Genomic DNA, 72,089 nt, shown 5'->3' on the forward strand with positions numbered 1-72,089 from the left:
TTCATATGGTATATCATAAGCTATGATAACCAATTGCATCATGGCTCTAGAGGTCTTGGCAGTGTACTACTAGAATGCATTGAGCATTCTGGGGTCATATACAATATGATGTGAAAAAGTATAGTGGGAGTGAGTTATATTACTGTTACCACTCAAATTCTTATTCAGGACATCTTGAAGATTAAAAAAAGTCATGTGGCGTTTTGTTGTGGGGGGGGTGCATGGTAAGCTACCGTTCCTCCCCGACTAAAACATTTGTTGGTGCTCTTAAGTACTTAAAAATCTACTCATTTCAGCTCACTAAGGACTGATATTAATCCTGTCCATTATCAATAAAGACACTGAACATGCTGAAATGTTGTGCCAGCATTGTTTGTGCAAATGTAACATGTGTAGACGGTTGTTGAGCTAGACATGTGCCGACCGATGCCAACTAACTAGACCATAATACACAGTATGAAAGTTGAAGCACACACCAGAGTTTGTAGAGTCTGTGATCAATGATAGCGCAGGGGACAGATTAAGTGGGGAGGCTTGCGATGCATAGGCCTACTTTCAATGGCCGCTGCCATAGCAGAGGCCGTGATGATGACACGCTCACGGGTCGCATCATCACACTATCTTGAGGTTGATGTTGTGACTGAGCGACTCTGAGTGGTTGTGACAATGCATGGCAGGAAATATGGGCAGACGTAGGATAGGGGAAACGGTCAATGGTTAAAAAATATAATAATAAAACACTGTAAGGAAGATTTTCAGAAGAAGCAGTGGTGACAATTTAGTGCAGTTGGTCCTGCCAGTTCACAACAATGATATCACAACAACATTGTTGTAACATCACAGACTCTTACGTAGGAGATTAAGACTTGATTATTGTCATTCTATAGTTTGCATACTATTAGGGATGGGCGATAAGGGAAAAAATAATAACTCGATATTTTTTTTTTAATTTTAACGATAACAATATTTTTGATGATATTTTCCTTGCTTAAAGATTACAATAATTCCAATGACGAAAAATGAATAATTGCAGCGACTCAAGTAGGGCCTATTTGTATACAGTATATAGTTATAGTTACTGTATATACCATATATATATATATATATTAGTGGTGGGCCGTTATCGGCGTTAACGTGCTGCGATAATGTGAGACTCTTGTCGCGTGATAAAGAAAATATCGCACGTTAATCTATTCTCAAAATATAGGTTTGGAGTTTGGGTATGCACGTCACCATAGCATTTAATTGACAGACGCTTTCAGACTGCGCTCCAGCCGTTTCTCCTCTTCACCTGTTGCTTCAGCAGACCTACTATATGAAGTGTTTGCATGCTGAAAACATTAATCCCTCTGTCGTGGTAGGTGTTGTTTGAGTGCTTTTTCATACGTGGTAGACTTAAAAGGCGTTATTGTTTGAGGTGAAGCATAGAGAGACATTATTGTGTGTGAGTAGGCTACCAGCCCAATATAGCCTACATCTCCTCACGCATTGCATGGAACTCATAGCCTAAACAACTTCCAGAAATCTTGCCTGTGCCATAATTGTAAAACATTCCGTGTGATATGCGTTTTGAAGATTGTCAAACTGAAACTGTGAATATCTACTCTCGCTGAATGTTTGTGTTGCAATCGCGCACATTTGCGACTCAGTGAGATAGCCTACTCATGTCAAACGGTAATAATCCTCGCGGTTGTCGCGCTTGATTTTTTTTTTTTTTTAATTGCAAACTGAATTCATTTCGAGTTGTAACTCCTCTGGCATTCTAACTCTGAGAAAAACTGGCAGGTTTAGGCCAAATAGCCGTGTACTAGTGCTGTAGGCTATAGCCAGTAGCCTGGCTCTGCTGAGGGCTGTTGTGCCTACTGCGCGCAGAGCTCCTCCCTCTCTTAAAGGAGCCGCTGCTCTTTTTTACAGTCAGTGGCAGATTCTCTCTCTCTCTCTCTCTCTCTCTCTCTCTCTCTCTCTCTCTCTCTCTCTCTCTCTCTCTGTCTGCCCATTAGAAATGCTAAATTGTTGAGGTGATTTTGTTTAAATAGCCTAAATGTTTAATACATTTATTTGTATTTGCCTATACAATTTATAGCGCTGTTCATTTTGAAATTTCAGTATCTTATAACTGTAAATGCTTCCTAACATTTTGGACACACTTTACACATATTGCAGTGATTGTTTTCATCACCAAGTATCAACATGACCATTTTTTGAAGATGAGATGCATTTTGGAAGAAAAGATGAGCTCTGGTCTAATGCGCCATCTGTCTTAAGAAACCCCAAGGTTTTTTTTCGACATTATTTTATTAGCGTGCCTATTCTGAATGAGCCATTTTGATATAGATTAATCTAGATTAATCTAGATTAATTTCATAATTATAGTGAGATTAATCTAGATTTAAAAAATTAATCTATGCCCACCCCTAATATATATATATATATATATATATATATATATATATATATATATATATATATATATATATATATATATACACACACAGCCACAACAAAAATTGAGAGACCACTTTGAAATGTTCTGTTTTTCTGATTTTGCTATGGATAGGTGTGTGTTTGAGTAAAACAAACATTGTCATTTCATTGTATAAACTACCGACAACATTTCCTCCGAATTTTGAAAGAAAATATTGTAATTTAGATCATTTATAGCAGAAAATGTCAAAATGGTCAAAATAACACATAAGATGCAATGTTTCCAAATCTCAAAAAAGGTAAAGAAAACAAGATGATATTAGCTTAACCAACATAATAGTAATGTACTAACTTAGGAAGAATTCAGAAATCAGTATTTGGTGGAATACGCCTGTTTGTAGTCACAGCTTTCATGCGTTTTGGTATGCATTACATTACTCCTTCGCAATGCATTGTTCTTAGATTACTTTATTCCAGGCCTGGCACAAGAATTCAAGTTGCTGAGCTTGGGTTGATGACTTGTGACCATCCAGCTTCCTCTTGATCACATTCAGAGGTTTTCAAGGGGGCTCGGGCCTGGAGTTTGGGCTGACCATGTCAGGGTATTGATCTGGTGGTCCTCCATCCACACTTTGTTTGGCCAAGATGAGTGACTAGAGCATTGTCCTTCTCTTAAAAACTGTCCTCAGTGTTCGGAAGCGCTGTCAGAACATTAGGAAACAAGTTTTGGCCCAAGGTAACTTTGTATGTGGGTTTAGAGACGCGCCGTTTTCAGCCTTGCTGAAGCTCCCTCAGATAATCTATTCTTGGCCAAATTTCACATCTAATCCAACACCTGATCATCTAATTGTTAGCTAGAGACCTGGAGAGGTCTATGAACCACAGTAACTTGCACCTGCTGTGAAATTTGGCAGGTAATAGGGGCCTCATTTATAACGGGTGCGTACGCACAAAAGACTGCGCACGGCAAGTTCACCGCAAGGTTTGGTATTTATAGAAAAAGAACTTGGCGGTAAACATGCGTAGCTCCACGCAAAGTTTGACCCATGCGTAGGCACTAAACAAAAGACCAAACGTGGAAAGCGCGACCTCGGGAGGTAGCTGGAAGAACGACCCGAAATTGGTTGAAGAAAAAAATCGACGGTCACATGTCACGATAGCCACTTTAACATTAGTTAATCCAGTTCGCAACGAAAACGCGGTTGTTTGTTGTTTGGTAATGGTGGAAAATAATAAGTAGGCCTACCTGGCCTATCCATAGCCAAATGCATGTTTTGTAAGGAATTAATAGACGCTTCAAATTTTACGTTTAGGGAAGGCCTACATTAAATTTGGAAATACCCTACATTTTATTAACAATGACCATGGACCTTTCCAGTATCAGGCTATAATCGTATCGGTAGGCTATAAAGTGTTCCGAGTCTGCAAGGAATTACGTCAACATTTAAGCCAGTTGCAGAATCATCTGCTCGAGTCCCAAGTGCATCTGTAATGGTTGATTTTCTAAGCCATACAGGCAAAATACAGCCAAGTGTCATACTAATGGACAGCTTCGTTTCTCTTGTTGCATGTCATTTCTTTTCCATGCGGTTATTCGTCATCAAAGAAGCAGAGGTGTGCATTTGACAGCTGGCCTTATAGCCTACACTGATAATGCACGTTTATAACACACACATTTAATAAATACAGACTAGAAAATGCCCATATGTCATGCTGTCTGTGGATATGTCGACCGACAGTTGGGGCGTCGCTTTGAACTGAAAGCAGACAGCTGTGCGCGCAGTGACCATTAACAGCAATTGTTGAAAAAAAAATTAAACCCCTATGAGGTGTGATGAGACAGCGAATAGATTTTCTACCGGTGAATTTCACATGGGGACATGCCATGTGAGATGTTTCCTTGACGCAGCTATTTTTCCCCTTGTCCACAACTCAATTAATACTACATGTCCATGACTTGGCAGGTTCATGTCCATGCCATCCTTATTTTATTTATTTTTACTTCTGGAATAGCGTGACTTTTGCGAACATAACCATCCACATGCTGCAATTCGAGGGATTATTTTTGTACGACTTCCCAAACTTAACCGCTCCACTTTGCCCAACGTTCTCTAGGCCTATCTAATAAAACTGTTTGCTCCACATGTGGTTTATAGGCTATCTCGTCTGCTTTCCGCACGCCGTCCACAGATATAAATATTCATTTTGGGCGTTTCACTGAATATTCATAGATAATTATGGGTGTGTCCACAGGTGCGCACATTTGCCGCAACTTCAGAGTCAGTTGAGATTTATAAAGGGAAATCGACGTGGAACGTGCGTGCGCCATGCTTTATAAATCTGAATATTTTCTTGCGCACACACATCCTGAGTTTCGTGCGTGCGCCATCTTTTGGCGCATTTCTTCCGCAAAGTTTTATAAATGAGGCCCCTTGTGATTATCTGAGGGCGCCTCAGCAAGGCTGAAATCGGTCAAATTCATCGTTGCAAATGATGCGTCTCTGCGGAGCCTGGGCACGGGCCCGCTTGATTGACAGCCGTCTGCACCGCTCCTTACTGCGCTGAGTTGCGTGGTGCCATGCTGCTGGTGTAGGTAATTTCTGATTGCCCCTAATTGGCATGGGTCTCAAACAAAAAAACATGGCGTGTTGCTGTTCTCTCACTTCACGAGAGAACAGCAACACGGCCGGTCGGCAAAAGTTTTGATGCCAAAAATTTGCAATACTAACGAAATCCTAACAGCTTGGGGAAAAAAGGACTTCAGAAGGCTACCGGTAAGCCCAGAGACTTTTGATCTAAAAGTGCATGGCTGCGCTCTTAACAGAGCATGGAAATGTTTGTCAGCATCTTGTTTGAATGTTTGAATTAGGCCTACTTCTATCGGCCAGATGGTTATTAATTGCTTTCATCTGTCACGCCCCACTAAAGGGCGATGAGACTCACTACAGAGAAGAAGTAGACCTGCTGGCCAGATGGTGCAAAGACAACAACCTCCTGCTGAATGTCAACAAGACCAAGGAGATTGTTGTCAACTTTCAGAGGGTCCAAAAACAACTGCCCCCACTGACCATCGATGGTGATGCTGTGGAGAGAGTGAGCAGCACCAAGTTCCTTGGAGTGCACATCAGCGACGACCTCTCTTGGACCACCAACACCACATCACTGACAAAGAAGGCTCATCAGCGTCTCTACTTCTTGCGCAAACTAAAGAAGGCAAGTGCTACACCCTCCATCATGACAACATTCTACAGAGGAACCATAGAGAGCGTCGTGTCCAGCTGCATCACAGTGTGGGGAGGAAGCTGCACGGAGAAAAACAGGAAGACACTCCAGCGTGTTGTGAACACAACAAAGAAGATCATTGGAGTACCACTCCCCTCCCTGCAGGACATTTACACCGCACGCCTCACCCGGAAAGCACTGATGATCATCAAAGACACAAGCCACCCTGCACACAAACTGTTCAGCCTCCTGCCCTCTGGAAAGAGGTACAGGCGCCTCCGTTCCCGTACCACCAGGCTTGCAAGCAGCACGATGCACCAAGCAATCAAGATACTGAACACTCAACCCACTCTCCCTCCACTGTCAGCCTCTAGCCAGGGGGTTGTCAGTGGCCTGCACTGACAACCCCCCGCCCCCCCTCATCCCCACCACCATATCTGCGACTGAACATTCCACCTGCACTACTACATCTGTGACTGAACTTTCAACCTGCACTAACTCAAAACATGCACACACACACACACACACACACACACACACACACACACACACACACACCGCACTTTCTACCTGCACTAAACACACACACACACACACACACACACACACACACACACACACACACACACACACACACACACACACACACACACACACACTGCTGCTGGTGTACTTGATAGACCTATTTTAATATTTATTTTTCTTCAAATGCTACTATTACAGAACTGTTACAGAACGCTATAAAGGACTTTTAGAAAAAGCACAACAAAATACCTCCTCTTAATGTATGTTCTCTACAAGTCTTCTGTTGTCCAGTCTTGCACTTTAAATGTCTGTATGAGCACTGTCTATGTCCATACTGTCTTATGTCCATGTATGAGTACTGTCTATGTCTATACTGTCTATGTCCTTACCTAGATTAGTCTATGTCTGCATGGGAAAGCAAGAAACGTAATTTCAAATTCTTTGTATGACCAGTGCATGTAAAGAAATTGACAATAAAACCAACTTGACTTGACTTGACTTGAATTGTTTGTTTAATGTCGCGGACATGCGTAACTGGTTTGGTTGCGTTACTTTTAATTTAATTCACTTCATTTGTGTGAATTTTTTCTTTCAATTTTACACAGTTTTTGTTTATGTTTGGCACCTTTTAATCCAGAGTGCGGTGTGATCCGGCTAAACACAGATTACCTCTTTATACACCAGCACCCGAGTCCTTTGAAGTTCACCAGCATGTCCTCTTTCCAAGAGATTAATGAACTGACCTCTACTGGAGCTGAGACCTTTGCCTTCTCAGAGGCAGATGCGGAGAAGATCCTGTTGCCAGCTATTAGCTTTACAGGGACCAACTCTCTCTCAGCAGAAGAAATGAAAATGGATTTGACTCATTTAAAGAAGAAGGCAATTCGTAAAGGACTTCATGGAAGCACATTAAGTGAATACTGGAGGAACAAAAGCATTCCAAAAGGCCTACGGATCCAAAAACGACCAACGATAGGCAAAAATAACGAAGAATTCAATCAGAAATGGTGAGATACTTAATAAGTGCTCCATGGATTTGATGCTTTTAGTTATTCAAGAGGTCACCAAACAAAAGGAGGACATTGGAAAAGACATAGAGAAACAGGAGTTGTTTATGAAGGAGAAGTTGGGTGACAATTATGCCCACATCTGTGATTCAATCAAGCAGACACTGCAAGAATTTGAAGATGATCTGATTACCTACAAATTGGAGAAATACAAGAGAGATGCCAACGATTACCAAACTGGAAAGATCTACAAATGGATGTTAGGCGAGGAGAGGCAACGGAATGGCGAGGAGAGACAAAGGAATGGCGAGGAGAGGCAATGGAATGGCGAGGAGAGGCAACGGACCCCACCACAAAGATTTCACGCACGACAGAATGCCTTCACTTCTGACAGTGATTTCCCCAGCGACTCTGATTCCTACCGCAGTACCCATCACTCCCAAACGACCAAAGGAACCAGGCAAAGGGCCCACGAGGAAAGCCAAAGAGGACGAGGAGGGGACGGAAGAAACAGAGGAGCAATGGGACAAGTGGAGACAATGACACGCCAACAGGCCAGAGCCCAGTCGTGAACCTGTCTGATAAGGTACTTACCCCACAACACCTGTCAGCCCTGAGTAAGGGTTTGAGCTTTGTTCCCACCAGCCATACAAACTCTTTTGAAATCAAGACTGATATGTTTCACTTCGTCAGTAGAATAAAATTGAGATATATGTTTGGGACTGGAAATGTAGAGCAAAGTGTATACAAACCTAAGTTTAAACCTAAAAGTACATTTGTACCCCATGTAAACCACCCCTCAATTGATACATTCTGTAGGGTTGTTGAACAGGAAATCCTTGGGAGTTTTCAGAATGCACCTTACTCATATCAGCAAAATCTGGGCCGAGAAGAACGAAATGCCATTCAGGAACTTGCTAAAGACCCTGAAATTGTAATAAAACCAGCTGATAAGGGTGGGGCTATAGTCATTTTGAACAGTACTGACTATACAACAGAGGCATACCGTCAATTGAATGATGAAACATTCTATAGGAAGCTTAATACTGATCCCACTATGGACTTCAAAAATATAATTGTGGAGTTGACTACTCAAGCATTGGAACAACACTGGATAACCAAAGAGGAGTTTAATTATCTTAATAAAGACCACCCTGTCACTCCAGTATTTTATATGCTTCCTAAAATCCATAAAAGCCTAATTAAACCTAAGGGCAGACCCATAGTTGCCAGTAACATAGAGTCATTGCTTGAGCCACTATCAAACTTTGTGGATTTTTTCATAAAACCCTTTGTGCAAAAGCTCCCGGCCTTTGTACAGGATTCCACTGATGTCATTAATAAAATCTCTGAACTTCAAGATCTCCCTACTGATACCATCCTAGCCACCTTTGACGTAGAAAGTCTCTGCACAAACATTTCTCATGAGCGAGGCATTACAGCACTGGAATATTTCCTGCAGAACCGCCCAGAGGATGAGAACCCCCCAAAATACCTTCATCTGTGATCTGGCATCATCAATCCTCAGATTAAACTTCTTCTCCTTCCACCACGGAGAGCATTACCTCCAAATTAAAGGCACAAGCATGGGGAGTACTTTTGCCCCCAGCTATGCAAATCTGTATGTGGGATTTTTTGAACAACAGTTCATTTTCAATGAGGACAGAAATCCATTCTATGGCAATATCATCAGATATTTTAGATATTTGGATGATGTTCTATGTGTTTTCAAAGGGTCTCAAAATGAACTAAATGAGTTTACCATGCATCTGAACGAGATGAGCCCCAACCTGAAATTCACTGCTGAGTCTGATTCTAAACGTGTGCATTTCCTAGATATGTAGATCACACTTGAAGATGGGAGACTGACCACAACCCTCTATCGAAAGGAGACTGACCGCAACTCTTTCCTGTTGGCAAGTAGCTCCCATCCCACTGCTCTAAAAAATGGACTGCCCAAGAGTCAGTTCTATAGACTCAGACAGATCTGGCACGCCACTGAAGAATATGAGGAAAATGCATTAGACATGAAACAAAGATTCCTGTCCAGGGGTTACCCCTATGAAAACTGTGGAGGAGGCATATAACATGGCCTTGTCCACACCACGGTCACACCTCCTGGAAAAAAGTGTTAAAAAAGAGAAAAAGTTCTCAGGCTCTTGCATTACAACTTTCACCCCGAAATCCCACATAATTAAAAACACAATCATGAAATACTGGCATCTGCTATGTGATGATCCTTCACTCCAGGGTAAATTTGAGGACCCACCTTTGTTTGTCTCCAGACGGGGCCCCAACCTCAGGAATAAACTTGTAAAAGCACATTTCCTTTTCTATTATTCTTTCAAATATAAATATATTTTTTTAACTGTATACTACATGTTGTCTAGTAATTTCTGAGTGTAACTGATCACATCTATGAACTCTAAGTGGCAATCGACTATCGTGGAGGAGTCACCTGGGACTATGGATGCTGGCCAACCTGCTATTTACCACCTGCACGGCTGACTTTCAGTCAGCTGGCTGTGGAAGATCAGCTGGGTGCAGTAACTAGCCCCAGACGACTTTGTTGCTGTCGATGGATGTAGACACACCATGTGAGCGAGAACTTGTTGTCACGATGTGGGTGGTATTAAAAACAGCGCATTTAAAGTCGGCCACAAATATGCACGAGACGATGAGCTTGCACCAGTTTGATCTACAAACACATCACGTGTGAGGTGTGGGGGGACAGGTGGAGAGGAGGAGCTGAAGAGTGATTCTACGATTCCCCTACGCTTTTGGCAAAAGCAAAATGTCAATTATCAGTATTTTTTTTCAACTAAATGACCTAGATGTTTACATAGTGTATATATTTAAGTTTCCAAGCAAACAAATTGCCAAGCTTAATCTTAAATCATTTGATAAATACTCTAATGAAAGCAAACATTTGCTTAATTATTTTGTCAACAGTGTTATGGACAAATACTATGTCATTTCAAACATATATAAAAATACTACAGAGTTGAAACAATATATGTTTGAAAGTGCTTATGTCCCTTAGCAGTAATGTTGTCTTTAATCTGTGCAACTGATATAGAAAATGTGATTGTTGAGCTTCATAAGTAGGATTTTATGAGTCACTGTGATACAGACTGACACATTTTTTCATCATAAATCCCTGTAACGTCTGATTTGAATATAGTCACCCTCCTTACACAAGACTTTCTTCTCCAGAGATAATCCCTAGTGTATGTTCATAGGATTTTTCCAACACATAAGGGATCAATAGCGCAAAAACACTTTCAAAACAGTCAACGGTGTTACGGTCAACAGTGCAGGGGAACAAGTCGGCACTTTTTTAGGAGAAAAAACAGAGCAGACAAACCCATCTCCCTATAACACAAATTATTTAGTTTGTTTGTCTGTCAATATGAATATAAATTGGCAAAAACATACTCCTCCTCAACTGTCATCAGTGTTGCCAGATTGGGCTGGTTCCCGCCCAATTGGGCTGCTTAGGATGGCCGGGTGCGGGTAAAAATGGCATCTATCAGAAAAACCTTCCCACTGCCATATAAATCAATAGAATTGGGCGGGTTTTTAGGGCGGATTTTGATCACTTTTTGGGCTGGAAATCATCAGCCTCATCTGGCAACCCTGACTGTCATACTTAATTGTAACACCATTGACAGTAACACCGTTGACATTTCAGCCATTTTTATGGTGTTGTGCTAACTGAGGACCTCAGAAGTTCCACCACAACACCTTAATCAATTCATGTATCTGTATGCTTTATCTGTGCTTTTCTACATGTGATTTCTAATTCAGATTCTTATGAATATGTTGATAACACCGTTGACAGGCAATTTTCCTGCTATGAGAACATGAAAAAGAGTGGATTAAATTATGGAAGGATGGAGCTCAATATTTACCAAAAAGTCTCCCCGTATCCTGCCAAAGAGGTTATGACATCACGTGATGTTATTCGTATGGCCTAAGACCAAACCATTACTGATTTATGGAGGAGGTTTCAGACCGTGACACCGTTAACACAGTTTTCGTGGACAAACACAAAATGGCAAATTTCATGTATAATGGAAAGGACAGTGGTCTTTCTGACAGTTTTGTCATATTGTGATGAATACTGTGAATCAACATTTGCAATCGTCTTGGGCAAAACAAGTTTCTTTACATGCTAATATGAAGACTGAATCTGACATTTGGAAAACAGGACGGCATGAAAACGCCCAAAACCAGTATTAAATATTCATTCTTGCTGAGGGAAATAATGCTATGTCTACACTTTCTGTATTATATGAAAGATAAATGTTTTCTAATGTCCAAAACATCATTGGATGCAGTTAATAGTTAGTGGAATTGCCAAATAAAATCCACGGACTTAAAAGTGTAGGCGAATTAGAGAATCACTCTGAAGTGGGGACCTGCGCAAACTTGTGTAAAGGTGTGAGACAAGACTCATATACACACGTGAGTGAGTTGTTGACCAACCAGGTCATGGGCGTGTGACCTCGGAGGTGGTCTGCAGACGAACGTTGACGTGGATAAGCAACTGCAGGGATTGCGAGATCTGACTGCAGTCGCATTCATCCCGCGATAGTTTGACACCATGTGACATGTCACCTCGTTGATGCAACATCAACAAAATTTTGAAGTTTGACAGGAAATCTAACCATCATGCAACATTTTAAGCCAGAATGCATTGCTGTCTAAATGCGTATGTAGCCATTGCGGTATGTTGAGTGCACCTAGTAACTGTTACCACTGTTGTAAATGTAGAGAAGTGGCTGAAACAGGAAGTACTTGTAATCGACTACACCACCCTTAGGGAGTTTAAGTCCCCAAGGGAAAATTGTGCTTGAGTGTCACACAGCAAAACACAGGTCCGCACACCACAAAAACACAGGTTCGTGCAGAGAGAGAGTCGGAGACATTGGCTGTACTCTGAATCATAGAAGGGGATCCATGGGGGGGAGGTTGACTGGAAAAACCCCTGGAATTAGGCCTACCTCTTTTCTTTATTTTGATTCTTTTGCTTGTGTCTAACCTTTTTGTTTAATTGTGTGCACTTTTGATTTATTTTGCATGGTTTGTTGTGGTTTGACTTCTTTATTTTGATTCTCGGTTTGCTGTGTCCTTTTCTTTGCCTTTATTAACTTTGAGGTAGCGCCCTTTTACAGTTGGGCCAACTGTCGGCCCCTAGTGGCAACCCCTGTATGACGTGTGTGTGTGGGCTTCAGTAGGTAGACCCACTAGAACTGTTAATCCTGCACCAGAGTGACATATTTTTAAAAGAAAAGAGTGAAAAACATATATTTTTATAGATTATGAGAAGGAAAATAAAGATTTCTATGATTCAGAGTACAGCCAATGTCTCCGACTCTCTCTCTCTGCACGAACCTGTGTTTTTGTGGTGTGCGAACCTGTGTTTTGCTGTGTGACACTCAAACACAATTTTCCCTTGGGGACTTAAACTCCCTAAGGGTGGCGTAGTCGATTACAAGTACTTCCTGTTTCAGCGACTTCTCTACATTTTGGCCTATAGTCGGCAGAGATAGCGTGCAGAGACGTGTGTTTTTTGTTTGGGTTAGGTTTTTTTTTTTCATTGGTTCATTTGATTGAAAGGCATAGGTAGAAGGGCAAAACAGCAGTGGGCACGGCGGGGGGCCCCAATCTCCACAACGAGTGTCTGTGAGAGGTGTCCGTCCCCGCTGAAGATGGAGGAAGACTGGGAGGGACTGTTGGAGCTGAAGGACATGGCAAGGCGGCAGGGGGAACAGATCCGTCTCCTGTCGCAGTGGGTGGAGCTGCTGCAGCGGCTTCAAGCAGGGTCGCCTGGGAGCCCCAGGGTGTGTTGGCGGTGCCGGCAGCCTGGCCACCTGGCCAGGAACTGTGATGGGCAACGAGTCCCTGCTTCACCGCAGCCCTCGCCGGTAGCCCAATCGGGGCGCAATGGGAGGCCCTCCACTCGTCGGCCAGCAGGAGGTCTGCCGTCCCCTGGACTGAGTAGTGGCCGTGCCAGCGGAGCGCTGCCGAACTCAAGGGACATGTCCATGCCTCTCCAACCTCCAACCTGGGTCCTCTTACACTGTGTGTGTGTGTGTATGATGATGCTGTTCAATTTTCTTGGTGCATTGTAGGGTGTGTGTGCGATGGGGTGACTGTGTGCCTGTCTGCCTGTAGGTGCGCGACTGCCCGTGCGCACTATTGTGGGGGAGCATGCCTGCCTGCCTGCCTGCCTGACTGTGAGGGTGCTAGTGTGTGAATGTGACTGCTTATTGTAGTATGTGCATGATTGTGTAACTCTGCCTGCCTGTGTGCATAGGCCTACTGTGACCTGAATCCTGGTGGTGGAAAGCTAGCCCATCGTCGGGGCGACGATGCAAAAAGCTGGGAGAAAATGTAACAGGGTAGACCTGTCTACGCCCATGGTGAGCTTTGTCCCTTGCCAGCCCCCGTACTATTTTGACGCCAGACTCAGCTGGCAACTGAGTGGCTCCGCAGTAAGTGGCGGCTAGGCTTTGTTTTTATAAAAACGAGCTGAAAGCGGTAAGCGCGCTGGAGTTCTCCCGGTAGGGGATTTGGTTGCTGCAGCGGTTGTGCTCTTGCTGCAGCTAGCAAGAGACTCTGATGCCTATCCCCAGTGTACCGTGTCATGCCAGTGAAGATTGAGGTGAGCAGGAGATCCTCCCCAGGTGTCCCGAGTGTCTGTGCCAACCTGTATCTTGCACTTTGTCTACCTGTGTGTTGAGGTATGTGTATTCCAATGTATTATAGGCTATGTAAACAATATTGTGCAGCCTATAATGAACCATCACTCACTGATGTTTGTTTGCCTACTCCTCAGATGTGCCATCGAGGGTCGGTGCACAAATTGTTCACTGCTGTTTTGCCCTTAGTTAATTGTCGCCTTTCTGTTATTTGTTTTTGTTTTGTTTGATTTCGCTCCGGCCGCCCCTCCCTCTCTCTTTGGCTCTAGCTGTCCAGTAGCTATTGTTGCTCTAGTAACATATTTGACCTGTTACTCCCCACCGCCTTCAGTGCAGGCCCTGTGTCTCGTTACGCACACGTATTGTAGCTTTAGTAGTGGTGACGTGCATCGTTTGAGATCACCTTGTAAAGACTTACTGATTGAATCACTTGCTTGCGGTGTGAAATATTTATTGATTGACTCACTTGCTTGCCGTGGAAAGACTTACGGATTGAATCACTTGCTTGACGTGGTAGCTAGCCTATGGGCATAGGTGCGCAAATAGGAATCCTTACACCACGGTTTACCTACACTGATAGCCTGGTGGTGTTGAACTAGAGCCGTTCCCCTCCCCCCTCTGGACAATCCCGTTCCCTTTTTGTTTTGGGCGGTGCAGGAGTTTTTAATGTACAGTGCCCTCCATAATTATTGGCACCCCTGGTTGAGATGTGTTAAAAGCCTTAAAATAAATTCAGTGTTTATTGCAGAAGAATACTGTCACACTGAAAATTTTAGGAAAATGTAGCCTTCAACTCAAATTAATTGTAGGAAAATAAAAAAATCCCTGACTAAAAAAATAATTATTTTTCATTAAATCACCTGTTCCACAATTATTGGCACCCTTAACAATTCCCAGGAAATAAATATAATTGAAGCATTTCTGTCATTTCTACAGTAGTTTACAAAGTTTACCAGAGTATGTAGGAACATTTAATTAGTAATTCATCACTTCCTGTTTCCCTGGGGTATAACTATGACGTGACACAGAGGCCATTTCTCTTATCCACTCTTAAACATGGGAAAGACAAAGGAACACAGCATACAAGTGAGGCAGATGTGCGTCGACCTTCACAGGTCAGGCAGAGGCTACAAGAAGATTGCCACTCAACTGCAGCTGCCCATATCTACTGTGAGAGGAATGATTAAGAAGTTCAAAACAACTGGAACAGTGGTAAACAAGCCTGGACGAGGACCCAAGTTTATTTTGCCACCACGCACAGTGAGGAGGATGGTAAGAGAAATCAAAATATCTCCAAAGCTCACTGTTACAGAATTACAACAAATGGTAGCATCCTGGGGTCACAAAGTCTCCAAATCAACCATCAGGCGCTGTCTACACGCCAACAAGCTGTTTGGGAGGCATGCACGGAGAAAACCTTTCCTCACTCACAGTCATAAACGCAAACGTCTGGAGTTCGCCCAGCGGTATTGGGGCTTCAACTGGGACCGTGTGCTTTGGTCAGATGAGACCAAGATTGAGCTTTTTGGCAACAAACACTCTAAGTGGGTCTGGCGTGCCACGAAAGATGCGCATGCTAAAAAGCACCTCATACCCACTGTGAAGTATGGGGGTGGGTCAGTGATGCTGTGGGGCTGTTTCGCTTCCAAAGGCCCTGGGAAGCTTGTTAGGGTGCATGGCATCATGAATGCTTTGAAATACCAGGACATTTTAAATCAAAATCTGTTGCCCTCTGCCAAAAAGCTGAAGATGGGTCGTCACTGGGTCTTTCAGCAAGACAATGACCCTAAACATATGGCCAAATCTACACAGAAATGGTTAACCAGACACAAAATCAAGCTCCTCCCATGGCCATCTCAGTCCCCAGACCTCAACCCCATTGAGAACCTGTGGGGTGAGCTGAAGAGGAGAGTACAGAGGAGAGGACCCAGGTCTCTGGATGATTTAGAGAGATTCTGCAAAGAGGAATGGCTGAAGATCCCTCTTTCTGTCTTTTCCCATCTTGTGAAACATTATAGGAGAAGATTAGGTGCTGTTTTGTTGGCAAAAGGGGGTTGTACAAAATATTAACAACAGGGGTGCTAATAATTGTGACACACATTATTTTATGTCAAATAATTATTTCTTTATGTGGGATTTTTTCCCCACTGAATAAATGCACTTGTATTGAAGGTTGGATTTTTCTCTTTTTTTCCCATTAAGGTCCCATATTATTTAGAGAAAAATAATAATAATTGGAAGCTAAAAAACACATCTCAACCAGGGGTGCCAATAATAATGGAGGGCACTGTATGTTTATTATTTTGTTATTTTAAGTCTGTATTAATAAAGAAAATATTTTATTTTAAAACTGGAAATACACGTCTCTGTCCAAGTCTATCAGAACCTGTGTTTGCCTTAATCCATCCATATATCTAGGGGCGAAATTCCCCTAGTGGCGTAGTCGTGTTATTGCAGGTATTCCAACTGGATCATTATAATTTTGGGTCATCCCCTAAAAGTCCACTTTGCTACATATGTGAAATATGACATCATCTCATGGACAGTAGAAGGCTACCTGTATGAAAAGGCTGGCCACATGCCCCAAGTTCAGACGGAGAAAGAAGACGCGTAGGAGCAGACGAAGAAGGAAGAAGACCAGGAGAAGAGCCAGCCGGGGTGAGGACTAGGTCCAGGCGTCAAGATGCAGCAAAGATGGATGGGCCATGGACAGCACTGCCTGTTCACACGTCGGGGAACTTTTTATTTTTACATTTTTCATTTTTGACTTTTTCCTTATTTTCTTTCTTGGTTTTCTAAAATAACGTCAAACTATTTTGTTTATTTTATTTACTTATCTATTTATTTACTTATTTATTGTTAGTTTAGTTTTTAGTTTATTTAGCTTAGTTCAACAGGGACCATGCATAATACACATTGATTACAGAAGTAAAAAGATGGCTTGTGCCAGATTATAGATACGTATATAGCTAATTTCCATCTGCAGTCCCTGGACAGGTAAAACAAATAAAGGAGATTGTCTCCAGCTGAAAGGCGGAGGAGTATTTCTCTCTCCAGCTCTTTGGCCGTAAATTTCAAGCTGTTAAATAAATGACCTCTAGGTCAAGATTGTTGCAAGCAAGTTTTTGCTCCTCTTCATGCATGGCTGTCGGGACTGAGAGGTGAGATTCCAACCATCTATTCTTGGTCATAAATTATTTCCCCTTGGCACAGGGCAGGAGTAAAGTAGTTCTTATTTTTAAAAATGCTTTAGTATTTGATTCAGACTATTTGTTGAAATGTTTATGTTGCATGGTTCCTTTACAGTAGTAGTAAGGTGCTTATAGGCAATAGCCTTAGTCTCACTGCAGGGCCAGCCCCGGGCTGGCCCGGACAAAAGGGGGCTGACGGTGATCTCATCAAAAGGGGGCTAAGTGCTAAAGATGGCCGCCGGGCCAGGTTGTGGGGCTAAGGGCCGCTTTCCCTGGCCCGTCGAATTCGATGGGCCAGCAAGCACCGCCGAGGCTCGGAGGCGGGGTCAACCTCGGGCGATATAGCCCACGTGCGATATAGCCTACCAGACCTTCGGCGATAATAGCGCAAAAGCTAAATAAGCCGACATAAATGTCATGTGTGAGTATTTGTGAGACACTTTTTATTGGTGTCCAGTGGAAAGCATGCCAAATCACGATAATGGCACAAGAGTTGGCGGCTAAAAGCAGAAAAAAGCCGACATGACTTAGCTATGACATCCCAAGTTTAAGTGTAGTGGTGCCCATGATGCCCTGATAACAACAAAAAAGTTATGTTGGCTAAATAACTTTAAAAACACAAACAGAAGTGCCAAAGTTGCATCTTATGAAATTATGCCATAAGAAAGCCAAACACCCCAAACTAATAATTTGCCCAGAATTTAGCGATAAGTCCCCCATGCAGCCACATTATTACACAGTAAAGCACAGCTGTTATTGACTTAGGCCTATTTAAAATCATCCTCACTCTGCTGCCCTAGTGTCTCATGTTTTGCAGACATACTAAACCATAGGCATACGTTTTGCAGACATGTGCCATAGTGCGCACACTTAGAATTCCCTGCAGGACACACACCGATGTTATGCAGATTGAACGACTTGTAGGCTACGCTACTTCCGTGGCTACTTTAATAAATAGTCGCTATTCCCCTGGCTCATCATTTTCTATAGCAGCTGATGAAGATGCTATGTCTCCGGGATTTGGTCTCTTTTCACATGGTAACTTATTCAATTACCTGCACATTCACCATGAATAGACAGGTGGCACGCCGCAACGAGGGGGTGTGTCGCTATGTCCGGGGCTCATAATTTTCTATAGCAACTGATGAAGGTGCTATGTCTCCGAGATTTGGTCTCCTTTCACATGGTAACTTATTCAATTACCTGCACATTCATGTCTCGCTATGTCCGGGGCTCATGCTTCTGTGCGCTATTGGGGGGATTAACTGGGCATGTTCGCACGTCTCCTTCTGTTCACTCTCAGTTGTCGAGCTGCTCGTATTTTCATGCGTCTTTGTCTTCTTAACATGCGCTGCGTCCCGTACAGCTTCTGAATCGACAACTTTGCCATGTAATAAAACTGTTCTTGAAAGGCAAGCCATTCCATTGTTCTGTTGTTGTCCTTCTGTGATTTGGGGCGAAAGTGGGCTGTGCCCGACTGACGTTTCACAAACAAGGCGTGTACCTGAATGTGCCTGGGGTCGGCTATGAGTCCGATCTGGCAAAAAATGGCCCGGGGCCGGCAGCTCCGAGCCGGCCACTCTCCTGAGCCCCGGGCGGCCCCGGGCCGCTGAAGCGCGGCTAATGAGACCAAGGCTAATGTGTGATTTGGGGACAGTAAGTCTCAATTAAGAAAATGGTCTGAATTGGGTCTCATGCGAGCGGAGACATTCCGCGGGTTGCACTACCATTTAGGAAATAAATGAGTCAACCTGATTGGTTGGATTGAAATGGATAAGCCAGGGACGCCTGGTGAAAAGGTTCTCTTGTTGCTGACTCGGCCCGATTACATAACACCACTCAATGCCAATATGCCATTCTGCTAGGCTAGTGAAATACCTTAATCAGAGTGTCTGTGTGAAGGACCTGTTCCAGGTTGGCACCGTGGATGTACTCATTAGCAATGAGGATCTGGCTCTCACTTTTGGACACAGCCATCACGCGCACAATGTTGGGATGGGACAATCGCCTGGAAAGCAAATTGGTGTTTTTGCTAATTAAATTATGATTTCAATAAAACATCAGTTGCTGAACAATTACTGATGTATCTTGTCTTACTAAATATGACTGACCTGATGAATGTTAAATACAATTATAACCATTAATAATATGAATATTGTGTATACATACTAACTAATGAATGAACAATCAATGGATCTGCAGGGTGAACCACACAGTAAAGCTCTTACCAGGAAATAAGTACTTCATTTGTCAACGTTGGATTGTGTCCTGTTTGTATGACCTTCACTGCAGCAGGAGTTTCCTGGTATGATCCTCTGTAAACTACTCCATAGGAGCCACGCCCAATGATTTCAGTGTCATCAAACATTATTGTGGAAATATCCACAAATGGATCTTTCGTTTTGAATCCTAAAGACATGAACAAATACAGTATGTATAAACATCACGACAAACACAAGTGCAAGGTACATACTATATAAATATGCAGCATTCAGGATGAATGTTATGTTATGTTATGTTATGTTATGTTATGTTATGTTATGTTATGTTATGTTATAAGCTCTGACTGGGGGCAATGCTGAGCTGCCTGAGGGGCTTCATCACGTCTGATTGGAGTGCTGATGCAGAGCCATATGCAGAATCTCCTCTGGAGAAGTCATCAGGATTGGCCTCACTGACTGGAAGAGGAATAATGTAGTCAAAACGATTATTGTATAATGATCAATAGACCTACATCACCAATTTCCATCCCACATGTAAATGTACATAGAGTATTTTATACATTTCAATTATGGCAAAAGTTAAACTTACACTTGGGACGACCACCATCCATACTCCAATCTCCATCATTTCCTGCCACCATGTGTTCTGTAGTTTTCAGCTGCTTAAAGGGCTTTGTAATCTCAGCAATGGCACTGACTGCAAGGAAGAGGGGATATAAAACAACTTTTTAATTGTTTTCTCTGGATAAACATTTATATATTTCACAGAAAAACATTTTTGTATATATTTTTATTATTTATGATTTATTATTTAAGAATGCTTGTAGATTTCTGTGCAACAAATGGACTTGTCATCGGAGGAACTCTCTTCCCACACAGAAACATACATAAAACAACATGGAGATCCCCAGATGGTAAAACGGAGAACCAGATAGATCGCATCATGATCAGTAGGAGATGGAAAGGGAACCTCCAAGAGCAATGAGGAGTGCGGATATAGGATCAGACCATCATCTGGTACTGTCAAAGGTGAAAATCAAACTAGCAGTACAGCAAAAACCCAAGAAAGACAGAATCAAATACAACACTGACAGGCTGAGAAACAAAGACACAATGAAGCAGTTCCAACTTGTACTGGCAAACAAATATGATGTCCTGTACAACGGATCAGACACTGAAGGAGAGGAAGATGTGAAAAAGGAATGGACAAATATCAAAGACATGTTCCTGTCAACATGCGACGAAATCCTGGAAAAGCCAGAAACGGGGAGGAGACCATGGATGTCAGACCACACATGGAGTCTGGTGGAAGAAAGACGATCAATAAAAAACAAAATCAGAACCAGACTACAGAAACTGCTGGAAATTAGGGGTGCACGGTATGGACGGTATACTATCGTGCGCGGTATTTTTTTCACCAAGGTATACATTTTGTTCATACGGCTCTCCCGCCATAGCGCATTGCGTCCTGCAGATGGCAGTAGACAACCTTTTGAACATCCACCGACTGTCTCTCTTAGTTGTAGCAAAAGAATATGTGTGGTTGTAGAAAAACAGCAGCACAATCTCATTTAAATAAGCTTTAAGTGTAAAATGTATAGTTAGTCTAGTGAACTATTGTTTTAAACTGTATGTGATTTCGATTCTGGTCTCCACAATTGAATGTACAGTGGTGTATGAAAAGCAAGTTAGAAGCTAACAGCCCTAGTCATTCATGTCAATGCTGGTGTCTAATGTGCTAAATCTATGTGCTAACGCTGGTTGCTTTACATTTGCGCCAGCCTTAAGCTGGGCTTACACTGTGCGACTTTTCCCCCGATTTTTTGAGAGTCGGGCCGATTTCCTGCTCAATCGCAGGTCAATCGTGAGTCTCGCATCGTGCAGTGTACATGGGGTAACGACAAGCGATTTCGAATCACGAGCGTGCAATCGCAGTGTCGCAAGAAAATCAAAACGGTTTGAAATTCTGGGCGTGGCTCGTGCGTAAATCGCACAGTTAAATCAGTGCTACGACCCGATTTGACACTTCACATGCACAAATTAATAGGGCCGTGCGATTCGCTGTTGAGCGCGACCTCATCTCCACCTCAGGTGCGCATGTTCCCTCCTCTGCAGACCGGGGAAACATGCCTGTCGCGTCGTACGGTGGAAGCATTTCGCTCGCATCCGACTGTCGGCTCGTGTAGTGTGAGGACGTGAGTCGTGAGTTGTGAACTTTTAAACAGTGAAATTCCATCGTGCTGTGTGAGCAGAAGCTTAAGACCCACGAGTGAAAATATCGCACAGTGTATGCCCGGCTTTACTAACAGTAGGCTATGTTACTGTGTCCAGTTGAGGTAATATCATTCATGATATCTGGCTGGGTGTTAGTACACTACAGTTGGGCTACATGCAAGAGAAAGCCAGGTTGGTCCTTGAGCTTCGGGAGTCCACAGACGAGTCAGTCAGGAAGGCTAACGCCAGGGTCCTGACTGGCCGCAAGTGGAACGCCCAGACCGAGGTCGACCAAGCTGTAAGCCGGCTGCAGCACAAGGAAATCATGGGCAGAGTGCAGGTAGGTAGAGCAGGCCTAGGATGGGGAGATGCACCAAGATTCTGGTCCAAGGCCCACCGCAAGGAAAGGAAGGAAATGGTAGTGGCGGAGGTGACGAGGATGGAGGAAGACCGCTACAAGATCAAGGCTGTGTCTCAGGGACGGCAGGGAAGCTGGACAACCTGGGAGGAACATCAGTTGGTCAGACATGTGGAAGATCCCACAGGCAAGACTCAGCTTCCTTATAAGCTCAACCTATGACACGCTCCCCTGTCCTCGGAACCTCCACCAGTGGTTTGGAAATGAGGAATGTTGCGCACTCTGCAATGCTCCCAATGCAAGCCTCCAGCATATCTTGTCAGGCTGCAAAATCGCGCTATCACAAGGCCGCTACAGATGACGCCACGACCAAGTCTTGAGAAAGCTAGCCGAAGTACTGGAGGAGCGCAGACAGGATAGCAGAATACCATCGCCGACAGAGGACCCCACCATCTTTGTCGCGGAAGGAGGGATCAGAAGCATCAGGCAAAGAGAAACATCAAGGCCCTTCAGTCCCGGCCAGGATTGGAGCAGGAAGGTCAACTTGGACAGGAAGCTTCTGTTTCCCACAGAGATTACCACCACATCTCTCCGCCCAGACATAGTGGCGTGGTCCACAAAGGCAAGAGCAGTGGCCCTCATTGAACTCACCGTGCCAAGTGAGGAAGGAATCGAGGCTGCCTTCGAGCGGAAAAAGGCCAAGTACTCTGAGCTGGCTGCTGAGTGCCGAGAGGCGGGTTGGAAGACTACCATCTACCCAGTGGAGGTTGGATGCAGAGGCTTTATGGGGTTGTCGACTCTACGCCTCCTAAAGGACGTGGGAGTCACCGGAAGGAAGCTTAAGAAGGCAGCAAAGGAACTGGCAGAGGAGGCGGAGAAAGGGAGCTTTTGGCTCTGGCTGCGGAGGAAGGACAGAAACTGGGGGAAGAACACCTAACCCCCAGACAGCAGTTGCAGGGAACAGCAAGCCTATCTCCCAACCGGCTTGCGCATTCGGCACTTCACTCAACACTGTTGCCACCCCAGCAACCAACGCACCCGAGCACAGCTGCATTGGAAGGGGGTTACAGCCAGCAGCCAACAAACACCAAACAGTTCAACTGCCTCACAAACAACTCGTCAGTAAGCATTCAGCGCATTCGGCACCTTTCACTCAGCGCTGTTGCCGCCCCAGTAACCAACGCACCCGAGCACAGCTGACTTATTTTCCTTTTTTAATTTTTTTATCAAATGTATGAAACGTATGTATTGTTGGTGTGAGCTGTACGCCAGAAGCAGATGCAGCAGGTATTAACAGCTACCTGTACAATCCTGAGTAACTTAAATGACTGTTCACTGTTTAAAATGTGATTTAGGGATTTCGCTAACGCTAGCACGCTAACCGCTGCTGCAGTGATAGCTGCCATTTAAATGCATTAGTTCTACAATGCATTGCTAGCTGCCTCATTTGAAAGTTCGTTTTTTTTTAAACTTTAACAATAACAGCTTAACCATTAGGCTTGGCATAATCACAGATGCAGGCACACATTTCCAAATTACCCTCAGCAACTCCAGAAATAGAAAAAAGGGTCCAATGAACGATTTATTGGATAAAATCCATGTTCAGTTTGACATCCCTCCTTTCCCTAGTTTAACCCCTTCTAGACTTGGTGAAATTGACAAGTAGTGTTATTGTAGCATTGCATTGCATAATGCATTTTACATATTGTTTTCAAAATATTTGAATGGCAAGAATTCACACACATTCCAAAAATGCAAATGTAAAAAAAAAATGCAAATGCAAAAGTAAAAAAAAAAAAGGCATTTTGGACATTTTGCAATAGAATGCTTCAATTTTACACAAATTTAAAATACCGTGATATATACCGTGATATATACCGTGACTAAAATGTTTGGCCATACCGCCCACCCCTACTGGAAATGGAAAAGTACAACAAGAAGGACAGATAGATCAAGAAGAGCTGCAGGAAGGACAAGAGAGACCAAATGGGACCCATCACAAAGAAAGAAGTTGATTGTGGATTTCCGGAGGATACAACACCAGCCACACCAGCCAATTTACATCGCTGATACTGCAGTGGAGAGGGTTAAGAGCTATAAATTCCTAGGAGTCAACATCAAGGAGGATCTCAGCTGGTCTCATCACATCAATTGCATCACTAAGACAGCTAGACAGCGACTGTTTTTTCTGAGACGGCTGCACAGATATGGAATGGAGAGTAGGATACTGGCCAACTTCTATCGCTGTACAATAGAAAGCATTTTAACTGGTAATTTCACAGCCTGGTATGGTAACACCACTGCCCAAGATAGGAGAGACCTCCAACGAGTCATCAAATCTGCTCAAAGGACAATCCAATCAGATCTACCTAACATCCAGGATCTTTACAACCAGCGGTGTCTGAGGAGGGCCAAACGAATCATAGCTGATCCATACCACCCCAGCTACACACACTTCACCCTTCTACCATCTGCCCGGAGATACAGGTGCTTACGTGCTCACACCAGCCGACTCAGGGACAGCTTCTTCCCTCAATGTATCAGACTGTTGAATACAAAATCACCAACATAGGAAGAAATCCACTCATCACATCTCCCCTCTCTCCAAGCTGCCATTTTTCAACTTTTTAAATACATATATATATATATATTTTTTTTTTTTTAACATTCTTTTTAACCTTTTTTTGGGACTCCCAGAGCAGGGAAGCTTTTCATTGTATATATATGTTTCATATATATACACATGACAAATAAAATATCTTGTATCTTGTATCTTGTATCTTGTATGGAGGAAATGGCAAGTGAGCTTGAAGCAGCAGCTGCAAGAAAACTATATGACATAACAAGATGCATGAGTGGAAAGAAAAACCTCCAAAAGAAGGAGCCCGTTAGAGACAAAGATGGCAAACTCATAAGCAAAGCAGAGGAACAGCTAAATAGATGGAGAGAACATTTTTAAGAAATTCTCAACAGACCCTTTCCTGAAGACACCCCAGAGCTATTACCAGCAGCAACAGACCTTGACATAATGACAGGACCCATCACAAAGAAAGAAATTTGTGATGCATTGAGGAAGCTCAAAAATGGAAAAGCTGCTGGAGCAGACAACATACCACCTGAAGCGCTGAAAGCTGGAGGATAAGTGACAGTAAATGCTCTCCACTCCCTTCTGCTCAAAATTTGGGACACAGAAACAATTCCCAAAGAGTGGAACAAAGGTCTGCTAGCAAATTTCCCAAAAAAAAGGGAGACCTCAGCCACTGCAAGAACTGGAGAGGAATTATGCTACTAGTTATCGCAAACAAAGTCATGACAAGAGTAATACTAGAAAGACTGAAACCAAAACTAGACCTTAAGTTAAGAGACGAGCAAGACGGTTTTCGAGCAGAAAGATCATGCTGTGACCAAATAGCAACACTGAGAATAATAATTGAACAGTCTCTTGAGTGGAATTCCGGACTCTACATGACATATGTGAACTTTAAAAAAGCCTTTGATTCAGTGGATCAGGCCACACTCTGGCATCTCCTGAGACATTATGGGGTGCCAGGCAAAATGGTCAGGATGATCAAAGTGATGTATGATGATTTTGAAGCCAGTGTCATACATGATGGAACAACAACACAAAGCTTTGAAATAAAAACTGGAGTAAAACAAGGCAGCCTGATAAGGCCCCTACTGTTTCTCGTCCTGTTGGACTGGGTAACACGTGAATCTTATGGAAGAGAGAAGACAGGAATCCAGTGGACACTAACCAGACAGTTAGAGGACATAGAATTTGCAGACGACCTGTGCTTGCTAAGCCACAAAATAATGCATATGAGACAGAAAGTAGACACCTTGAAGAGACACACAGAGAGAGTAGGCCTTAATATAAATGTGGACAAAACAAAAGAAATGTGAGTTAAGACCCCCGCAAATACCAACGAACTCAAATGTGGAGAAGAAACCAATGAGAGAGTAGACCAGTTCCGCTACATTGGCAGCATATTTACAGAATCTGGAGGAACAGAGGAAGATGTGATGGCCCGAAAGAGAAGCATGCAACAAATGTTTTCCACCCTAAGCAAAGTTTGGAGAAGTAGAGCCATTTCTTTAAAGACCAAACTAAGGATTTTTAATTACAGCGTCAAAACCGTTCTTTTGTATGGCTGCGAAACATTGAAAATAAACAAGGGTATATTGGCTAAACTACAACCATTCATCAACAAGAAGCTAAGATATCTATGTGGCATAAAAAAATAACCAACAACGAGCTCTGGAGACGTACTGAACATGAAGAACTGGAAGTAACCATCAAAAGAAGGAAATGGAAATGGATTGGACACACCCTAAGGAAGCCAGAGTCAAACACCACAAGACATGCGCTCGACTGGAACCCTCAAGGTACAAGACGCAGAGGAAGGCCCAAAGACTCATGGCGAAGAACCACCAGAGATGAACTCCGGTAAATAAACACCACCTGGAATGAAGCCAAGAGGGAAAGCCAGGATCGTGTTGTCTGGAGGCATTTAGTAGAAGCCCTATGCTCCACTCGGAGCGAAGAGGAATAAGAGAAAAGAGAGATTTAAGAATGTTCACTCACAATTGGGGCGGTCAAAACTCTGCTCAATACTGTTCACTATCACCATCACCATCTCTTCTATCTTCTCCAGCAGCTCTGTCACCTGGCCACCATCACTCTTCTTGTTGTCTAAAACATGGTACCTGTTGCCACATTTCTCTACAACCCACTGCAGAGCCTCTCCTCCACTCTCAATGTGCTGCTCAATGCTTGTGTCTCCCAGCCAGTCCCCACAGCTGAACAGCACTATAGTGTGGCTCCAGACTCTCTCACCCAGGAGCTCCAGGTGACCCTGTACTGCTGTTCTGTCTTCCTCTGTGAATGACTCACTCACATCAATGACCAGGAGTAGAGCATGGGGTCCTGGAGGACACAGAGACACACTGAGGATAATCTCTTCTTTATCACGTTCAGGAGTTTGCTCTACAGTGAAGTTTGCCCACCATCCTAGAGCCTCCACTACAGTAATGTGTCTGCCTGCTGTTTCTCCTTCTCTCTTCACACACTCAGCTGTTCTTCCTGCAGTCTGGAACTCCTGTCTGCCCAGGATGGTGTTTCCACATGAACTCCTCCCTGCAGCTTTGTTCCCCAGCAGCACAATCCTCATGTTCGAGATGTGGGGAACACCTCCTGGAAACAGAAACAAAGATAAAAATATGAATATGTTTAGTCAGACTCGGAAACTATTCTGTCTAGTGTGTCTGTGTGGGGCGGGCGGATCCTGCATGTCAGCGAGAGTGCATTTCAGGTGTGTGTGTGTGTGTGTGTTTCAACTATGTGTCCTCCTCAGCTCTACTGTCAAGCGGTAGGGCTTGGATGACTCTGTGTGAGTGTGTGTGTCTTCATCAGAGCTACTGCCATGTTATGGGGCTTGGCTGACTGTGTGTGTGTATGTGTTTGTTTTGTGTGTGTGTGTGTGTGTGTGTGTGTGTGTGTGTGTGTGTGTGTGTGTGTGTGTGTGTGTGTGTGTGTGTGTGTGTGTGTGTGTGTGTGTGTGTGTGTGTGTGTGTGTGTGTGTGTGTGTGTGGGGGCGTGCGTTTTGCGTGTGCGTTTCTCCACAGGTGAATGTGTGTGTTTGTGTGTGACTACGTGTGTGTGTGTGTGTGTGCGTGTGTGAGTGTGTGTGTGAGAGAGAGAGAGAGAGAGAGAGAGGTATATAAAGAGAGAGAGAGAGTGTGTGTGTGTATGTGTGTGTGAGTGAGAGAGAAGGGGGGTGGTTAGTATAATAGAGAGTAGCTGTGAAATGGAAATGAACGTGTCCCATAAAGATTCAGCAGCAGCACATTTCTCACCTGCTGATGATGTGAGAGTCTCTCTCTGTTTCTGCACCTTCATCTTCCTCTGCTCTGCTCTTCTCTTTTCTTTCTTCTTCTTCTCCTTCAGTTTAATCAGCATGTTGTTATCAAAGCCAAAGTGATGACCATTGTTCACCGTCATCATCTCTTCTATCTTCCACAGCAGCTCTGTCACCTGGCCACCATCACTCTTCTTGTTGTCTAAAACATGGTACCTGTTGCCACATTTCTCTACAACCCACTGCAGAGCCTCTCCTCCACTCTCAATGTGCTGCTCAATGCTTGTGTCTCCCAGCCACTCCCCTCTGGTGAACAGCGCTATAGTGTGGTTCCAGACTCTCTCACCCAGGAGCTCCAGGTGTTCCTGCACTGCTCTTCTGTATATCTCTACGAATGTCTTACTCACATTAATGACCAGGAGTAGAGCATGGGGTCCTGGAGGACACAGAGACACACTGAGGACAATCTCTTGTTTATCACGTTCAGGAGTTGTCTCTGCAGTGACGTTGAAATACCATCCTGGTGCCTCCACTACAGTGATGTGTCTGCCTGCTGTTTTCCCTTCTCTCTTCACACACTCAGCTGTTCTTCCTGCAGTCTGGAACTCCTGTCTGCCCAGGATGGTGTTTCCACATGAACTCTTCCCTGCAACTCTGTATCCCAGCAGCACAATCCTCATGTCTGAGATGTGGGGAACACCTCCTGGAAACAGAAATAAAGATATTCTCAAAAATAATAATATGCTTATTCAGACTTATCAACTATTCAGTCTAGTGTGTTTTTGTGTGTGGGGCGGATCCTGCATGTGAGTGAGAGTGCATTTCGGATGTGTGTGTGTGTGTGTGTGTGTGTGTGTGTGTGTGTGTGGATTCAGTGTGTGTGTTTGGGGGGGGGGGTGCTTGGGTGACTGTGTGTGTGTGTGTGTGCGTGTGTGCGTGTGTGTGTGTGTGTGTGTGTGTGTGTGTGTGTGCGTGTGTGTGTGTGTGTGTGTGTGTGTGTGTATTCCTCAGCTCGACTGTCATGCTGTGTGGGGGTGGGGGTGTGACTGTGTGTGTGTGTGTGTGTGTGTGTGTGTGTGTGTGTGTGTGTGTGTGTGTGTGTGTGTGTGTGTGTGTGTGTGTGTGTGTGTGTGTGTGTGTGTGTGTGTGTGTGTGTAATTGAGAATAGCTGTGAAATGAACGTGTCCCATAAAGATTCATCAGCAGCACATTTCTCACCTGATAATGATCTGAGAGTCGCTCTCTGTTTCTGCACCTTCACCATCCTCTGCTCTGCTCTTCCCTTTTCTTCCTTCTTCTTTTCCATCAGTGTAATCAGCATGTTGTTATCAAAGCCAAAGTGAAGACCTCTGTTCTCCGTCACCATCTCTTCTATCTTCTCCAGTAGCTCTGTCACCTGGCCACCATCACTCTTCCTATTGTCTAAAACATGGTACCTGTTCCCACATTTCTCTACAACCCACTGCAGAGCCTCTCCCTCGCTCTCAATGTGCTGCTTAATGCTTTTGTTTCCCAGCCACTCCCCCCAGGTGAACAACACTATAGTGTGGCTCCAGACTCTCTCACCCAGGAGCTCCAGGTGTCCCTGTACTGCTGTTCTGTCTTCCTCTATGAATGACTCACTCACATCAATGACCAGGAGTAGAGCATGGGGTCCTGGAGGACACAGAGACACACTGAGGACAATCTCTCGTTTATCACGTTCAGGAGTTTCCTCTACAGTGTAGTTTGCCCACCATCCTGGAGCCTCCACTACAGTGATGTGTCTGCCTGCTGTTTCTCCTTCTCTCTTCACACACTCAGCTGTTCTTCCTGCAGTCTGGAACTCCTGTCTGCCCAGGATGGTGTTTCCACATGAACTCCTCCCTGCAGCTTTGTTCCCCAGCAGCACAATCCTCATGTTCGAGATGTGGGGAACACCTCCTGGAAACAGAAACAAAGATAAAAATATGAGTACGTTTAGTCAGACTCAGAAACTATTCTGTCCAGTGTGTGTCTGTGTGTGAGGCAGGCGGATCCTGCATGTCAGCGAGAGTGCATTTCAGGTGTGTGTGTGTGTGTGTGTGTGTGTGTGTGTGTGTGTGTGTGTGTGTGTGTGTGTGTGTGTGTGTGTGTGTGTGTGTGTGTGTGTGTGTGTGTGTGTGTGTGTTGGCACCAGTGTTAATTTCGTCAGCTTTTTTAAATTTAGTCTTAGTCTTAGTCACAATGACGAAAATCAATTTTAGTCTTAGTCAAATTTAGTCATTGCCTTCAAAATTTAGTCGTAGTCTTCGTCTAAATGACGAAAATTAATTTTAGTCTTAGTCAAATTTTCGTCATTTTAGTCATTTTAGTCATCATTTCACATTTTCGTCATTTTAGTCAAATTATTACACAAATTATTACTAGATAGCCTAGTGCAGCAAATATTCACATTGTTACTAGCTTATTTTCCAGCAAAACCCAAATCAGCCCTGTAAAAGTAATTTCAACAGCATAGAGCAAAGGAGCATTAGACACACACACACTTCCAGGTGCAGGTTGCGCTCTCTCTCTCTCTCTCTCTCTCTCTCTCTCTCTCTCTCTCTCTCTCTCTCTCTCTCTCTCTCTCTCTCTCGCATTAGAAGCTGCTGCGTATTATTTGCTTTTGAATTTGATCACGTAGGCTAGGCCTACAAGCTCTTCTTCACCTGACCGCGTGACTCATAGGAGCCCTATACTTCACGAAATGAGTGAGATACGGTTGCTCATAGCCTGCAGATTGCAGGCAGTGGGAAGACCAGACATCCCAATGAAGTCCAAGAAGTTTCTCTGATATTTGATAGTGGCTCCCCGATGGCCGCGAGTCAGATAAAATATTCCTGATTTTAGACTATGCAAGTTCGCGTTATTTCGATTGGCAATGCGGGGCAGAGAAAGATAATGGCTCGTGCGTCATTCCTGGAATACTTCAAATAGATAACGCGCACTTCGTAGGACGCCCTGTAAACGTCCTGGGGGAAATGTAGGCAGTTGTTCTATGCAGACTGGACGACAGAAAGGACATTGACAAACAATGGTTGAACACTAATTCTGTTTTGTTTGTCGGGATGTCGAGGGTCGATAAGCATCTCCAAGTTTAAGCAATGAGTTTTTAGAACGTGGGATGTCTGGGAGACGCTATACGCATCGCATGAAGGGATGTCGGCTGCCTTGGGTCTTTCAGCGTTGCCCTCGATGGGAACAAATTTCTATTCTCCGCACTTTAAACCCTGATCGCCCACACATGGATTCTTATCAAAACTACAGTAGCCGTGCCTCTGTTTAGACTACTTAAACAACTTTTCCCCTGTGGCGCGCGCATCTCTTAAACGTCTACCGGTGTGTCTGATCTAAATAAATGCATGAATCCGATCTTCATGATTTGCTTGCAAACTGCCTATTCATACGGTTAAACAACCAATATAGCAAACATTACAAAAGAACGGACAACGGACGTCGGTGTATGCGTACGTGTAAGTGGAAAGGAGAATAGAGGAAGCTCGAGGAGTTTTAAAATGACTGCATCAGAGGAAGATTGGCGCGAGTGACGGTAGCACTATTATCATGACTGCACAAACACACATGTCTTCGTTATGGACAAAAGGGTTGAACATGTTTCAAAATTAACACTTGCCTCAACGTCGACTCTTTCTTTTTCTCTTTCTGGGAAACATGTTAGGGTCTAAACTGAACAGGACTCACTGAACTAGGCTACTACTGATTGAGCCGCACCAGCGCCAGGATTGCCAGCAGAGACAAACAGGGCAACAGCGCATAATCTTCTATGAAGTTCAAGAAACGATAACAATTACAAATGAATTTTAAACAATAACATTTTTAATAATGTCCATTCGTCCATGGCTTGTAAATTTCGTCTCGTCTTAGTCTCCTTAACGAAAATAATTTTTTATTTTCGTCATATTTTTATGTTCTGGAAGCAATTTTTATGCGTCATCGTCTCGTCATCGTCACGGGAAAAAGGGGCGTTGACGAAATATTTTCGTCATCGTCCTGGTTGACGAAATTAACACTGGTTTCAACTATGTGTCCTCCTCAGCTCTACTGTCAAGCGGTAGGGCTTGGATGACTCTGTGTGCGTGTGAGTGTGTGTGTCTTCATCAGTGCTACTGCCATGTTATAGGGCTTGGCTGACTGTGTTTGTGTGTGTGTGTGTTTTGTGTGTGTGTGTGTGTGTGTGTGTGTGTGTGTGTGTGTGTGTGTGTGTGTGTTTGGGGTGGGGTGCGGCGTGGCAGAGCTATGAGATAGGCTAGGAGTGTGTGTCTGTGTATTCCTCAAATCTACTACCATGATGTAGATCTTAGAGTCTGTGTGTGCGTGTGTAAGTAAGTAAGTAAGTAAGTAAGTAAGTATGCCCTTTATTATCCCACAATGGGGAAATTCATGTGTTGCAGCAGTAACATACATACAGTTTATGCTAAAAACAGATGTGCGTGTGTGCACAGGTGTGTGTGCGTGTGTGTGTGTGTGTGTGCGTGTGTGTGTGTGTGTGTGTGTCATCCTCAAATCTACTGCTATGAGGTAGGGCTTGGATGTGTCTGTGTGTGTGTAGGGCTTGGATGACTGTGTGTGTGTGTGTGTGTGTGTGTGTGTGTGTGTGTGTGTGTGTGTGTGTGTGTGTGTGTGTGTGTGTGTGTGTGTGTGTGTGTGTGTGTGTGTGAAACTGTGTGTGTGTGTTTTCATACTGCTATGAGGTAGGGCTTGTGTGTGTGTGTGTGTGTGTGTGTGTGTGTGTGTGTGTGTGTGTGTGTGTGTGTGTGTGTGTGTGTGTGTGTGTGTGTGTGTGTGTGTGTGTGTGTAGGGCTTGGATGACTGTGTGTGTGTGTTTGTGTGTGTGTGTGTGTGTGTGTGTGCGCACGCGCGCGCATGTGTGCGTGTGTGTGTTCCTCAACTCTACTGACATGCTGTGCTGACGCCCGGTGCTACGACAGACCCCCCTGGGATATCTCTCTAGTGCTCTAGTGCCCCCTTTGAGCCTCTCCAAGAGCTGGACTTAACCCACCCAATCGACAGGCGCACACAAAAATACAAGTACATAAATAAATAATAAACAGCATAATAAAATAAGAAATAAACAACACCAAAAAGAGCAACCACAGATAAAGAGACATAAATGAAAAATAAATTAAAGAAGGAAAAAGAAAAGAAAACAAGGTTTGTCCACAGCAACAACACAGGAGCACATTGTTTTCACAACATGACCAGGCATCTCATGGTCAGGTTATGAGGGAGATCTAGGCCTGGTCTGTGACCAGAACTCACTCAACTCCCCTCTCAAGAGAATAGAACTCAGATCTTCTGGAAGATAGTCTATAAAGGGGGACCATATTTTGTTAAACAGACTTTCTTTCCCATTGGCCAGAGCCATCAGTCTTTCGTGTGGCAAAATACTGAAAATGACTGTAGGTGGGCGTTCTTTAATCCAGTTTAATAATATGCATTTACGTGCAGAGATGAGGAGTTTCTCAAGTAATGTGTATCTTGGTGCTGGAAGCTGTAGTACCTTAGAGACGCTAGGGTCTTTTTTTTACCTCGACTTCAATAACTTCACTAATTATTTTGGCCACTTGGGTCCAGAATCTTGATATATTCTTACAATCCCAGAAATAGTGAAAATAGGTCCCTCTTTCAGCGGTGCACTTGGTGCAGAGGGGGGAAATTGAGCGATCTATTTTGTGTAATATGACAGGGGTGATGTGTAACCTGTGCAGTATTTTATACTGAGTTTCCCTTAGTCTATTACTGGTAGCCACTGACCTGATGGCAGCAATGGCCTCCTGCCAGTCATCTTCAATAAATTCAGTCCCTAAATCACCCTCCCATTTTTAGAGATGTTGGGTAGCTCATATGTGCTACAGGAAAGCAGTAGGTAATAAAAACCTGAAATGAACCCTTTGAGGTCTTTACGGTTAAGAAGGACATTTTCTGGATTATGGGAGAGAGAAATTGTAGGAGGAAAGTTTGGCAAGGAAAGAAATTAGACCTAGCAATATGAAAGGTATCCTGAAGGTCCTGAAATGACCTAAGAATATTGTCTTTAAACAAATGACCAAGGAAAATTATATGCTTATCTCGCCATGACATGAAAACAGAGGAGTTGTTACCTGGCGGAAAATCAGGATTCTGAGTGATGGGGGCCAGTAAAGATTTTCCATGTATCCCAAAGTGTTTTGCAATATCACGCCAAACTTTAATGCTATTATAAATTAAAGGGTTGTGTTTAACATCAGGGTTAATATTATTTGGATTACACATAACCAGACTCCAAGGCGAAAATGGATAGCAAGCCCAAGAATCAACACAAGACTCACCATCTTTAAAGGCATGTAACCAGGACCAAAGGTGGCAAGCATGACAGGCCCAGTTTAATTAAAAAAATAAATTGGGTAATGCACGCCCACCAATGTCTGTAGAATGCTGAAATACCTTAAGACGTAATCTGGGTTTTTTTCCCATGCCAAATAAATTTGGACACTGCCCTCTCTAAATCCTTATTAGTCTTTTTTGTTAGGTACAGGGGGAGCATCTGCAAAGGATAAAGTAACCGAGGGAGTACATTCATTTTGATGAGACTAATTCGTCCAAACATAGATAGAGGGAGGTTATGCCAGCGTTCCAGGTCTTTTTTGACTGCACTATAGGTAGTATAGGTGCAAAATTAAGCTTCCAGAGATCCAAAAGAGTTGGTGAGATTCTAATTCCAAGATATGTGAAACCCAAATTTGACCATTTAAAAGGAAAGTTGTTTGGGACATCAGATTTAGTCATGCAACCTAATGGCATAGCCTCAGACTTGTTAAAGTTAATTTTATAACCTGACACGAAACTGAACTCACTAAAAGTATTCATAATTGCAGGGATGGATAACGCTGGAGATGAAACAAACAAAAGTATGTCGTCTGCATAGAGGGCAATTTTGTGTTCTATGCCTCCCAAATATACTCCTTTTATTTCAGTATGTAAATGTATGGCCTCTGCAAGAGGCTCTAGGGCAGGGGTGTCAAACATACGGCCCGCTGGGCCGCATCCGTCCTGCCAGAGGGTTCCATCCGGCCCGGAGGTAAAAAAAAAATTATTATTATTTTTTTTTTTTTAAATGAAATAACCGAAATGCGCAATTACGGCCCTCGGGGCAAAATCGAGTTACACTGTATATATGTAGTAAAGTGCACATCAAACTTCTATTATAAATAGTGAATTTGTACTGTAACAGGCATTTGATAAAGCTCATATATTACAGACCTCATATATAGAGATAAAATGTTAATACTTCTTATTCGTATTGTATTGGTATTGTGGTTGTAATTAAATAATAAATATAATTGGATTTGTATTGGTTCCTATTAAGCTCAAACTGGAAACGGAATGTTACAATGCGTGAAAATGCAGGAAATTACATATAAGAAATACAAAATTTTCGGGGGAAAACCCCCAGACCCCCTGCCAAAATGAACTGTCCCATATTTAATTAATTGACGGTTGGCAATGAATGAATGAACTCAAGGAAATTTTGCATAGGATTAGCAGTATTGCATTGCTTTCTACATATTCAACACACTTAAAACGTGATAGTACTGAACACTAATTTTTTTTTTGCGATGATGTTACTAATGCGGCCCGCTAGAGGTCCACATGGGTTGTATGCGGCCCCCGGACCAAAATGAGTTTGACACCCCTGCTCTAGGGCCAAGGCAAAAAGAAGAGGGCTAAGAGGGCACCCTTGGCGGACTCCCCTAGCCACTGGAAAGGATTCAGAGCGTCGCCCATTGGTTACGACGATGGCTCTGGGTGCCTGATATATAGTTTGGGTCTATTTTTTTTTAAAATCCCACCAAGGCCAAACCTTTCCATAATGTCAAACAAATAAGGCCATTCAACTCAGTCGTACGCCTTGTTGGCATCCAATGATATAGCTAGTGTTTTTTGTTTATTTTGGAATGAAGAATGAATGTTTTATAAAAGTCTGGGCCAAAGCCGTCTGGAACAGGTGCCTTCCCTCTTTGGAGTGTTTTGATAGTGTATGATACCTCCTCCTCAGTAATAGGCCTACATAACATATCTTTTTGATCTTCCGATAGGGATGGGAAATGTATCTTATCAAGGAATTGTCGTCTATTTTCCAATGAGGCAACACAATCTGAGCTATAAAGCTCCTCATAAAACGACTTCATGAGTTTGTTCAATTCTGTTGACTTAAAATGTCTAGTTCCATGTTTACCTAGAAGAGAGGAGATAATATTGAATTCCACCCTTCCACGGGCCAGACGGGCAAGCAAACGGCCTGGCTTGTTGCCTGTCTCAAACAGTCTATGCTTAGCATGAAATATTTGGGCTTCTGCTTTTTGGGTTAATATTTGATTAAGTGCTGAGCGAGCTGCCTCTACTTTTTTTGCTAAGTGTCTGTTTGGTGTGCGCTTAAATTGAGTTTCGATATCTCTGGAAGCCTCTTCTAATTCTAATTGTCTCTTTAAGGCCTCCATTTTTTGTGCTGAGGTATAAGATATAATTGCCCCACGTATGGTGGCCTTTTCGGCTTCCCATAACATTGAAGGGCTAGTCTCTGGTGCTTTATTTTCAGCAAAAAAGAACTGATATTGCGCTGTAATGAAATCTACAAAGCGTTTGCTGCTAAGCATGGCCGGTGACAGACGCCAATGATAGGTTGAGGGGTCTTTGTAGGGAGGGGAAATGACTATAACTACAGGTGCGTGGTCTGATAAAGATTCGGTACCAATCTTGCAATCTTGTATTCTGCCCAGGAATTGTCTTGAGGAAAAGAAGTAATCAATCCTGAAATGAACCTGATGAGGGCAAGAAAAGAAAGTGTAATCCCGATCGAGGGGGTGAAGTACTCTCCATGCATCATATAAATCTAAATCTTTTAGAAATTCACGCAGACTATTACTTTTTGAAGAAGATGTAAGGCGAGGAGAAGACACGTCCAACTCTGAGAGCACACAATTCAGATCCCCGCCGAGGAGCATATATGGGGAAGAGAATGATGCCAAATCAGCAAGAAGTTTTGGTAGGAAGGATGCTTTGTAATTATTAGGAGCTTAGACACAACCTAGAACAATAAGTTCACCATATAGATAGCCAGATATAAGCACATACCGTCCCTCTTTGTCAGAAGCTTTTCTCCAAGATGAAAGGTAATGAACAATGTATGAGAACAGCAACCCCCCTACTTTTGGAATTATATGAGGAATGGATTACCTGACCTACCCAGATCCTTTGTCATTTTAAATGCTCTAATTCAGAGAGGTGGGTTTCCTGGACGAAGGCTATTTGGCATTTTTCTTTTTTTTAAAAGGAGAGTATCTTCTGCCGTTTAACAACATTGTTGATGCCTTTGACATTGAGTGTGATTACTTTAACATCACTCATAACCAAATAACAATTGTAAATGCACTAACATGATAAAATAATATGTAAAATATTATTAGGTAATTGCTGCGAGACACTGAGGACCCAAACATAAAGAAGGTAAAACCGAGGGGGGGTAATACAGCACCTAACAGAAAAAACAAAAAACACACAATATTTAAAGCTGTAGGGTGACCAGACGACGTCTTTCCCCGGGCATGTCCTACTTTTGAGACCTAAAAAAATGTCCGGGGGGAATTTCAGAAATGTCCGGGATTTTGTTGGACTGCCTGAAATATAGACCTAATTCACCTGCACTGTAATTTTCACTCCGTTCCATTTGACTCCACTCCAGGTTTCTCTCTACCGTTCACAAATTAGTCACGCCCTTCTCATCAAATCTAGCCACTTCGCACCATGTGTCCGAAAGAAGTAGCCTAGGGGACTAGCCAGTGCGCCCCATGTTTACAAGCGAAAGCGCACCTGTCCGCCGGTTCGACGGACTGCAATGCCGATAGAAACGCAAATGCACGTTCGCGGTGGAGTTGAAAAAAAATCCTGCGTGTGAAGCCAGGTATGAAGGTAATCTAACACAGGAGTATGCCTAGTAACACCACCAAATCCATCATTTAAGGAGGTACAAGTTTTGTTACACCTTGTCACAAGACTTAGCCTAAAAATTATTTCATGATCTGACATTTCCAAGTTATTTGCAAAAGCAATTTCTCAGAGCTAGAAGGACTCATTCCTGAGTTAAGAAATTAGGCTTCTTCTTCATCAGCTTCTTCTTCTGTCTATTGCCTTTGTAGTTATTGATAACGCTGTATGGGCTATCTTATTAATGGTAGGTAAAACTCCAGTTCCTCTCTTAATGGCTGCAGTGCCCATTGCTAATCTCTGAGCAGCATGCCACTACAAATAGCCTATCTAAATAGGCCTAATGGATGACAGAAGAGGGGTAAATTGTGAGGTGTCTTATAAACATATTAAGCCTAAAATGTAGCCTAATAGAACTTCATTATCAATTCAGTTGAAAACCACAAATGTTGTGTTTTTATATTTAGTTTCCAACGTTATAGCCTAATGCTGTTCATCTTTGTGGGGAATGGCTGAGATGGGCCTACATGATGGTGAATCTATTTTTAAAAACCTAATGCAGAAATTAGAATAGGCCTATGAAATTGAGCTGCATTGTTATGCTGTTAAGCTACTCCAATATAGGTGTTAGGCCTACTATCTAGGATTGTAACAAAGGCACACTCTGCATCATATGATCACACAAATTATGTGATAGGCCTATAGGGGTAACTGAAGAGATTTTAATTGTCATTTATGGTAGACAAATGAATGTGCATGCCAAAAAGTTCGAGTGGCTTTTAAACAAATGACCATTTTGGATGCGTTGATACTTTATAGGCCTACTATCATACCTCATACCCATATATACTTTCATACCTGTAGATACACAGATACACCCCCCCCCCCAAAAAAAAAAGTGTCCTCCTTTTTACAAATCCAAATCTGGTCACCCTATATGACACCAGCCCCAAATGCTGAGCCATGCCCCAAGAACAAGCCCCACCCAATACAAAAGACAATCTTAGAGTAAATGGGACAAGTGAAGCAAAACGGTAAGCCTCCAATCCTTAAGCTGGGCTGACACTGTGCGACTTTTGCCCCGATTTTGCCCCGATTTGGCACTCGCACGACTTTTTGAGAGTCGGGCCGATTTCTTGCTCAATCGCAGGTCAATTGTGAGTCTCGCATCGTGCAGTGTACATGGGGTAACGACAAGCGATTTCGCCTTACGATCGTGCAATCGCAGGGTCGCAAGAAAATCAAAACCGTTTGAAATTCTGGTCGTGGCTCGTGCGTAAATCGCAGAGTTAAAGCAGTGATACGACCCGATTTGACACTTCACATGCACAAATTAATAGGGCCGTGCGATTCGCTGTTGAGCGCGACCTCCTCTCCACCTCAGGTGCGCATGTTCCCTCCTCTCCAGACCGGGGAAACATGCCTGTCGCGTCGTACGGTGGAAGCATTTCGGTCGCATCCGACTGTCGGCTCGTGTAGTGTGAGGACGTGAGTCGTGAGCTGTAAACTTTTAAACAGTGAAATTCCATCGTGCAGTTTGAGCAGAAGCTTAAGACCCACGAGTGAAAATATCGCAGTGTATGCCCAGCTTTAGAAAGATCAGTCCAACATTAGGAAGCATTTCCCAACTGTCCTGTCTACGAAGGAGATGAAAAAGGAAAAAAGAAAAATCCTCCACAACCCTCCCGTCCAAACAGTCACTGTAGTGCACATAATCAAACCATTAAGACTCTACTTAGAGTGAATGTAGATATTCGGCCATTCAGGGCTGCCAAAATATTTTTGAAAATCAAATGTCAGTAAGAAGGCACTCCCATAATAATTATACCTCACCACCATCACGCCGTTTCTTCAATGTCTTCTCTCGTGACCGTCGGGAACTCACACCTGCTTAAAGGGGTATGCCACTATTTTGGGGCTTAATACAGTTAAAATCGTTGGCTGGGGTTTATAAAGGTGGTAAAGTGTCTTATTTTTCATGTAAGCCGTTGCCTTGCTTTAAGACAGGTTAAAAGAGGGAGCATGTCGCTAAGCTAGTGAAAGTCAATGGAGCCGTGTAGCATGCTACAATGCTACACGGCTCCATTGACTTTCACTAGCTTAGCAACATATTCCCTCTTTTAAAGGATAGTTCCGGCGTAAAATGAAAGTTTCACCATCGCTTTCCCATGCCACATAATGTATCTAATGATGAGACATTCCGGGCAATGCCGCGCCGTTATGGAGTTAGCTAATTTTAGGCTTTTTGGTGAAAAACGCAGCCAATGCATCACGGCGGGGCCAATTATAAGCCTATTATTTTCTGATGTTTCCCCGCTATAAACAACTTCAACAACGCTACACACTTCATCACAAAGGTCTCGTCAATCAAACCGAGGCACAGGTCATCGGACCACACAGTCTTTCACTGGCCAGTGTTTTCAGAGGTGTCTCACTGTTGCAACTCTCTGACCCGGATGCAGGCTACTCAGTCAGGTGGCTAGGTAGGCTAAACATGGTCCGCGGTTACACCGGCTGCGACCGTAAAATGAAAAGCTGGAACCCCGACCGTTTTCACCGACTGCCACTGTCTAAACCAGCCATATTCCGGGAATGGCTAATAGCATTAGAAGTGGACGAAACTGACGTAAAAACCCGGAGGGATCGCTACTACCGTGTGTGCAGGCAGCAGATTTGAAGAGTTGCATGGAGAGTACAGGTAGGCAGACTACTCTTACAAAGTAATTGCAACACGGTATAATATAACATGGAGTCAACTTTGTAATAACACACCACTGGTGGTGTACTTACATCTGTAAGAGCACTTCTAGTACGACTTTATAAAATTCCTCCAGCCCTCCTCCGTTGCGTAATGGTCCATCTGACCTCGCGCGCCCTCGTCATTAGAGTCTACTTACTTCACTGAAACTACTCTAGCATGCTTGACATCAACCACATCGAATGCCTCAGGTCGCACAATTTCACAATTTCACTTGCCATCCCGCGCTAGTTTGTTTTGACCGTGTATTTATCTCCTGTAGTGGGCTACATTTACTGCACCTGTTGGCTATGCCTTCCCAAAACAGAGTGCTTGCTGGCAAAGACGCGCGGTGTTGCAACCAGTTTCACAGATTCACAGACAGTCAAGATTCATGAGCCAGACACATTTACACATGTTTCTCTCTCTTCAAACATACCTCCATAGCCATGCGCCTTTTTGGCACAGCATTCCTCTTTAGATGGTTTCGTTTTGGTGTTCCATCTCCCTTGCTCTTCTTGTAGCCATCATCCTCGAAATGCTCCCTCCACACACGGTAGTAGCGATCCCTCAGGGTTTATATGTCAGTTTCGTCCACTTCTAATGCTATTAGTCATTCCCGGAATATGGCTGGTTTAGACAGTGGCAGTCGGTGAAAACGGTCGGGGTTCCAGCTTTTCATTTTACGGTCGCAGCCGGTGTAAGAACCGCGGACCATGTTTAGCCTACCTAGCCACCTGATTGAGTAGCCTGCATCCGGGTCAGAGAGTTGCAACAGTGAGACACCTCTGGAAACACTGGCCAGTGAAAGACTGTGTGGTCCGATGATCGTCTCTGTGCCTCGGTTTGATTGACGAGACCTTTGTGATGAAGTGTGTAGCGTTTTTTAAGTTGTTTATAGCGGGGAAACATCAGAAAATAATAGGCCTATAATTGGCCCCGCCGTGATGCATTGGCTGCGTTTTTCACCAAAAAGCTTAAAATAAGCTAACTCCATAACGGCGCGGCATTGCCCGGAATGGCTCATCATTAGATACATTATGTGGCATGGGAAAGCGATGGTGAAACTTTCATTTTACGCCGGAACTATCCTTTAACTTGTCTTAAAGCAAGACAACGGCTTACATGAAAAATAAGACACTTTACCACCTTTATAAACCCCAGCCAACGATTTTAACTGTATTAAGCCCCAAAATAGTGGCATACCCCTTTAAGAACTTTCCAGCCTCCGGAGGTGATTTAAATGAGTGTTCTTTCCCTTGGACTGTGATGAAGAGCGTGGCGGGGTATTGCATCCGAAACCGTATCTTCTTCTCAAGCAGCTCCTCGCAGATGTCATTAAACTCGCCTCTGGCTTCCCTCACCGACTGAGAAAAGTCCTGGCGAATCAGAATCTTGTTGTTGCCGCAGATGATTTCACCCTTCTGTTTTGCCGGTGCGAGAATTCTTCGTTTGTCCCTGGAGTTGTTGAGTTTGATGATTACCGGTGTGTTGTAATTTGGCTGGTGTTCCCCAAGAGACCTGTGTGCCCTGTCGATCTTGATAACCCCGCGTTTGGTCTTTATCCCGAGCGTAGTCGGGAGCCAGCTTTCAAAGAATTCCACCGCCTGGTTCCCCTCAGTGCCCTCTTTCAGACCAATAATGCAAATGTTGTCTTTACGACTGCGGTTTTCAATGTCATCCGCACGGGTAGTCAGGTCCTGTACTTTTTTCTCTAGGAGGGCAATTTTGGTCTCCAGGGACACCGTCCGATCTTCATTTTCTGAGACACGGTTCTCAGCCTCACTCAGTCTCTTACTGTTATCGTCTATACGGCTTGATAAAACGTTCAAATTGACCTGAAGTTCTGCGTATTTAGTGTCCATAAGGGCGCTGATCTTAGCTGTCTCGCTTTGGGCAATAGCGTTAGCCATGTTTCCCTCCTCTTCGTCTTCACCAGTGTTGCCAGATTTTCTACGACAAATAAGCGGCTGACGCCCTAAAAACAAGCCCAAAAGAAGCGACTGAGGGGCGTCGTGAAAACAAGCCCAAAAGAAGCGACAGAAAGGGTGGGTTGTCAGTCGCGTGCCTGGTCAGGGAAGACCTTGCTCTTTACGGGGATCTGCGTGGCTGCTAAAATCCCCACAAGTGACCACAGAAAGTGGGAGTTAACAATATTGTAGCAGGGTCACTTGTAAGGATGAGTGAGAAAAAACGAGTTGCCATTGAGAAACACATTCAAATCACCACCAGAGCAGGAGAAAACAGCAAGCCCAACCCTGAAAAGAACAAGCCCAAAAAACCGCAACCCGCGACTTTACAAAATTAAAAGCGACTGCTCAAAAAAAGAAGCCCAAAGTCGCGTATAATAAGCGGACTTGGCAACACTGATCTTCACCGTGGTTGTTTTTGGTTCAGCACGACGGCCCCTCGTTGTTTGTCGCTGAGAAGTTGCAGTATCTGTTCCGGACATAATGTTATATCGAAATATCTTCTAAAGTAGTGGTTGGATCGGTCAAAAAGAAAGATATTTAACTGTTAGACGGGAGGTCGATTAAAGGCGACTGCTCACTCAGAAGACATCACGTGACCCCCATAAACGCCCATTTTTAAAAAATATTGTTTTTGTGAGAGCCATACCATTTTCGCCATTATTTCTAATGCTAATTGTCATGCACAGAAGGGAATAAAAGTAACTCTTGCATTGGGGATAAGAAGGGAGAGAGCTGACGAAAGAAGAACTAAAACTAGTTGGGGATGTGCATTTAAGAAGCCACGCGCATGCATTACCTTAAGTTTCTAACTTTGTATGCATCGGAGTTGCCAATGAGAATGGCAAGGGTGCTTCTATTCTAGCCATCAGACAGACACAGGGAAGGTGCATGAGGAGGGAGGGAGTTGGGAGGGAGAGAGAACTTCAAGAGAGGATGCTCATCTTGGTCGCGCTGACAATAGTTAACATTTTACAGTTGATATGTGGCTGACATGTCTATTTTTAGTAATTCACAAAAATACGGTACAAATCGCGTCCCTTACCGACATGCGTCCCCAATACGGAACGCATGATTTAACCGCCAAATACAGGACGATTCCTTATTTCAAGGGACGGATGGCAACCCTACGTACGCATTGTGGCATCAGTTATCTCGCAATCACACTGAACTGGGAAAGACTTCGGCTACGTCCGTTGATTCAGCCAAAGCGAGGGAGAAATAGGCCTACAGCGCTGCATTTATATCCCTCACTTGTGTTTCCTCCACTTGATTTGCCATCATAATGGCACGATCGTGAACTGTTTCTTTGTTTTGGAAACAACCGTTAGCTAGCTGAACTTTAGGTAAAGCGTTACGGATGGAATGTTATCTCACACGACACGACCCAGCACGGGCACGGCATTGTCCAATTAAAAAACGCGTTTTTCATATCTGTACAGTAGCCTTCGTCGAGGGCCTGTGCTTCGCTCAGCTGATCAGACGTAGGCCTAACCATGAACTTCAGCGGTAGAGAACAGACCTGGGATGGATTAAATGCGCCATCATACTTTATATTTTGAATATTATTTTAACTTTTTGATTTCAGTAGGTCCATTTTTAATTTAGTGCTGTACCAAAATTATTCATGGCTTATTGAGTAAACAAATGACAGGTTTGTCCGAGAGCCACATGCAGTTCCCAAAAGAGCCACATGTGGCTCACGAGCCATAGGTTCCCGACCCCTGCTTTCGTCCCCAAGATTCAGAATGCGTTTAGTTTCTCCTCCTTTCACTTCCGTGCAACAGAGGCACCAGCATAGCTTGTACCCTGTGTGTGCTTTACGCATATACCGTATTTTTTGGACTATATGTCGCTCCGGAGTTTAAGTCGCATCGGCCCAAAAATGCATTTTGAAGATGAAAAAAAACATATATACGTCGCACCGGACTAATCGTCGCACATTTTTGAAAGGTTATTCTATCCATGTAATCTATGTTGTGATAACTGGCACATGGTAAGCTGCTGCTCAAAGACGGCATTGTTTTATAAACCAGCATCTGAAGCAGTGGCAACGCATTCAGAGGTGGTGGTAATGCACCAACTAAGATGGTTTGCCAACCGCCATAAAACCACAAAAAGAAAAAGAAGAAACAGTGATAACGCGCCATGTTGCCCTGTAGTCAGAACAACATTCAATTTTCGGCATTGTTTTGCGTTTGGACCATGGGAGGGTTCGAGGCGACTTTGTTCCGTCTCCAGAGCACGCCTTTCTTTACCCCCTTTTGTGAGACTTCGGCCCATGACGGTATCAAAGGTGAAGGATTTCATCCATGTTGTGTAGCCTATGGTAGTGTCACGTTGTGCTCGTTTGTCAGAAACTCGCGGAAATGATCGATTTTCACCTGGAAGTCGGCTGACTGTCTTTAATAACACAGACGTTCATTCTCGGATAGAGAGGCGATTGCGTTGCATAGCGCAAATAAACCCACGAGAGGGGATTGCATTGCATAACGCGATAAATCCACGAGGTCCGGGACTTCCGCAAAAAGTCCTATTCATTTCTTTGGCAATGTCATGGAGCCGTAACAAGACCGTTGACTCAAAGCGCGCGCGTTGTTCGAGAACACATTTGTCCTGTATTCAGCTCTTCTTCTAGATGTGGGACTTGAACCTTCAGATAGCTTTTTTGTTTTTTTCATAACATGCACATTTTCCTCCGCTTTTCTCCAGTCCTCAACCAGTTTTCCAATGCATCCAAACTTTAGTTCAGCTGCCCTATTGCTATTTTCGGCTGCATATTTAATTACTTTCAGCTTGAACTCAGCAGTAGGCTATATTAACTCCTTTTGGGTGGTATATTTCTATTCAGTCGTCATTGTAACAGAAAAGTCATTTGAACCCTGTCTATGTGGTCCGACCTCAACGAACATGTGCTGCTGGGTTTAAGTTGAAGTCTAAATAAATTCTGGGGGCGAAATTCCCTCAGTGGCGTAGTCGTGCAATCATCTGTTTGAAATTGGTAATTATTAGGCCTATTTTAATTAATTGCAGACGGCCAGGAGTTACGGATAGTCTATAACTAGACAAAGATTATTAAATTAATTTAAATTTTAGATCGTCTCTGATATAGCCTTCCTATCCTAACTCCCAAACTTTTTTTTGCCATTGTTGACCTGGCATTGTAGACATCATGAGAATGAATGACAGCAGTGGTTGTGATAGCCTTGATTTAGCCTATACATTAAAAGGGGAGAACCACAACAAACGACTTCAACGTTTCAATAAAAAGAAAGAAAGAATACAGCGTGCTGCCTCAACGTTGAGGCCAATGTTAAGATTAGCCTACATAATTCACATGTGGGTCTTGATATGACAAAATGATCTTCATAGGCTTCATCATCTTTCATCATCGTTCAGTAACAGTCGTCCCGACTGTCCTCCTTAATTCTGTCCTATATTCCCCCTTATGTCCGTGCGCAAAGCAAAGTGCTACGGTGTCTCTCAAAATCTGTTGTTTATTTAACATAGGCTAAAACAATGGATAAAATAACGGTATCCTTGCACGTCCTTCCAGCGGTAGTAATGCTTTTGACTGTCAGCATCCCTCTCGCTGTTATCCAACAACAGTAGTGGTGAATTGAATAGCCTACCCCTACAGCTGTGGTGTGTCAAAGCCGTACTCGTGTTGGTTCAGACTGCCCCCCAGGGACCAAAAAGTGTGCTGCAAATCAAAGTGGTGAACCCGCAGATGTAAGTTTTAATTTGCGTCATCTCACAAAAATATTTGCGTTATCACGCAAAATATTTGCGTTATCTTGCAAAAGTGTTAGTATCCAGTGCATACATTCCCCCCTCCAAAAATAAATCCCTCCATGTCACCAATGGGCCACCGTAGAAATGGTATTTTGAAGTGATAATTTCTGACCACGCTATGAACCTGCTAGTCAGTTCGCTGCTAGTCTGAACCACGCATTCTTTGTTATCTGTGGGCAGTAAGCTAACTGTATCTTTATCCTTTTGTGTACAGATATGAATGTACAACAGCAGCATGGTGTTGTTTGCACTTAATGTTTCACCACGTAGGCTTTGTTTTGCTACTCGATGTCGTTCTCGTTCTGTTTATTTACTCACCAATGGAATACTGCAATGGAATGTCCCGTTTAATGAGGGAATGTTATCATAGAATGTTGTCCATGATAATATGTATCAGAGATTCTCTAAGCTATGAGAAAGCCATCTCTCATTGGCTCCCATTATAGCCCCGTTGGCGAACGCAGCCAAGTAAAAGATGAATGGGAGCCTATTGGGCTAAATGGCTCAGCAGGGATTTGTGACGGTTCTGTTCTCTGGTTTGTAAAGATGTGTGCACATTCTGTACCTTATCATGGAAGTTGTATTAGAAGTGAAGTTAAAGGTTCCTGACATGGCTTTGTTCTCCCAAAGACGTGTTAGTTTTGTCCTGCAACACGCTAGCATTCGGCTAATACCTGCTGGCTGAGGAATCTCTGCGACTATTCACGACCAGAGCTGACGAGAGACGTACTCTGACTGATCCTGACTGATCGGCCGGCGTGTTTTTCTCTGCCTGTCTTACGCCTGATTTACATGGGCGCTTCCAACGCGGTACAAGCGTGGCGTTCCATTATTTTCCGTTGGGACGCGGCAGCGAGGCGAGAGGTGGTGACGTAGGGAAGCGAGGGTGGCGGGCGAGCGAGGCGAGAAAGTTGAGCTTGGCTGAAAAATGTAGCGGCACCGCAAAGCGTTAACCAATGGGAGAGCTTTCAACGCCATGACGTCACGTGCGTCACCAGCACTACTGGGATATTAAAAATGGAGGCTGTTTTGATTTCGGTGGTGTCAAATCTGCCGATCGTTTTTCACAGATGGTTTTAAAATCCACGTACATGTATCACAGCCGTTACACACCAAGGCGGTAAAGCGTCGCAGAACGGCCGCGTTTTTCACCGGCGTCGGTGAAAATACATAGAAACCTATCTGTCCTTACACACCAACCGGCGGTAGTCGGGCGTCAGCGGCGCGGGAGCGTATTTTCACGCCGGCGGCCGGCGGTGTCTCATTCACATGAATGGCAAAGTAGCATACTAGCTTTAGCTGTGGGGAGGGTTTTGAACAGGACTGGCCGCGCACGCTGACGCTGTCAGTGTGAAAGGCAGAGAAAAACACGCCGGTCGAAACTAAGCAGAAAGACCGCGTTCGTCCCGTGCCGGTTCCGTTCCGCCTTGGTATGTTTTGACAGCGTCGCCGTGCGCGGCCAGTCCTGTTCAAAACCCTCCCCACAGCTAAAGCTAGCGTGCTACTTTGCCATTCATTTCAATGAGACACCGCCGGTTGCCGGCGTGAAAAATACGCTCGAGTTCTATTTTCCAAATGCAGCGCGGCGCGAGGCTGGCTCCCGTGCCGCTGACGCCCGACTACCGCCGGTTGGTGTGTAAGGACAGATGGTTTCAATGTATTTTCACCGACGCCGGTAAAAAACGCGGCCGTTCCGCGACGCTTTACCGCCCTGGTGTGTATGACCAGCAGAGACATCTACGGTCACACACCTCAAACCCCCCCACCGCCGTCCAACATGTTAATTGAAGGTGCCCAAATTCTTAAGGATGAGCGCAGTCATTTCCTTTACCCCATTTACACGTACCACTTTTCCACCACCTTAAATGCAATAAATAACGTGTGTCCGCAACAATACTAACATAACTTTAAACACATCGACATCTGAAGTCAGACTTAAAACTACAAAACAAATGGTGTAGTGCCGTGAAGTCGATTGTCACGTGTTATGTCATTGCTATAGTTGAATTAAGGGTAATTTTCACAAATCTAACACTTGACAAGATGCAAACGTGTCGGCAAATGCTTTCACTTACTTATATCTATCGAACGCGACTTCATTGTTTCCAGGGAAAAAATCACACGGGCAGATAGTTCTATGAGAAGCGTACAGCCCCATTGGCACCCATTCATTATTTACTTGGCTGCGATAACATAGCTGCAGTGCCACTCCTGGCCACACCAGCTAGTGGTCGTTCTTGTACAATATTCCATTTTCTTTGTATGTATGTAAAAGACCATGGCTCCATGTCTCGTGCTGACAATTCACTATACGATCACAAGAAAGAGTTTACTTTGCTGGAGATATTAATGTACAACAGCAGCTGCATGATGTTGTTTGCACTTGTTTCACCAGAATAAATGTGAATTGGAGTCAAACTTTGTCGCCTGCCGCTGAATGCGGTCTGTTACATGAGCAATACAACAGCAGCATATTGATAAAATTGGCTGAACTGCTCCTTTAAGCACATTTTCCTTCGTATAATTGCATGATAAATAAAGGCCATTGTCACCCACTCCTGTTCACCAACTGTAGCACAACATAGGCCTTTATTTCATGAGTTTAATCTGGGGAACGCAGTACTATTAAAGCAGTCTCACATCTCCCTGTACCCAGGGCCGCTGCTAAGGTTTTGGAGGCCCTAAGCATAACTGGTCAGTAGGCCCCCCTCATAATTAAAAATAATAATAATACACTTTTTAGTCAATCTCAATTTAGGAGGCCCCAATTTTGGGGGCAAAGTGGTTGAGGCCCTAAGCACTCTGCTTACTCTGCTAATGCCTAGCTGCTGCCCTGCCTGTATCTCCCCTCTCTATGTCTGCCACAAACATCAATAGCACAAAAGCAATTTAACAATCAATTCATCCAACCATAGCCTTTTTCAACCAATTAAGGTGGAGGAGAGCGCAGAACATATAAAGTCAGAAAAAGGGGACTGACTGACATTTCTACTAAATATATTTTACATCATACCTCCTACCTTTCTTTCACTGCTACCACTGTTCCACCTGGACACAAGGCCAGAGGAATATCTATGCTTGTCCTCTAGTGGTTACTGATAGGCCTAAACGGTTGTCCTCTATCCTCCCTGAGCTGAGGTCCCTCCCTCCAACCCTCTCCTGGACTCGGATCTCACCTCGACCCTAAAATAAGACTGTCATAAATAGGCTATCATATCTTACTTGTAAATGAAACAAAAACACACTCCAACAGCTTCTGCTTATGATCACCTATGAGTAGTGAGGCCATGCACTGGAACAATTGATGCTCAACAAGTGGACTGAAAAGAAAAAAAACAATGCCAATTGCCAATGTACTGTTGCACTAGTTTCCTTATTTATTTTATTTATTACATTGGGCTATGTGCAATTTGTTATCTGCAGTAGGCGTACTGCAATAAACACTTCCTGCTTTCAAAATGTAGGGCCACTGAAGCTGAAAGTGAAACCATGCTTGAAAACGCATACAGATCAACAATGTGGGTGTAGTTGGACGAATTCAAATGTATATGTGTTGAAAGTGAGAGAGTACATCTTCAATACTAGGCCTACCGCAAAAGCAATCTGTTAGGCCTACAGCTGTTGCGTGCTACACAGACCACCTCACACTGTAGGTTAGGCGAAGAATAGTTAGGCCTACTTCCATTTTTAGTCTACATGTAAAAGGATCGCAAATGTTTTTTTCAAGGGACAACAGGCTATATATTCAATATAATTCCTAAACAAGTAGGCTAGGTTACTTAGATAGAACTACCACTAAAATGTTCGATCACTTACTACGCCTTGGTCCGAACATCTTCTGTACTTCTGACATCTCCAACATTGTGCAAGTTCTGTCTCGCTGCGGCCCCCACTGGTTCCTTCCTGTTTCAAGAAAAAACTGCTACCATGAACTGTTACAGGGTAGCCTGCTTCTTGTTCCTTCGCCTCATATCATTTCGAAGGAGGTGTCAAAAGTAAAAGTAGAAGTTAAAAAAGAGAAGATATCCTGCAACTGTTTCCTTACAATACAGGTGACCAATGTGCCTACTTGGTTTTTACTAACAGCCGATTCCGAGCTGGTTGGATCAAATGTGTGCCATGTTATTTTTCTTATTTATTTTTTATTTCACTTTTCTCAGTGGAATAACTGGTTTAACAACCATGTCATATCATGTGCTAGTGCAGCCTTCTCCAATTTAATATATAGGCCTATTTATTTATTTATTTAATCTTGAGGGGAGCAGAGTTACTCATGGGAAGCAATAGTAGGCCTATATATACTGTACATGTATATACAGTAGGGCCTATGTATTTTTTAATACTATTGGAGGCTTTGGCAGGCTTATAATGATGTTAAGGTTTGTTTAAAAAAGGGTTGAGAACTACTGATAGAGGGCTTTATTTAAAACTCATACTTCAAAGCTGATGTTCTTCATTTACAACCAAAGAAATGGCTGACAAGTGTGGACAGCTTTTAATACAATGAGACAAAGGGGGTTTGTAGGATCTAAATGACAATGCTAAAACCACAACATTCTCTACTGCATTTTACCAGACTTGCAGCAAGCGTATAACCCAAGGCTATTGTTAAAATGGCTATGAGTGGTGAAGATACAGCACTTAATAGAATATACAGTAAATACCTTTTAGAACCTTTTTGGGATGGCAAATGCAGTTTGATTGGTCAAATAACTTGTAAATAGAAATAACTTTTCTTATTTATAGTTATTTCAATTTGAATTACACTTTTGTGAAAGCGAAGTGGTTTTTTTTAGATTTTTTTGTGTGGTTCTTTTGACATATTTTATGATAGGACAGTGAAGGAGTGACAGGAAGTGAGTGGGGAGAGAGAGGTGGGGAAGGGTCGGCAAAGGACCCAGGCCGGAATCGAACCTGGGTCAGCCGTGTAACAGACGAGTGCCCTATCGTCAGAGAGAGTAGATAAGACAGAGGTTCCGCTGGCCCATTGTTTCCGGGTTCTACTGTCGCAAGGGGGAGGGGGGGGAAATCCCCTTTTAGGCAGACCTAAGGACTGTTCTATTCATTGTAGGAGCATTATGACACGCCCCTTTAGACAGACCGGAACCTGGTCACGTTAGGTGCCCATAGAAACCTATTATTATGCTTCCTGCCAGTGCCACAGAGTGAGCTTGTCGCAGCCATGATGCAGTTAATTTTGATTTATGCCCTGTTTTGAAGCACGGTCTGCGCGATGTCATTCCATGCTCAAACTGCCTTCAATGCAAAGAGTAACCTAGACGTGTCGGTTGTTTTTTAGCTTCACAGACTCGACGTCAATGAAAATGAAACATTAAATCTTTATATCACGTGCATGTTTGATCGCACTGGCAGCCACCGTGGTAGTTTGGAACAAAGAAGTGGCTCATTTGTCGAGGACGAAGCGGAATGTTTCCTCGACCTCGGAAACACTGTTGAACTGTCCAAATAACTTCAGCGTCGTAACTTGCAAGCGCACGTGTTGTCTTTGGTTTGTGTAAATAAATGAAACGACAAAGCACGGTCAACTTATTTAATGAAGAGCTCACAGTCCGTAGACCGACGAAGGTTAGAACAAGGAAGTAGCTTGTTCTCGACTCGAGGACAGAGCAGGCTGGTCGAGAAGACCAATCAGAGACCTATGTTCGCCCTTCACTCCGTCGCTGTCTGCATCACTCCCTGCGTCGAGACACAATTTTGGGGAGGTGCCCCAGAGTACCTGCGTGATGGGGGGGCTTAACTCCGTTAACTGCGCGGCTCACTGCATCACGACGCAGGGACGCTGATCTCGAGGCATAAACCACCCTTTAGCCTTACGTGTGTCGTTAACCAATGATCCTACGAATGTTCTTAGATTTCCTACGACTGTTTCCCAAAGACACTCGTACATGAACGCGCGTGCAAAGCCTCTAAGATCATTCGTAGCGTCGCTCTTAACGATCGCTGTCCACATATGCGGTGCTGAAGTGTCCTCGGAGTGAACTGCGCCGTCATGCTGCTAAACCATTTACAAAATGTAGGCTAAGGCGTGTGTCAGTATCAAAAGTTGTTTTCTATAAGGGTGGGACTACATTTGTAGCAGTTTGCAACTATCGACAGGAGTTATTGTTGGCAAATGAAATAAAATGCACACACACAATGAAATCATGCAAAACCATGAGCTACGCCGTTAAACCAGACAAAGTGCAGTTGGCTACCGTACTTAATATTTAAGAAGACAAGTAGGCCTATAGGAGTTCCAAATTGGGATGCGCATTTGGGGAGCGGCGCGCAAAGTGCCGCGCACTCAAGGCTTTAACAATTGTGAGGAACATTTTGCACGGCAGTCTGCTGTTATTAAAACAAAAAAATCTACACGAATCCCAATCGCTGCCTTTTTTATGTCATAGTTTACCCTTATCCTACAACTATCGTGTCTTTTCTGCGTCGCCTTCCCTTTTAGGGTACTTGAAAATGAAAGAGGCCGCAACGACTCGCTGACCGTTTTTCTTTGTTTTAAATGTTTCGGTAGTGGCCTTCCGACATCACCACTCTTGTCTCTGGTCGCCGAAGCCCCCTATTTATTTTGCGTGTGGATGCCTTGTTCTTGTTCACGAAGCACCCACACAAATTATGATTGATCACAGTTTAATAATGCCCTGATTTATCAAACACAGCTGAACTATTTTACTGCCTGTAAAATATTTTCCAAACACATTGCTTTTATTTTATACACTTACACAATTAATGTTACCTTCTTATTTTCGTTACCATGTCAACTGTGGTGCCATGATATTTACACTCCCGTCTTAAAACATCAACTTGAAGCGCAAGTTTCCTCTTTTCCTGTGGGTGTCTCCACTGTGCCATGCCACTCGCGTCTTAAAACAGCAATCTTATGTGCAAGTTTCTTCTTTTCCCTTCATATCCTGTGGGTGTCTCCACTGTGCCATGCCGTTACGATCAATCTTGGCGCGTTAAGACTACTCCAGACCACTCGTGGATTTCTCTTAGAGTTACGTGTCAACCTGCGATGGTTCTTTGCTAAGTTGGCTTTGCAACGCTCCTTGATCTCTACGATGGTGTTACGTGTGAACTTAAGTAGCACATAGCGTTAAGTAGTACTTAAGGCCCGTTCGGAAACGAGGCCCAGGTCAAGAGTCAATGCAGTACTTTCTGAGTTCCCGCAAATACGGGAACTCCTCCCACTTTGTTGGGAACAGGGTGTTAGTGGGATTATGCAAACATGCAAATAAAAAAAATATATTTTTAAATCATCCTAGTTATCCTCAATGTCCTATTATTTGTAATCCTGCACACGTAAACCACATTCTTTTTGAAGATATTTGTGGTCTTTTAGACTTTATTAATGACAGGACAGTTTGAACAGAGCAGGCAGAGACAGGAAACATTTTGGGAGAGAGAAACGGGGAAAAGTCGGCAAAGGACCCGGGCCGGGCCAAAATCGAACCCGAGTCGGCCACGTAGCAGACGACTGCCCTACCGTTAAGCCACGGGTAGGACCATGTAAACCCCTGTCTTTACCTATTTTGAATCTTTAGTCTTTGTGCCTGTAAGACCTCCAAAAATATGCATAGTGGTGAGGTGCACCAACTCTTCTACATGTCCATGTGTGAGTATCCATGTGTATGAGTGTGTAGTAGCTGGTGTGTGAAGACACATGGGTGAAGCCTTGTCACATTGACAACTTGTGGCCAAGGCAACGCTGTCTGATCTCTGATGTGTCATTACAGTCCATCTCCAGCAGGGGGGCTTCTCTCATCACACAAGTCAAGTCACAGGGATGTCACCATGCGGGTACAATTGAAGAGTTCAGATGCAAAACCCCCTAAGTGCCTTTTCAGAAAATAATCTTAATTCATTTTTCTTTAATACAAAGCTATCAAAATTGCACATTTTCTTATTTTATTTATATAATATAACTATTTATATGTATTATCAAGTACATAAATGTAAACCAAACCAACAATGGGGTTAGGGGGTTTTGCATCTGAACTCTTCAATTTCTCTCTCTCTCTCTCTCTCTCTCTCTCTCTCTCTCTCTCTCTCTCTCTCTCTCTCTCTCTCTCTCTCTCTCTCTCTCTCTCTCTCTCTCTCTCTGATTGTCAGAGGTCCTTGTGGCATCATCAGACCTGTGTGTCATACCTGTAGCTCATAAACCTGTGAAGGTGCATCAGCATCAGATATGCATTACACTGAGCAGTACCGTCCAAAGCAACTTAGGACTCAGAGCGGTATGGACTATAAGTATGCAGTAAGTAGTATACACAGGGAGTATGCAGACAGTTCTCCACAGTGAGTATGCAAAGTCAAAGTGAGTGTAACTAGACAAAAGTGAATAGCATACGTATTGTACATGAGTACTGTATTAGATTATTACTGTGACATTTATAACATCTTGAAACCTTATTATTGCATAATTTTGCAGTGGAAAAATAAGTTTGAAGGTTGTAGGCATGGTGGGTTCCAGACATTTGTAGATCTGTTGTCTGCACTGGGGCAGCCGTGGCCTAGTTGTTAGAGTTGGTCTTTCAATCTAGGGGTTGCCAGTTCAAATCCCCCTCCCCCCATCCATGACTGAAGTGCCCTTGAGCAAGGCACCTAACCCCACATTACTCCACTGTACTGTGACTGTAACCGATACCCTGAAAATAGTTGTAAGTCGCTTTGAATAAATGAAAGCGTCAGCAAAGTGCAATGTAATGTAATGTAATATAATGCACTTACTTGTAGGCCTACTGTATATAGTACTTAGTACTGTATCATTGGTTGTCTGCCAGCCTTCCAGAAAGGCATTATATTCCCTTAAGAAGACAGACACAGATGTCTTCCTCTAAACGAGGAGAGGAGGATTAAAATGTGTAGATTAACCTGCTGATATGCTAATCGTAGCATATTGCCAGCCACTACGAAATACAGTTGGAGACTAAGAAATGTTTATTATGGTGCAGCGCAGACAAACCTCCGAGGATGGCATCTCAAGTCAGAACTGTGCATCAGATCCACCAACTGTTATCAGAGATGTACTAACAGCTAAAATTGTAACTGACACTCTTTTTTACTGATGAGGCAATTACTTGAGAAAAGAAAGTGTAATTCAAGCTTGAAGAAGTAGTTACTTGCAAATATTTTTTTAAAGATGACCTGTCCTGGATGAATAGGCACCGTGACACTTTTTTTTTTTTTACTGTAAAAGAAAATATGTTACAGTGTCAAAATGGATTAGCTTAGCTAAATATGTATTGTAGAAAAATACATAATCTTGGCATAAACATACAGTAACTCACATCCAAGCACACATCCAAGCACTTGCATTTCAACAATGTAATTAATCAATGGACCTGCAGGGAGTGATGAATTGAACAGAACACAGGAGAAACAGAGTACATGTCACGCTGGTTCCCCATCATTAGGGCAGATTTGACTCCAATATCAGCAAATAACTCCTCATACCATAATTGAGAATTTGTTTCTCATTTTTTACAATGAACGTATATTGACATTCTTCAGAATAGCAAATTTGACCTTGGCAATGACCTTTTAAGGTCACAATCACACATTCTCCTCATGTAATTGTCAGAAATTATTTCCTCTCCAACAATTGGTCAGAATTGATGTATGGCATGTGTATAAACAGTTTAAAGGTAAAAAACAGGTTTTTGTCATAGGCGATGGCGACCATATTTGGTGGCCATATTGTGAAAAATCTGGCACTATGGTGGATGAGCAGCATTGTGATGTTAATGTCTAGGAACCCACTAACTCAATTCCAGTGAGAATCGCCCAACTTCAAATTGCAAACGGGTCTACAGGGCTGGTCCTGGACTATGAAGGAGGTTCCAGAAGCCAGAATGGAGGAAGAGATCCAAGGGGTCTGCATGGAGGAGGAGGCACCGCAAGCCCAGGAGAACGTGTGCATGGAAAAGAGCGCAGTATGAAGGAGGTGCAAGAAGCCATCGCGGAGGAGGAAGAGGTGCCACTGCCCAGCACAGAGGAGGAGTCAGGACAGGAGCTAGCTCAGAGGAGGCCCACTGTGAAGGAGGTCCCGGGAGGCAGCAAGGCTCCTGGACTGTAATGGGCATTTCTCAATCTAAAAAAACAAAAACAAACAAGGATTTAATAGAATGTCATTTAGGTGTGTGTGTCAGTTTGTGTACGTGTGACTACAGCAAGAGCAGACCTCTATGTCATACTACACAGGGCAAACATATAACCTGGCTAGGTTAAGGGGTGTGCGTGTGTGCGTGCGCATGTGTGTGTGTGCACGCACGCAGGTGTTTCAAAGCTGCAATTCAAATTACAAATTTAAATTTCATAATGGATGTGGCAGACAAAATTTCTAGTGCATCGTAGTGGTGACTAATAGCAGACAAATAACAAGAGACTCAAACCTTTCGGTACGGCTCATGCCCATTTCTCTGCCTGGATGTAGGCCTGTTGCTCTCAAGTCAGTCTTGAGTGTCTTCAATGATGTGGTCTTGAGTGGCAAATACATAAAAAAGGAGTGGAGACATTACAAACATTACTACAGATGCACAGTCCCAATGAAAAAAAATGGGCAGTTGTTTACAACATTATTTCATTTCATTTAATTTCAAGTGTTAACTAGCTAATGTGGTCTGTGATGCTGTGTGTAAACAGGCCAGCTGTAAAACATGGCACAACAACTATACAAGCATTAGGCCCACTGTATGACAGTCAACCTCACTGTAGCACAAACATCATGTCTGCCAACAGTTGTTAAAATACAGCTATGCAGGTCATGTGGGCAGCAAAAGTTTACAATCAAAATGTGCTACTGTAAACATTAGCTACTGAAGCTTCAAGGGATACAGTAGCTTACCAGTTTACAGTAGCCCATCAGTATGACATCAGCTCACTGTTTCTATGTGCCTTGTCCATGATGTGATTTTCCCTCCTACAGTGGTCAGTTATTGCTGATTTGAGGTTCTCCTGTGTGGCTCTCTCCTTTATTGCTCTTGTATGTCTTTGTTCTGTTTCCCTTTCACACTCTTTTTTATGCTCATTTTTTCTTATGTTGAATGTCCTTCCTGTCTCCCCAATATATGTTTTGTTGCATGACCGGCACGGAATCTCATATATGACATTGCATTTGTTATGTTGGTCTATTTTGTCCTTGGGATGTACTAACAGCTGTCGTAGTTTGGTGTGTGGCTTTCCTGGCGTTTGTATCTTGTGTTTTTTCATGGCTCGCTGTATGCGTTCTGTGATCCCTTTGATGTAGGGCAGGGTCACCATTCCTCCTGGGACAAGGCAAAAGTCATACAGCAAGAGAACAACAGATACCACCGCTGGATTCTATGGAGATCAGAAAGCGTAGTCCAAGTACCATGAACAGGGATGAGGGGGCATACATGCTCTCACACACCTGGACCACCATCCTAAGAGGACAACTCTAACAGCAGGAGGTGTGACCAACCTGTCATTATTGGCAGGGAGGTCACACCTCCACAACAACATCAGCTGTTTTTAAAGCACGTCACTCATCAACATCACAGTGACCCTCTGATGAAGACGGAAGTAACACCGTCAAGACATGTCAGGTAAAAGATAAAAAAAACTTTTATATGTCTTAAGGCAAAAGAAAACCCTAAGTGTTTAAGTATGGGCTGTTATTCAATATCTAGGGGCTTGGGGGCCCCAAGCGGCGGCCTGCCTTGCCTGGTGGCAAGATACGCCTCTGGGGGTTGGCAAAGGACCCGGGCTGGGAATCGAACCCGGGTCAGCCGCATGGGGAGTGCCCTACCGGTAGGCCATGGCAGGGCCTTCTGCTTATGCTTTTGAAGGACTACCTGATGTACAGCTGTGAAAAAGAAGAGGGCGCTTTCTAGCTGCCTTTCTGGTAACAATACGCCACCCTGTGTCTTAACCACGTCACTGCACATTATAGTCTCATCCATTTTTCTAGACATTGTTGTTGTTTTTGTGTTTGTTTCTTCATCAAAGTAAAATTCAGTTATGTTGTTTATGTGTATTTAAGATAGCTAAATAAAGAACGTATTAAGAAAGTACTGGTTAAAGGTATACTGTATACAATTTTAGTTGTTAATTTCCACAATTCATGCTACCCATTCACTAATGTTACCCTTTTCATAAATACTTACCACCACCATCAAATTCTAAGTATTCATTATGACTGGGAAAATTGCACTTTTCATACATGAAAATGGGGATCTTCTCCATGGTCCGCCATTTTGAATTTCCAGAAATAGACATTTTTAGCTGCAAAAATTACTGTACTTGGACACATGAAAATTAGCTTGTAGTACATATGATGGGAACTGTTACTGTCTACAAAGCCATGACACTTGTTTCAGCCTGGCCTGCATTTTTCTTATTACATGTTTAGAGTTCCCTTGTGGTGTGGTGTTACTATTCTTTAAAGGTCTTCATCATTTCCCTTCCCATCCTTGCTGCTTATCACCTATAACCTGGAACCTGGGAGGTGCATATAACTTAAAATAAAGACGGGCTTATGAACAACACAGCAGCCTCTATTTTTATTTGTGGTCCATTTCCTGTAGTCAACCTGTCTATGAGTGCCTCAGTGGTTTTAGATGCACATCTGTTAAAAAAGCATGATTCATACATGATGCGATAGCATCATGACTAGGTCTATTAGGACCTTTTCAGACAGCTTTCTTGTTTTACACAAAGGGCAAAGGGTCATGATCCATTTGTGTATAGACAAACAGTGAATTAGTCAGTTTCCTTTGTTGGTTGTACCCTCAATGGGACAGCTTGGCAGACCATATGCACAGAGTTGTATTTTATATCACTGTGACACAAGTCTTAAAGCTCTTGCCAGATTCTGCGTGTTTCCACTCAGCTTTGCAAGCTACAAGACAGTGCCACAGTCATCGCCAGAACCAGGATAGTCTTTTTTTCCCCATTCAGTCATTTAAGCTGAATGTTAAACTTGCATTGTGAGTTAACATGAAGATCCAAGAACGCATGATCTAGCCTAGTTACCCACAGACCACAGGGATATTAAATCTGCTGTACTAGTTGTTGATGTTATTTTTGACATTATTTCCGATGTTTTGAAGTGTGTCTAGTCTTCATATCCCACCCCTTCATACAGTAGACCAATAGCATTGACAGACTGGATATTGGGGAAACTGTATTGTTAGCTGGAGGCACTGGATGATGGTTGATCACACAGCTAAGCATCATCATGAAATCAACAAAAAGGCAACTGTTGCTGATACTCATCCTTTCTTGTGAGTATGTTTTAAAAAAACATATTTTTTTCAATTCTATTTGTCCAATGATAATTAAATATAACCCACATCTCCCATCAGCTTTTACATTTTTATAGCGTATTTATTTATTTATTCTTGTCTCTCACTCTCTCCATGACAAGCACACACACAAACACAATAGGATTTCATCAAACACAAAGAAAGTTTTTTTCTGCTTCTGTTTTTTTTCCAATATCCTATATAGGCACATGGATTATTCAAATGTCTTGTCAGACAGGTATGTGAAATCATGACTTAATTTTCCTCTTCAAATGTAAACTTAAATTTATTTTAATTATTTTTTACATATTTATTTTATTTTTTGTTGGTTAAATAATGTGCAATGTCTCCTCAGGTTCTCGAACATTTTTCCCGGGTAAACTGTTTTATTCTCCAACAACCCCGAAAGAAGGCGAAAACTTGACTTTGAAATGCAGTTTATATGAAGATGACAAGCCCTCCGCCACTGCATCACCCGTCTATTTTTTGAAAGACGGGATAGCTGTGCATATGGAGATGCTGCGGGGAAATGAAGCTAAATTCACCCTCTATAATGTCACGCAACAAGACTCTGGCAATTACAGCTGCGTATCTTCAGAGAGAAAAATACCTGCTAGCATGGTGAACACAATAGAAATCAATTACACTGCTGTGTTCATTCAAATACATCCACAAACAGGTAGGTGTTACACTATAGACATACTCTGCATCTTGGTTATCAGGGTAAGAATGGCTCTTTCAGATAGCTAAAGGCTCTTTTCACTGCCGGTTTTCTGGTAGGCCTACAGCTTGACACAGCGTGACTCGGTCGCCACTTTTTGAAATACGATTGAGCTGTGCCATGCCCAATAGAAAAGCAAAACGTGGCGACCGAGTTGCACTGTGTCGAGCTGTAGGCCTACCAGAAAGCCGGCAGTGGAAAAGAGCCTTATGTATATTGTGCTTTCTGCCCCATGTAGCTCTGATCAACATTTGATAAATAAATACAGTTCCAATGGGCATTTGTCTCATCTATATTGATGTATTATGTATGTAAGATAAGATAAGATAAACTTTATTGTCTGTTTGCACATAAATTTGTCTTGCATGACACTTCTCCACAAAACACAATATGGCCTAGGCCTATAGACACCAATGTCTGTCATGTATGTGTGTATGTCAGTCATTCCAGGATTCTCTTATTGGCACATGAATGTAGTTCGAATTCTACTCTCTGTCGGAGTGTTGATAACTGCTGTGGTGGTGTGGACATATGGATACCACCATGACCAAAAAGGTTTGTTTCATGTGCACATGTCTCGTGTGTGTGTGTGTGTGTGTGTTTGTGTGTGTGTGTGCGTGCGTGCGTGCGTGCGTGTGTGTGTGTGTGAGAGAGAGAGAATATATGTGTGTGTGTATTTTGAAAGCGCTTTGAGTCATTTTCATAGTTGTAATACTGCACTATATAAATGTATGTTGCTTGCTGTAGTGCACAGTACTTGGGAAGTTCAAATTTAGAACATATAGACCTATCTCACACTATTGTTAAGAATGAAAGGAGCATAACCTTGTCTTAATCATTTTTTTAAAGGTGTGAGTCGTTGAGGAGCCAGTCTCCATGAATTGCTCCATTGAAGAGAAGGAAAATATTAATGCAAAACACGTATATAATTGGTAAATTACATGTTCTTGTATAATTTGTGAATACAGTCTCGAAAACCTGTGAAAGGATGGGAAATCAAGGCAATTGTCACTTGTATAGGACTATTTTTAAAACTTACTGAAAACTACCCAGATATCACAACCACCACCTGTCACAAATGTTATTCATAATAAGAATTATCAGACATTCTGCACAGAATCCATATTGTCCTTGCTTTGAGTGAGTGTCTATGTAGGCCTATTGCCATTGAAAGGTTAACATCTAATTGTAATGTACAACTATAATTTAATAAAAATGTGAATAAATTGAAAGCTTGTAAACATTCTTCACATTCATTGTAATCAAGATAAGTAAATAAACTTTGATTCTGTAACGCATCACAAAGTGCTTAACATTGGCATTAACGAGACACACCATCAAAGCAGTTCAATGGATAAGTAAGAGAGCAAATTGAAAACACAATGTAAAATATCAAGTGGTATAAAATGATACGCCAAAAGTCTGTTTCAAAAGAGTGCCATGTCTGCAAACAACCAACATCATGCAACAGTTAGACAGAATGCCAGAAAGAGCGCCACAATAGGTGACACACACAGTACGTAGTATGTGAACAAGCAGGGCCTCTTATCTCCAATTTAGCAGAGAGGTAGCAGCAGTAGGCCTAAGTTGAAGACCTTTCTGCCTTGCATTGAAACAGTTAGCGGGGATGAAAATGGCAAACAGACAAATGCATCTGCGACTTGTCCTTGCATGTGAGTATGTACGTAAAATGAAATGCTTAATGGGTTCTTTCAATTTTTGGATTGTGAAATAATAATCTGGCACAATGGTAATATTACACAACACTCATCTTTAGGAATTGTGATATGATAGTGAGTGTGTTTGTGTGTTGTGGAGAGTCTGAGAGAGAGAGAGAGAGAGAGAGATAGAGAGAGGGAGGAAGGGTTGCGTCTGTGGGGTATAATAGTAAAAAAAACTTCAGGTGCTCATCCGTGTCACTCAGACACCAAATTTTGGGTGATCCTAAAATTAAAGTTGAAAGATCGTCTTTTGTACAGGACTTTTAATTCTGTCTTTTATTTACCAAGGCATATGGGTTGTACAGCTGTCTTTTCAGGCAGGTGTGTACTGTACACTACAGTTACTACATCATACTCACCGTTATGAATTTATTTCCTCAATGTCTTATCTCTAATACACATGTCAATGTCTCTTCAGATTCTCCCATGTTCCATCCTGGTGAACTTAGTGTGTCATCAATAACTGCAAAAGAAGGCGATACATTGACTTTAATGTGTTTTTTTCCATGACCCGAAGCCTACAACAACTGTGAATGTCTACTTTTGCAAAAAGGCTCTGATTCTGTAATCACCCTCAGTAATGCTAAACAAGAGTATTCTGACCATTACAGCTGTGTTTATTCGGAGCAAAAAATAAAACCAGAGAACGTGTCTGCAGCCGGTTCATCAGGTGTAGTATAACACAATACATTCTGATAAAGAGAAATAGAAAATAATAATAATAATAATATTAATAATAATAATATTATTATTATTAATAATAATAATAATATTAATAATAATACTAATAGCACAGTCGCAAATGGAACTCAATGTGCTTTATCAGTTGGATTAAAAAAAGTACAATGAATTAACTGAATTTTCCAATATTCATTTATCAATGTTTTTTTACTTCCAGAAAGAAAAATACTGGTGAACTATACAGAGTTGATCCTCATTCCAGTTGCTGTCCAACTGCCATTCCTGTCATCATTCGGTATGTGCTGGATGATTTGCGGGAAAATCAAAAAGGGTACCTGGGCAAGTCTTTGGTATGTGTTTGGGAGGGGGGACATCAAGTCACCTGTCACTTCACGTGTAATCTATGTTTTAGAAAACTAAAATGCATCTTTTTTTGAGGAAATCTACTGCTTGAATCTCATGCTGGCTCGGCCCTACTGTGGCCTAACGGTAGGGCACCCGTCTACTATTTGGCTGACCCGGGTTCGATTCCCAGCCCGGGTCCTTTGCCGGCCCTTCCCCATCTCTCTCCCCACTCACTTCCTGTCACCATCTTCACTGTACTATCACAAATAAAGTCAAAATGACAAAAAAAATACTTACCAAAAAACTTACCACCTGTTACATTGTCATCTTACTCTTTACCTTGTCTATATGAAGATTGAAAAGTTTTGCATTTTATAATTTACAAAAACACACTGTACAGAATGAGTTGTCCTTGTCTTTAAGTAAGTGTCCATTCTGAAATTGAAATTGATATACCTGTATTGTTTTGTAATGCAATAGAGATTTTGTATCTAATCAGGCTCTGGCGAAACTACCCCATGCTTTAATTTCCCTGCATAGTACATGACTGCAATGCTCGACTTATTGACCTTCTTCCCATAGACAGGTGCAAATAAGTTGAGGATAATGGCCGCTAAGGTGTCTTGACATGGGAAATAAATTTTCTTTGCTTAGTTGTGTCCATTAATTATTTCCATTGCAGGCTATTACCCATCATTTCCATTTTCATTTTTATAGTTATAGCTTTGGTGTTGTCAATGCAATGAAAGGGTAGTTCCAAAGTACTGCAGCTTTTCTCTATTCTGCTACCAGGGTACCATTTCTGCTGCAATGATGTTGTAACATTATGGTATGAATGATTTGATTGATTGATTGATTGATTGATTGATTGATTGATTGATTGATTGATTGATGATAATGTAAAAACTTGTTACAAGTTGAATGTGTAAAATATGCTGAGGAAATGTAAAAACAAGCTTGTAAGCATTTTTCACATTAAACCATGTTTGACAACAACAACTATTACTAACTGTGCTGTCCTTCATTATATGGTTTATGACCAGAGATGGGAAAGGACTTTGTTAAGACCCTCAGTAATGAAACGCTGCTTTCTGATTGGTTGTGAATAGACCGGAAACAGGAACACACGAACATATGTGATAGGTGGCACGTACACTGATATGTGGCCTCTCATCTTCAGTTGAACGACCACACCACCACTGGGGAACAGCAAGTCATGACCAAATATGACTGCTGTAAGTAACCTGGTCCCACCACAGTGGAACAACACAGTGGTTCTTCTTTAACATCATCTCACTCACACCTGTTACTTGAATAACTGAGGAGCCACAATAAAACAGGTTACGTGTCTCCCAGAGCAAAACTGAGGCGGAACATCCTTTTGCGATTTTCACTTCAAGTTGTGGTCTTGAAGAAACTACTCAGTGCTTCAGAAAACAGTATAGTTTGACTAAAAACATTTTGTCTTTAAAAGGGCCAGCTTTATGTCTTTTCTAAAAATAAAAAATAAACGTTCACTGCTGAATTCCCTGTTTTCACTACTAGGCCTACTACAAAGAAGTGAACACTTTCAAAAGGCCACAGGTTCATCAGATTTGACCAGATTTCCATGTGAATCAGAATCTAATACCTCAATATGCCCCCTGGCCTACAGTATTTACAGCCTGTTTTATTGAGGCTATAGAGCTTGAAAGTCCCGCCCCTTAGTTCCGCATTTGACAGGACCTAAGCTGACCATCTAACAACATGGTAGCGAGTAAATATCTTCTGATCTCAGTCATTATATGCACTGGGCTATAAATATGCTGTTTAAGAGGCTAGATAAAGATTATTCATGCAGAAGTATCAATGTTTTGTTCCGAGGCCGTCTGCGTGAAAAATGTGAAGAAACACTGCTTTCTAAAAAGTTTGGGGGTTTGTACGAAAAATTAAGCAAAAATATCAGAAACAATATATATGGAGCTTGTGGCACAACTCGAAGGGGATCGAAATATAATTTTAATATTGCCATTGGATTACATGCTACGATTTTCGGCTAAAAACGCCGTTGAGGTCACATGAAATCGGGGGAAGTGACGTCACTTTCAAGCTCAATAGTCTCAAGGGCAAGTAGGACATGTGGTCCGGGGCCCAGAGTCCTCCTGTACTGTATGTTGATGGTGGGGGCCCCAATGCAACTTTGGCAGGTCGTATGGGGGGGTCGGGCTACAGTAGGTGTTATTTCCAGCTTCTTTAACAGAGACGCAGAAACAGGAAGTTACATAAGTTATCTATGTTGCTTTTCGAAGCCTTGTGGTCACTCCAGCCGTTGTGAAGGAGTTAGCAGTTATGAAAGGGGCAAATAGACAAATGGGTCTGCCCCTTGTCCTTGCATGTGAGTATGTAACATTAAATTGTGTTTTGTCCAGGGTTCTGTCAGTGTTTAAACATTGTAAAATTACAATAGGGGACATTTCATCTTCAAGAACTTTGACATGAAATTAAGATGTGTGTGTTTGTGTGTGTGTGTGTGTGTGTGTGTGTGTGTGTGTGTGTGTGTGTGTGTGTGTGTGTGTGTGTGTGTGTGTGTGTGTGTGTGTGTGTGCTGTGGGGGAGGGGCGGTCTGTCAATGTATGAATTGTGAAGCGATAGTCTATCAAAATGGTAATATTACACAACATTTAATCTTCAGGAATATGAAATTGAGTGTGTTTGTGTGTTGTGGGGTTTGGGGGTGGGAGTCTCTTATACCCTGCAACAAATCAACTCATACAGTATTTTGAAGATGAAATATTTAGTGAACGCTGGTGCGATGTTGGCTGCCGCTGCTCATCAGTGTATGTTTTGTATGCTTTTATTATGGTTGTTGTTGTTATTAACATTATTATAAGATTATAGTGGCATTGTAATGAAAAAACAAACAGTGCATTATTTCTGTTTCCAAACATGAATACTTTTAATCCTCTCTTTTAATTCCCCAGGCACATGGATTGCCCAACTGTCTATTCAGGCAGGTATGTTACATAATTACAGTTACTGTACATGCCCAAAATACTTGTATGACTTTATTTCTTCAATGCCTCATCTCTAACATGAATGTCATGTTTCTTCAGATTCTGCGACTTTCCATCCTGGTACACTTTTTGTTTCATCAATAATTGCAAAAGAAGGAGATACATTGAGTTTAAAGTGTAGTTTCCATGACTTCAAGCCTGCTAAACGTGTGAATGTCTACTTTTGCAAAAACGGGATTGGAGTGGGTATGGCGATCCTGCAAGGCAATGATGCTCTACTCACTCTCAGTTATGTTAAACAAGAAGATTCTGGCAATTATAGCTGTGTTTATTCTGAGCAAAACATAAAACCTGAGAATGTGTCTGCAACCGGTTCCAACAGCATATTCCTCAGGATTGATCCGCAAACAGGTATACTACTGTATGGAGAGCTTTGCAAAATGACTTTTGACTTCAAAATGACTTCATTTTGGAACATTTTGGGAATTTGACATATTTGTATATAGCATTGGATTGCATTGCACTGCAAAATGCATTTTAGGTTAAAAAGTATGTTCTCAAACGTTATTTCGAATAATAAAATGCAAGTTAAAAAATGGTGTATAAGTCATTTTGCGTGAAACTTTTCATATTAAAAATAAAAATGAAAATAAATGAATTGGAAATTCAGATATTCATACATAGCCTAAAATTGTTTTGTTTCTTTATTTCTAGAAATCTCATCAGCTTCAGCAACACTGACCTGGGATTTGATCCTCCTTCCGGTGGTTGCTCTATTGACATTCTTCTCATCACTGCTGGATGATCTGCTGTAAAATGTATATAGGCCTAGGCTATCTATATCTATACATCTATATCAAAATATCAAAATATATCGGGACACTTCGAAAGCCGGTTTACTGCTCAGGCTATCATTCACATTTCATCTCCACATTTCATTTTTATATTTTTGTAATTATCTTCTTTAAGCAGTAATTTACAAAATGGTTAATTAGCTTTGGTGTTGTCAATGCTGTAAGAAAGTAGCCTAATCCCAAAGTGCAGCAGCTTTACTGTATTCTGCGGCTATATGTGTACCATTTCCACTGTAATTATGTTACAACATTGTGTGCTTTGATTGATTGATTGATTGATTGATTGATTGATTGATTGATTGATTGATTGATTGATTGATTGATTGATTGACTGATTGAATGATTTAATGGATGGATGAATGAATGATAATGTAAAAGTAGGCCTATAATTTGTTACAAGTTGAATGACTATGCTGAGTAAATTCAAAAATGAGCTTGTAAACATTTTTCACATTAAATCATGTTTGACAACAACCAATATAACCAACTTCGCAGTCCTTCATATTCAGTACCGGTATATGGTTTATGACCCTCTGCAATGAAAAGTGGCTTTTTGATTGGTTGTGTAGATAGACTGCAAAGAATACCCAGGTGAAAAAGTGGTTCAATTTAGTACAATAAAAGCACGACTGAAGTGTACTTAGCATGTTAAAAGCGCACTCACACTTTTTGTGCTAAGAAAAAGTATGTTTACAATATGCTTATTTAAAGTGTACTTAAAATTAGATGTAATTAAGTTGATCTCAAAAAAAGTACACTTTGCGAACCATACATAAAGTGCACTTAGAAGATGTTTGGCTAAAGTGTATTTAGAGGAATATACTAATAGTGTTCTAATAGTGAACTTACTAAAAGTGTATTTTTTAATAACATATTGCAATTGCACTTTTTTTAAGTGCACTTTGATTATACTTCACCCAAGTGACTTCGAAGTGTGATTTTCTATAGTGCGCTTTAAAGTAAATCACTTTAACATATTGGAAGTATACTTTTTCTAAGTGCACCATGATTGTGCTTCATCCAAATATATTCAAAGTGTGCTTACACAAAGTACATTTACCCATCATGCATCATCATGCATGTACCATCATGTAATGCACTTCTTGGAGCTCAATTTCTCAAACAGAAAGCCATTGACCTCTAAGGAATATCTTTGGTTTGCATGAAAATATTACTCATTGTTATATTCTGCGTTTATTGTAGGAGTTTTAACATTTTAAAGTGGTACACAAAAAATGACCATGTTCCCACCGTCATTATGATGGTCACGTATATGTTCTGGTATATATAGGCTCACACTTCCCATGATATCATGGTGAGAAGTAAGTTGTAACTAGTTGTTCAAACAAAGAATCAAAGGAAACCATTAGTGATCAACTCAAACAATAAACTGCAGGCAGGTGGAACAAAAATTAAATAAAGTGAAATGTGTATCTGAAATCTCTGTAACAATGCAATGATTGTAAATGTCAGTCATGCTAGGCATGCATACTGTATCACTACTGTGACATGTGGCTATGTGTAATGTACAAGCTCTGAGAACCAGCATGGATTGTAGTATTACAGTTATATTATTCGTTGTACTTGGGAGTGTACTGTAAATATACTTCAAGCATACCTGTTATATATTTACAATACCTAATATGATGTACTTTTTACAGACTTAAAATGTTCCAATGTAGTCCAAAGAAGCATGAAGTTAACATACTTTTATTGTACTTCTAGTAACAATAAAAGGTTATAGAAGTGTACTCAAGCACACTATTAATGCCATACGAATGCATGAAAAGCATGTTTGGAGCATACTTTCAAAAGTATGCTTGTATTGCACTTAAAGTTGTCCAAAAGCGGTGCCAATTTAGCATCCTCAGTGTGCTGCAAGTGTGCTGAAGTACTGCTTTAGTAGTGCTTCAGCGCACTAATAGTGCAATGAAGCGCACTTTAAATCGCCGAAAATAGTACACTTTGTACTAAGTACGGTCAAAAAAAGTACACTTCAAGTATATGGGTTTTTCACCTGGGTAGGGACACACGTACGTATGTGACTGAGCAGGTGACACGCAAGGCTTCGATGGGACCAAAAATATCCACGGGGGCATTTTTGGCTCAATCTGACCCCTCACACATACAAGCCGCATTCATACTATAGTCTCCTTGACTCAGTCCACTGCCAATATTGAAGATTGATCAGTGGGCCGCCCCTCTTAACTGTGAACTAGTCCCTAAAGAAAAAAAAACAACAAGCAAACTACAGCATCAGCCCCTGGGGCCCACCGGGAAAATGCCATGTATGCCAGATAACCAGTCCAGCCCTTGTGACACACACACAGCTGAATAGGGCCTCTACTGCATCTTCAGTTGAACAACCACACCACCAAATATGACTGCTGTAAGTAACCCGGTCCCACCACAGTGGAACAACACAGTGGTTCTTTACATCATCTCACTCACACCTGTTACCTGAATACACGTGACAAGCCACAATAAAACAGGTCACATGTCGCTCAAAGTGAAACTGAGAAAATCTCTAAATCTCTAAAATATCAGGTTTAGAATGTTCAATGACAGATAGACATGCCATGTGAAGGGAGTGCACAGGTTTTTATGTTTTTTTATGTCTTATGTTTTCTATGTTTTGCATGTTTCTTGTGTTCTCTATGTTATGTTGTATGGGTATGTGAGTGAGCACTGGATGTTGTGCAGTGATTGTTGAAGCCCAAGACAAATTTCCCCCCTGGGGACAATAAAGTACACTCTAACTCTAACACTCTAACACTTCTTTGCTGGGGTTTTGAATAAGCTAGGCCTACTCAGTGCGTCATAAATCAGTATTGGATTGACTAATGGCTAACTTTATGTATTTTCTATGGTCAAAATCTAAGAACTTTCTGGGGGCGTTGTGGCACATCGCGCTAAGCCCCCCACATTTGGGCTTGCATGCCCACAGGGACCCCGGTTCGAGTCCGGCCGGGGTCATTTCCCAGTCCCACCCCGTCTCTCTGTCCCACTCGCTTCCTGTCACCATCTCAGACTGTCCTATCAAATAAAGCCCTAAAAATATATATTAAAAAAAGAAAAAAAAAATCTAAGAACTTTCTGAGTTTAATCCTCTGTCTTCCACTACAAAAAAGTGAACAAACAATCAAAAGGTCATATAAGGTCATAAGGCCTACAGTACTTCCATCCAGCTTTATTGTGCCTATAGTCTCTATGTCTAGCAGTGCAATTGTCCTCCATGTTAGTCAGACCTGCTAGCACACTATATGAGGGCTTGTGTCATTACCAACTCCAGCCACAAAATTTGTCACGTGTGGTCTACTTTCACGTCAGCCATCTATTTGTGTGCACTTGTCATGCTGGAGGAGGTTGCTTTATATGAACATCTTTCTTCAAAACGATCCAAAATAATGAATGATGTCAACACATCTTAAGACTTTTAAGACTTTTAACTGCTACATCTCTCATCAGAAGACTGATGTGGTGCTGTGGGGAATAAATTACGGCTGTAGGTGATCAAGTCTTGCTTGGTCACACAGGAGGTTGCTGAGGAGGTTTTACCTCTACCCATGTTACAGATAGACGAGAGCACCTTCTGGAAATAGTCAAGTGGACAGAAAAGGTCAGTCGGGCTACAGTAGGTTTTATTTCCACACTCTAAAAGGTACGCAGATGACCAATAGAATTAACAGAGACGTAGCAACAAGAAGTTACAGAAGTTTTCTACGGTGATTTTGGAAGCCTCATGGTCACTCCGGCCAATGTGAAGGACTTAGCGGTTACGAAAGGGGCAAATAGACAAATGGGACTGCGACTCGTTCTTGCATGTGAGTATGTCACATTAAATGCTGTTTTTTTGTGAGGTCTATGTCAGTGTCTCAACTGTGAAGTATTTTGTAAAATTATAATAGGGGACATTTCATTTCCAGAATTTTGACATGAAATTGAGGATGTGTGTGTTTGTGTGTTGTGGGGGAGGGGCGGTCTGTCAATGTTTGGATTGTGAAGCGATAGCCTATTAATATGTTAATATTACACAACATTTAATCTTCAGATATATGAAACTGAGTGTGTTTGTGTGTTGTGGGGTTTGGGGGTGGGAGTTCATTTTACCTGCAACAAATCGACTGATACAGTATTCATTAGAAGATGAAATATTTAGTGAACACTGGCGTGATGTTGGCTGCCGCTGCTCATCAGTGTGTTATATATCTTTTAATAGGCCTATTGGTCTTTGAGTGTTTAGACAGGCACTTTCAAATAAAATGTATTATTATTAGTAGTATTAGTATTACTATTATAAGATCATGGTGACAGTGTAATGAGATATAATTCAGTGCATTATTTTTTTCCAAACACATGCACACACTACTTTTAATCCTGTCTTTTTATTCCCCAGGCACATGCATTGCCCAACTGTCTGTTCAGACAGGTATGTTAATTCAAGTTGCACATGTCGAAAATCATACTTGTAGGAGTTTATTTCCTATGATTTATGTCCTCTGTTATTTCTTCAATGTCTTATCTCGAATACAATGTCTCCACAGATTCTCCCTCGTTCCATCCTGGTACACTTTGGGTGTCATCAACAAATGCAAAAGAAGGCGATACATTGACTTTAAAGTGCAGTTTCCATGACTTCAAGCCCAATCCAACTGTGAATGTCTACTTTTGCAAAAACGGGGTTGGAGTAGGTATAGGCAAAGCCTCTAATACTGTACTCACCCTCAGTGATGTTAAGCAAGAGGATTCTGGCAATTACAGCTGTGTTTATTCAGAGCAAAAAATAAGACCCGAGAACGTGTCTGCAGCCGGTTCCAACAGCATATTCATCAGGATTGATCCGCGAGCTGGTAGGTCTACATATACAGTGTATAAAACAAGAAATTGTTCTTCAGAGAAATGGAAATGAATTACAGCTCAGTTCTCCGACTTTCATGGCAATTATTGTGTGATTTTTAATTTCCAGAAACTATAAGTTACTACTGGTATAAGTATAAGGAGTTAATCTTGTCTTTTGATTCCCCAGGGACATGGATTGCCCAACTTTCTGTTCAGGCAGGTATGGTAATTAAAGTTGCTCTACATGCCCAAAATCATACTTATAGTACTTCATTTCCTATGTTTTATGTCTTATGTTATTTCCAATGTCTTATCTCGAATACAATGTCTCCTCAGATTCTCCCTCGTTCTATCCTGGTAAACTTTGGGTGTCACCAACAAATGCAAAAGAAGGAGATACAGTGACTTTAAAGTGTAGTGTCCATGACTTCATGCTCA

At 42.5% G+C, this 72,089-nt stretch overlaps 1 protein-coding gene across 1 annotated transcript; it reads right to left on the bottom strand.

The window, feature by feature from the left end:
* Positions 1 to 18,945: 18,945 nt before the first annotated feature.
* On the bottom strand, positions 18,946 to 50,101 carry LOC134439941 (GTPase IMAP family member 8-like). Its single transcript, XM_063189868.1, has 8 exons — positions 50,031 to 50,101; positions 28,950 to 29,654; positions 27,730 to 28,434; positions 26,459 to 27,067; positions 19,891 to 19,998; positions 19,647 to 19,757; positions 19,308 to 19,488; positions 18,946 to 19,087 (listed from the first exon to the last, which is right to left on the bottom strand). The coding sequence occupies exons 1-8, from the start codon at positions 50,074 to 50,076 to the stop codon at positions 18,946 to 18,948; spliced, it is 2,607 nt and encodes an 868-aa protein (XP_063045938.1). The 5' UTR covers positions 50,077 to 50,101.
* Between the last annotated feature and the right edge of the window lie 21,988 nt (positions 50,102 to 72,089).

Source organism: Engraulis encrasicolus, chromosome 23 (genome assembly GCF_034702125.1).
Source record: "Engraulis encrasicolus isolate BLACKSEA-1 chromosome 23, IST_EnEncr_1.0, whole genome shotgun sequence".
Taxonomy (NCBI): Eukaryota; Metazoa; Chordata; class Actinopteri; order Clupeiformes; family Engraulidae; genus Engraulis; species Engraulis encrasicolus.

Excerpts from the sequence above, each read along its gene's own strand:
- LOC134439941 (XM_063189868.1), bottom strand. The coding sequence starts at position 50,076 with ATGTTGGAGATGTCAGAAGTACAGAAGATGTTCGGACCAAGGCGTA. Across the intron at positions 29,655-50,030 it reads GATGTTCGGACCAAGGCGTA|GAGGTGTTCCCCACATCTCG; the intron begins GTAAGTGATCGA and ends TTCTGTTTCCAG. Across the intron at positions 19,489-19,646 it reads GCAGCTCAGCATTGCCCCCA|GATTCAAAACGAAAGATCCA; the intron begins GTCAGAGCTTAT and ends TCATGTCTTTAG.